The following is a 53,115-nucleotide window of genomic DNA, read 5'->3' on the forward strand; positions in this document are numbered from 1 at the left end:
CTTTAACATCTCTTAAAATCGGAACTTTGAAACATTGTTGCAAAAAACTGTTTATTGTTGTGTGTTTTCTAACACTCTAGCATCATATCTAAAAAAAAAAATGTAATAGATTGATTTGGAATACTAACGCTAAAAGATTCCATGGTGGAAACTAAAATTGGTCTATGAATCACACAATAATTAGTGGTGGATATAATTGGCAAGAACAGACGTTGACGATTCCAGCAACAGCAAAATCAGAGCAATGTCCTAGAGAGACCAGGCCATCTGAATCTGAGGTTTAACTGAAGACATCAGAGTAATGTCCTAGAGATCAGGCCATCTGAATCTGAGGTTTAGAAGATCAGAAGTAGTAAAACATCAAAGCTTACAAAACGGTACTGTACATGCGTCTCCAACTCGATCAATAAATAGCATTCAATAATATTTTTAAAAATCGTTTTTTTTTTTTTTTTTTTTTACTGATAACAACACCTAAGAGATATCTATACACATATACTACCAAGATGGTGACTAAAAGTGCAGAGTAACGATAAGCATGCTGTATATTTTAAAGACATTTGCATTGTACTGCAGCTAAAGTACTACAGACAAAGCATGTGAATGTTTCAGTAGATTCCATGTGTTTCAGTACAGTACAATGTATTCATTCTGTAGAGTAAAAGTACAACTTGTGTAGTATGCAGTCAGTAGAAGTTTAAGCAAGCATATATGTATTGTAAAGTCAGTGACAAAATGCTAAATGGTGCTACATGTAAAAGTACTTTCAACACCGCTTCTTTTCTACAAGTGCAATTTTCTTTAGTTCCAGCAATAGAAGCAAGTGAATAGAGATTAGTGTTACCATTACCAACCGTCTGTTAGTAACAGACTTTCAATTTCAGACCTCACATCTGTTTTAGTACACCTGGGAGCTGACAGTGACGTTGGCAACTTGGTATGTTATACAGTCGCTCTTGAGACAAATGCTTAAACCATGTTCTGAAAACAGCCTCTATCATGTCTTAAACGGAAAACTCAAGCAATGAAATAATCATGGTTACAAAATAGCAGTAAGTGCAATTAGGTCAAAATGTAGTTTACAAAAACAGTATAAAGCTTTACAGAAACAGTATAAAGCCTTAATTGTAGTTTATAGAGGGAGCCAGCTTCAGTTACTTATTACGCTTCTACTTGTGAAACAGAATTGGTTTAGCCAAGCCAGCCAGGATCTTTGGTACGTGTACTGAGATAATCTCTCCGATCATCTCCGGAAAGCTGACCTTCGTGGGGAGAGACTGGGCTTGTACGAAAAGGTCGAAAGTGAACTGCTGGAGTTTCCTTATGATCTGTAACGGAAGAGAGACATGAATGTGACAATATTGTAACTGTAAAAGTTTCTTCTACTTCCAAGGGTGAGAACTGAGAAGTACATGAAATGAGCCTCAACAGGGCAAACCCACCGGTTGAAGGGAGTCCATGAGCCGAGTGAGTTGATAAAATCTCTGGGAGCAATTAGACTTCCTTCCGTAGTGGATGAGGCGATCAAGTTCGTTGATGTAGGTGAGACGTAATTCGTCAAAGTACTTTTGACTCTTCAGACCCTCGACTGGAACTGTTGAGAACAGAAATCTTTGCTGACTACAAGTGCATTCAATTTCTTATTGGTTGAATTAATTGGTTGTTAATGCCCTGCAGGGGAAATTTGTGGCACCACCAAGAAATTTCAAACAGACTGAAAAACAACAGTACTGCAGCGGAACACTGCGCCCCCAGTCTGGACCAGCTCAGTGGCCTTGTAGTTAGAGTGTCCGACGTGTCCGTCCGCCCTGAAACTGGGAGGTCGGGGTTCGATCCCCGGCCGGGTCATACCAAAGACTGTAAAAATGGGACCCAATGCCTCCCTGCTTGGCACTCAGCATCAATGGGTTGGATTGGGGGGGTCAAATCTACTAATGAAATGATTCCCGAGCGCGGCACGGCTGCAGCTCAGCGCTCCTTGGCTGCGGCTCACCGCTCCAAGAGATGGGTCAAATGCGGAGAACAAATATCACTGCGGTAACATGTGTGACAAATCGTATGACTTTGACTTTGGAGCAGAAAGCCCTCATGCGAACAAGGTCGACGTTGCTATCAACAAGGCCCTCCGAATTACAACCGGATGCCTGAAGCCTACCCCTGTGTCGCTCTTGCCAGTCCTCGCAGGAACAGCCCAGGCCCGCCTCCGACGGGAGGCTGCCACCCTCACCCTGGCCAGGCTTGTGTACTGTATGTATTGTATGTACTGTTCATTTGTGTTGAGGACCCCCCTCTAAAATGAGATGAGGCATCTCAAGGGGATTATCCTTTCAATAAAGGTATATAAAAGCACAAAAACATGACTCAAGTCCCGCAACCCCTACAACAAGGCAGCACAAGAGATGCTCAATTCCACTTCTGAGGACCTCTCCAGAGATGCATGTTTGGCAGCAGCTTGGAAGCAGGAGTGAGAGACAGACAGGCCCTCCCGCATCTATATCTACATCTGGGACTCAGGAGATAGTCCAGGAGGCAACCTACCACGCCGGCAATGCCGGCCACACTAAACCATCTACGAACTGGGGTTGGTCGCTTTAAAAGTCTTATGTGGGGCCTGGCTGACAGCATGGCATGCGAGTGCGGTGACCCTGAGCAGACTGCCGATCATATAATCACCACATGCCCCTTACACAGAACACCCTCGGAAGCCATGCCCCAGAGATGCGGGCATGGCTATACGACACTGAGTTGGACATCATCTAACACAGGGGTCGGCAACCCAAGATGTTGAATGAGCCATTTTCGACCAAAAAAATTAATTCAAAATCTATCTGGAGCCGCAAAAATTTTTTAGCCATAAAATGCTTATATAATGAAGACAAAAGGGCTGCAAGTGGATATTAGCCTATCTATCAAAATAAAAAGTGCGCTATGGTTTAACTTTCATTACGGGCCCGTTCGGAAATAGCGCACTGAGCGCACTGTGCAATGCAAACTAATATAGGCGAGTGCGCTCCCGGTGCGCATTTCCGAACGCAGTCAACGCACCCTCCATTATTATGCCATGTTTTTTGCATTGTGTTCTTACCCGTTTAATGTGATTTCTGTGTGTGGACATCGCTGGAGAGCTTCTCAACACTGGGCACGTAAAATGTCACTTTAATCTTCACACACAACTGCGCAGGCTCTCATCGGTGAGGCGTGTGCGGTATTTGGATTTAGGGCGCGTTCGGAAATAGCGCACTGAGCCCACTGTGCAATGCAAACTAATAGGCGAGTGTGCTCCGGTGTGGTATTTCCGAACGCGCCCTTTATGTAGTTCATGTTTGAGAATATCTGCTCACAACGTTTGCATGAATGAGAGAAAGAGGGCTGTTGCAGTCACAGAACTGCTGAAGAAAGCAGAAGGGAGCAAAGTCAGCAAACTATAACTTTTAAGAAGTGGATCGCAATCATCGCAGCTTTAAACTCCACCACTGCTGGCTGCTGCTATAGTTTCGTTGCAACACGGGAGATAATACAACGTCTATATGACTCCTTCATATACTGTAGTCACCGTCTGTGAACGGCTTGCCACGTTTTATTTATTGTTTGATAAGTTTGTCACTGCAGATTTAGCCATGGTGCGTCATGGCAACTGCAGCCTGTTTTATGCAATCGCTACATTTACATTGTAAACGTGTACATAAACATTCAGATTCCAAATATAAAGTACTCGCCACGTGTGCCACTGGTGTTAGAATGTTGCTGGTACAGCGATTAGCATTTCTGCATCCCGCGTTGTTTAATAAAAAGCATTTTTATCCGAGCTGTTATTTTGCCATTGGCTTTCAACTACGCGCCCCCAACCGGTGTGCAACTGTGGATTTCCCAACCCCGTTTGAGACAAGTAGCCGGGGCGCTCGGATAAAAATGCTTTTTATTAAACAACGCGGGATGCAGCAATGCTAATCACTGTACCAGCAAATTTCTAACCCCCGTGGCACATGTGGCGAGGACCTTATATTTGAAATCGGAATGTTTATATACACGTTTGGACTGCGATTGCGTAAAACAGGCTGCTGTTGCGTCATGGGATACTGCAGATTAAGCATACAGGCAATCCATCTTCTGCATTGGCTGTGAAGGCATAAGCGTCTGTCCACGAATTGTTAAATCCTCTGTTTTCGTCGGCTATCTTTCTTTTTCTCCCTGTAGATGTAGAAGCCATAGCGTAGCAGGCACCAGCCTCACACACCCACCGGTTTGTTTATAATAGTGTCAGGCGCGCAGCATGCGAGTGTGTCGCATGCTATGACGCGAATTTTAGTTGACATTATTGAAACTTAATATTTATTCTACACATTTTTACAAAATTGGGAAACTTAAGAATGTTTCTGTCACGTTTTGCCTCCTACAGAAACCATAAATGAAAAATAAAAATGTGAAAAAATAAACATTTATACATTTTCATCGATTTTTTTGTAATGCTACAGAGAGCCACCAGGGGAGTGCTCAAGAGCCGCATGCGGCTCTAGAGCCGCCGGTTGCCGACCCCTGATCTAACATTACACAAAAGAAGAACAAGAACAAGTACACTACAAAGTGCATACAAAAACTATAATGCTACCTAAAATAGGATAGAACTAAATAGAAAAGTGTGCTCTGCCAGGTCGGGTTGGCTTCCCAGGGCCCGCAAAAAGTCCATCCCTTTTTCAAATAGGTGGAGCTTGGTTTCCTTCATCCAGGTGTGCTAAATATTTGTTAGCAGTACTCAGCATTACAGAGTCATTTGCCCAATAGGGCAGGAGCCTATCTCCTGTTTCTATAGCGTGAGGCGGCTTGATGTACAAGCCTGCATGATGTACAAGTACACCCCTGGACATGACGCTAGTATGTCGCAGGGACTTACCCACAATACAACCATTGATGCTGAGTGCCAAGCAGGGAGGCATTGAGTCCGATGTTTGATAGTTTTTGGTATGACACGGCCAAGGAAGCAGACTCTGACCTCCCAATCTCAGTGCGAACAGTCTAACCACAAGGCTGCTGAATGTACAGTACCGGTAGCCTACTTACTTTAAAGAAAATAGAAAAAATACTATATATTTCATGACAGCTGCATCAAAGGCAAAATTACAATACATCCACATTCAACACAATGTTACTAACCCCGGTCTCGATACTATTAATTTTCACAGTTGGAATAATCGATAATTGATTGAGTTCGTATCGAGCATTGTTAATTCTCTTTGACAAAATGACAGTTATACTTACTAATGCTGAAGAGGAGCAAGGCCTTCATGCAGAGGAACTCTTCGTGGGTGATCTGTAGGAGGACCAACTCCTGGGAGAAATGTCTCATCCGTATGCAGTGCTCATACATGCTGGAGATGTGCATGCGATGTCTGCGGAGGAAAGACGTGAGAAGGTCGAGGTGAGACCCAATGTAATGAGAATGGGCAAATTAGAGAGGGCGAGGGAGCAATATGCTGCTTATACAGTACATTGGACACTTAGTTGGATTGTTGGATGTTAGAAAGTAGACCGGGGCCAAGGGTCAGATCCAAGTTGTGACGATGGCGACTGACTTTCTTTTCCTCTAAGAACTTTAAACTAGCCAGGGCCTCGGATTCATGTGAATCAGCCATGGTCTGATTCACATTACAGCATTTCAGTCACTGATCCATTACACATTATATGATTTTGACAATCAGCCATATCGTCTACGCTTCCAGGATATGGACTGCCCTGAAAAGTATTAATCATTTTTCCTGAATTCATTTTCATTTGGCTTTCATGTACTGTATAATACAGAAAAGTTGATACTACAGCATACCAGAGAAAGCATGGTTGTGCGCTCTGCTAAAAGGTCTTCCAGAAAATGATCCTGTTTTAAACAGCCTCAAAGGCTTCACCAAAGATACCACTTGAGTAATACTATACAAGATCTGATCGACATATCATTTTCCACTCACCTGCAACATTAGGGCATTCAATTCTCAAAAACTAATCTTCCCCACAATAAAACCAGTGACAATAGAACATCTGACCAGGACATTCATTATGGTTCTGAGAAACCTGCTGCAAGCATTTAGTTTGTGAAATGGATTTGCATGTGTGCGCGCGTGCGTGTATGTGTGTCTGGCCGTTTTTAGCTGTGTGTGTCTGTGTGTGTGTGTGTGTGTGTGTGTGTGTGTGTGTGTGTGTGTGTGTGTGTGTGTGTGTGTGTGTGTGTGTGCGTGCGTGCGTAGCATGCTTTAAGTAGCTTGTAACATGTCAAACTAGGGGGTTTTCATGATTCTGAATCCATTCCAAGCATTAGTTTTGGGCTAAAAACGGCCATAGCCGTTATCACAAATGTGATGAGGTCAGTGGCTATGGCCGTTTTTAGCTGTGTGTGTCTGTGTGTCTGTGTGCGTGCGTGCATTCGTGCGTGAAATAATGGTAGATATGAAGTGGCACAGTTGTTTTTCTGCATTATGTACATGCATGACGGGTGGCCAAACGCTTGCTTGCTGTAGGTAGGTAGTCATAACATAATGGAGATGATGGTCTGTTGGCTAGAACAGATTTAGAGCAGTGGTTCTCAAACATTTTAATTAAAAGGACCCCCGGTTTGTCATGCATTTGGCCACAGCCAACCAACAGAATGTACAAATGGAGTAATTACCAGGAGGAGCTATAATGTATTTCCCGGAAAATGCCTCAGTTTAACCCATTTTGGGCGCGAATCCCTTTTGGTGTTATGTTATACTTTAGCTATTGAGAAATAGCAGATCTACAAGCTCACCGAGTGCCGCGCTATAAATAGCTGACCTTGTAGGTCTGCTATTTTTGAAAAATCGTGAAAATGTCCGTGACATGAAAAAGGTTGAGAACCACTGACATAGAAACATAGATATTTCAGAAAACTGTCAAAATGGGTTAAGGACCACTGATTTAGAACGGATAAATGAATTTGGGTCACAGCTCCACATACTCATTGAAAACGAGATCGGGTGCGAAGTAAAGCATTCTGCCGTTGACATTCTTATAGGACCTCCATCCCAAGGCAAACACCATCACCCCCATCCATGCATGTTGAATGACTGTCATCTGGTCATCCACGTGGAGGTCTCTAAAACCTGACCACAGCATTGAGAGACACAGAATGAAGGTTACATAGCATGAGCAATCACTGCACTTATACTGTATAAGTTAAATGGACCGGGGGTTCCATTTTACTTATCAAAAATAGTTTTTGGTGGTGGTTTGTAAAAAAATACTATTTTTTTTTAATAACTTTATAAGATTTTCGTAGACAAACAACCCCACATATACCCCACCCTCCCCGGTTCCATCACAGAACAAGACAACAACAACAACAACAACAAAAAACAATAAAATAAAATAAACAGTTAGTAAAGGATATAAATAATAAATGAAATAAATACAATAAATTAAAATTTGCCTTTTACTAGATTAAGGGGCTACACAGTGAACCAAATTACATGTAGGAAAAACACTTAGGACACATCATCAAAAGACAGTGAATCGGAAAACAGTGAAAGGGTGAATTCAGGGGAGAGGTAATTGGTGCATCGTCGTTGGGAACTCCAAATATAGCAGTTATCGGGTTGGGTGCAATTGGCATAATTATGACAGATGGTTGAGAAAGCATCAAAAATACTATTCCAAAATGGGTTCAAGGAAGTGCATCCCCAGAACATATGTCCAACAGAGGCTGGCTCCAGATGACATCTTATACAAGTAGAGTCAATGTCAGGATAAATTTTAGATAGTTTTTCTCTCGAGAAATGCAAACGATGTACTATTTTGAATTGAATTAGGCAATGTCTAAGACATAAAGAGGTAGTATGAATACGCCTCAAAGAGAGTTCCCACGTCTCTTCCTCCAGCTCTAAAAAAAAAATATATATACTCTTTTAAGGCCCAAAAACTAGTATTGGGAATCAGAAATTGATAAACCACAGAGTAGTGGCGCCGGAAAACTTTGAGATCTGAAGAAGAAGAGTTTGGCCAAGGAACCTTTCCGACTTTCTGAGGGTTTGTGCAAAATTTGGTATATAGTCTTTTTTATTGGCCTAAAATATTGTCTATATACACTATATACACTTGCTGACCGGCTGTCAGCATTGAGATTTTTTTATACAGTGTGACCATACCATTAACATCCTATACAAGGCAAAACATGTAAAACTAGGGGGTTTTCATGATTCTGAATCCATTCCAAGCATTAGTTTTGCACAAAAAAGTGGCTATGGCCGTTTTTAGCTCAAGGAGTGTTTTTTGTGCAAAACTAAAGCTTGAAATGGATTCAGAATCATGACAACCCCCTAGTTTGACGTCACATGCTACATAAAGCATAATGACATTTTTAATTGGATGTTAATGGTATGGTCAGATATAAACCCCTATAAATAAATTGCTCAATGCTGACAGTCAGCAAGTGGATTCATTAATGTATATAGACAATATTTTACAGCAATAAAAAAATACTATACCAAATGTCCCACTCCACAACCCCGGCTGCTGGACAAAATCTGAATCCATTCAGAGCTTTTGGACAAAGGGGAACCTGCTGTGGCCTCCTGACTTGAGGGTTGGGTGAGGTGAGTAATATAGTTTTTTCACCCTTTTTGAGCAATGCATTGCCTTTTGGTTCGATTACTTTTGGATTACTTTTTGGGGACTATCCTCATTGGAAACATTTAAATGAACTTTGCATTGCGGCACTTAGAAATCTGAGTTTAAACAATAACATATTGAAATGTAGTGATTGTTCAATTGAATCGATTATGTTGTTTGATCAAGTTTAAGTCATTGCAAATTAATTTAAAATGTATTGTATTGGTCTGCAGTACAGTTTGGTTACAGTATGGTTCTGATTGTTACAGTATATGTTCATCCGAAGGACAGATTCCCATCTTTTTACTTCTCTAAAGGTAAGTGAGCAATTGTACAGTAGAAAATATATAATATCTTTGTGAAGTTGACTTGGTAAACTAACTTATTATTGTCATTACATGTGAGAGTTGGCTATTTATTTACTTATATTATTGTTCAGCGAGCTGATTCATCGCGTGAGGGAGTCGCTTGCGGCCTTGCGCTATGCTTTAGCTATTGAAAAATAGCAGATCTACAAGCTCATAGCGCGCCACCGAGTGGCGCGCTACGAGCTTCTAGGTCTGCTATTTTTGAAAAATCGAAGAACGACTGACATAACGACTGACATTCAGAAAACTGTCAGGATGTAGTGTAGAAGACATTTTTTTAATCTGATCTCAGGTCAAAATGGGTTAAATGGGGCGGGCGTGGGTGATTGACCCAGGCGCGCGTTGCGTGACGTTCAGACAAAAATAAGATACCTCTTATACACACATGGCTGCACTGCCTTTCTTGAACAGTTTTTAGTGAATGAGTGAATGTCTTACCTGGTAGGCCTTTGGCCCACTTCACCACCTTGACCAGCTGTCTCTCTCCAAGTTCATTGAGGCTGGTGAGCAGAACTGCAGCCGAGTCTGGTTGGCCATAGTCATGTCCTGCATTCACCACCTCAGGCTCGATGGACTCCAAGATGTTGAGGAACACCAGCTGGGACTGGAAGTGTAACCTAGATCGAGGAGAGATGCCCTGGACGGCCTCTGGAGAGTCATGGCTCGGTGCATCTTCCTCCGCGTTTTTCAGTTGTCCTATCTTCTTTAATTTACGTGCTTTAAAAACGGGTAAAAAAAAGAACAAAGAAAAAGTAATTCAATTGGAAACTATATATAACCGAGTGGACTTAAAATAATGGGTAGTAAGGGTCTCTTTGCAAAACTGTTATCATGTAGCCTATGAAATGACCACTTTACCACGTCATTGTCCATTGTCAACATTGGCCACATAATTCACATAAACATCCCCAAATTGCTTTATTTTATAGATATTGTTTGTTTACATTTTACGATCTACAAGCTCGCAAAGCCTTGCAACATAATGTAATAACCACTTATACTATTGAGAAAATTCCTACATCGTAATAATCAGTTTCATGGTCGGTATCATGTCAGTATGATCAGTATTAGTATTATTTATGGTCAGTATCATGTCAGCATTTATTTGTTTATTTGAAAATAAACAACAATTATCATAGATATCAATTATCAATTATCATGTCAATTTCAGTGTCAATTTAACTATAGGGTCCATCATGGCCTAACACAAAAATAAGTACATAAATCAAGAATTACTTAATTCAAATAATTAAAATAGCTGATATTCTGTGACGTAGAATTCATGTAGATGAATTTCTAAATCTGTTCAAGTAATCTCATGTTCCAATAATACAAATCCTAGGCAATGAATACCCAGAAAAATATCTATTCACATTCTATTAAGAGAAAGAACTCTTGAACAGATGAGTCTTGTCTAGGACCGGTAGAATGGTTCACACCCATCATGGAAGTAGCTGCAGGTTCATTTCTTTCTTTCTTTCTTTCTTTACACTACTAAATGAGTTTGTTTTAATTACCAGTACCACCTTTGGCAAATTTACCACAGATGATTCACTTAACGTGACCTTACAAACTTAATTTGTTCTGGTCACTTCATTCTGACCATGAGTCTGACATGTGGCAGTCTACCAATTATACCCTGTTATAGGACCACTTCATCACTTTTCAACCTATCTTCATATAATAGGTCCTCACTAATAATCATGATAAAATGGCACACTCTTTTTCTACTCAGTCTGTGTCTCATAAGAGGGCTGTTGGCAGTTAAAAAACCTGTCCACCAGTGACATCGTTAGGCAGATTTATGAGAACGATGGCTTCCATTTTCGCATTGCAACTTGTCAAGACTAGAAAGCCTGCAGTTTCTATTAGCTTGGATTCCCCATCGATGATGTCAATGGTGGACGGGTTTCTGAACTATCTCTCTTCTCATGAGACACAGACTGAGTAGAAAGAAATTGTGCCATTTTATCATGATTATTAGTGAGGACCTATTATATGAAGATAGGTTGAAAAGTGGTGAAGTGGTCCTTGTAACAAATTACAATAATCATGTTTTCAACCACATCACATTTTTTTTCTTTCATGAGCAGTAGAGTTATGGGAATGTGAGTGACAGAGAAATGCAATACTGACAATGTACTGAACGAATGAAAAAAATACAAAATGCAACGTGTCACTTACTTTGATTCTCAGCTAAATCTTTATGTATTTAAGTATTACATTAAACATAATTAATGTATAATGCTCTTATAAGACTTATGTATACATTACAGTTTATCCTGGACCAAAATACTAGTACAGTAGCTGTGTGTGCGTGCGCGATCACATTTCTCATTCCCTCTCGATTCCAAAAGAACAAGGAGGAAAACAAGTTGAAGATTTAATAGCAATAGCAGTATCATTTCCAAGAATATAATTTACATTTATGATCCTACAGCAAACATGGATTTTGTCAATTAAAATCTCTTCTTTAGGACGATAAGAAATATTATCTGCGGTATCTGATCTTTGTATAGGACTTTGCCAATAGTTCAGGTTGAGCTAACCTCGACATACACCGCTTTGAGTTGATGCCAGTGTAAATAGAGGAAGCCATCCCCAAACCATCGTTTCAAGTTCTCTGGTGCACAAATGTAGCTCAGTGAAGAAAGTATTTATTAAACATACGGTTAAAATGTTCAAATACTTTGGGAAATTTCCACAATGGTGCGTGAGATATTTCTGATTACTTCAGACATTTTAGGATCTAATTTGACTAACACCAGAAATGGTTTAGATCCATATCTCCTTTGCTGGGCAAGTTAGTATTATTTTAAATGGTTAACTCTCACTACTAGCATGATGCGTGTTTAGCTAGACAAAGCATCAGTTAACTGTGTGGACTAGCCAGTCTCCAGGAAGCAACCTCTGTCTCCAGTGTTGCAAGTTGTGATTAAAGGTCGAACTGTATATTGTGAAACCATTTATTTATAACCAACATAATTATAAAGCAACCATATGCAACTGCTGTCAGAATGGCTGGTTCACAACTGAAGAACTAGAACGTGCGCAGAGATGGAGATGCTCTATAGAGGTCCCTCAACAACACGCAATTTCAAATTGAGTGGGGCGGCAATGGCTCAGGGGTAGAGTTGGGGGTTTCGAACCAGAAGGTCCCTATAGTTCCTATTCCGATCCCGGGCTCCCCCTGAGTTAGTGTCGAAGTGTCCTTGAGCAAGACTCCGAACTCCCTAATTGCTCCTGATGTGCAGGTTGGTGCCCTGTCATCATCGGTGTGTGAATGTGTGTGTGAATGGGTGAATGTAATGCACAATCTTTGTAAAGCGCCATGGATGGAGGCGCTATATAAACGCACCATTTACCATGTACTGAGTATAATTGGATGTTGCGCTCTTGATCAGGCCATCAGGTTCAGCCTGACATTTCCAACTAAATTAGATGTTTTGCCACAAACAAAAAAAGTGGTCTATTACCAGAAACCATAGGCAGAGTATGGAGAAGATTAATATTTAACCAGCTATGTTTAAGGATGACATGAACAACAACATAACAGCAATTACATGCACTGACTACTAAAGTTTAACTGTCTGTCTGTCTGTCTTGTCTTTGTTTTTTGTGACTTTCGCCTCTATTTTATTATTTTTGTAGAGGGATAGATACAAGGTGGGCTAACAGGAAAGGGGGAGAGAGAGATGGGGGGGGGGGGTGACACGCAGTAAAGACCGTCAGGATCGGGAGTCGAACCCGCGGCACACTGCCAGACTGCATTACCAGCCAAGGCAGTGTCTGCACTAGAACTAGTGCAGACTCTCTCCCAATCTTCCGCCGTAGTCTGAAAACCCACCTCTTTGATTTTAACAACAACATTTACAATTCTCTCATCATGGTGGCTTTTCAAAGGAAGATTTCCATCTTGTCTCTGTGAAATTTACAACACTATTACAGTTCTGGATGTCATTTCAAGTGTAACAGGGAATGTGGTGATCCAACTGAGAACCTGCAAGCAATTCTTCACCTTTCTCTTCAATCTTAAATGTGTGGAAATTATAACAAAGATATTTCAAAGAGTCTTTCTGGCATTTTCAAGGTCTTCAAATTAGTAATAGTCAATTTGTATAATTTCAATATTGCATTATTAAAGTTTTCCGTTTTAGTGGAAATCTAAAGGGACAAATAAATGTAAGTGTTTTACATGTCCGTGATGACAACTTGAGTGAAAGATGACCCTTTTTTTTGTCACAACCAGAACCAGGTGTGCCTTTTTACTGACAATCAGAGCATTACATTGTATTTTCCCCCCATGGGCTTGTCAGTTGCTGGTGGCAAAATTACCAGCATTTCTGCAGCTTTAATTCACATCTCATGTCATCTTTGTGCTCCTCTGTACAATTTTCACCGCCAACAGAAAGAGAAAATGGAAGAGAGTGAAAATTGAACTCAAGACAGAAATTAGTTCACCACATCACGTCAATCCCGCAGCCTAATATGACGAGCAGGGACAGAGTAAGGAGAAGTGAATGGAACAGGTCTAAATTGCATGGCAGCCCCGTCAGGGGCTTGATTATCAGTAACATCCCCTATTGTGATGATGCACCAATTGAAGCCACCAGGCTCAAAAGTGTTATACGGGGGAAATCAAGCACTTGGAAGGATGGCTTATAGTCTCATTTTTGAGAGTTTACTTCTGCTGGGTGGTGTATGTGTTTTGGTCATACAGTACTGTAGCCTACAGTATGTACTGTGCTGTGTTTTGTCAAAGTACACATACGTTATATATGTTATGCATACAGTAAAATTGCATCCCAAGAGGAGACAATCCCAAGGAGGGAATACGCAATGTACTGTAATGCAGGTTTGTCCTGCAAGTGAAAACCAAAGCAAACGGTGCATAGTCAGTCCTGCATGGTTTTCTGAAAGTTGCATTCCCTTTTTCAGTTCCGTTTTGTTTTACTGGCGCAGAAGATTTAAAAAGGAAACACACATGACCGTCAGGTCACGTGTGTTGCCCAAATCTATACAGTCACGCTAAACAAAAGAACTATGGGAAATGTAACCGAAGCGGCAAAGCGGGAAATGGTAACGGCCACCCACCGCATTAGGTAGGTTTAATATAGGTGAAAATGTAAATGGAAGTAAGGACGGTACATGGGAAGGAACCAAAATGTATATACTAGTGACTACAGTGACTAAAACCTCAATATATTCAACCATCATACCTCCAAGAGTCATTCCAGCCTCAAAACACTTCTTCAGCCGGCATGAGGGACAATTCTTCCTTCGTAGTTTGTCAATAGTACAGTCATTTCTGCTTGCACACAGATATTTCTGTTTGCCTAGAAAGATGAAAAACAAACGTTATCTGTAACAACTAAATATTCAATTTCATAATGGGAATTATTTTGGATTGTAACAAAAAGACAACATTAGACATTCCCAGGTAATCGGAGTATACAATTTGGTATCCAATTCATAGGAAATCATTATTTTTGCACTTTTGCACTCACCGCTATGGTCACATTTTGAATGAGTTGACTTTGTAGCAAGTCATTTGATGCTTTCTATTTAATTACTTATGAGAACGAGTTAAACAAAACAAACTGCTGTTCAGTTCCTGTGGTGGTGTTTGGATTTGTTTTTCGTGCATGCAGCATGAGTTACAGCTGCAGCGTGCTCCCCATAATAACTCAAAATATATATATATATATATATTTTGCACCCATTTACAACAAGTAAGGCCAAATACTGACAGCCACTGTACCAGTAATACGCCTGAGGCCGAGATGCGACCAGGTCGCGTGCACGCACCCGCCTGGGTGACAGCAGACTGCTGGGCGAGCGATGGCGCTTTGGAATGGGGGGTGGTCAGATCAACATATCCGCCTGGGTGACAGCAGACTGCTGGGCGAGTGCTGGCGCTTTGGCATGGGGGGGTCAGATCAACATATGGAATGAATTCTGTACTGGCCATATATGGAGTGTGTCTTGAGTGTACAGGGTTTGATGAGGTGAGATCAACATATGGAATGTCAAAACAGGTCAGCTCCATATACAGTATGGAGATCTATGGGTGGCAGTGGGGGCAGTGTCTTGAGTGTACATAGTTTGATAAGTGCACAGGTAGGGCCTTAATTTTCTGGCCCGTTGAGAACTCTAGTTTTCGCCGGCTGCCGGGCACGGCTGCATTAATGACTTTGGGGCAGGCCCGGCTAGCTTAAATGGACAGGTATCAGTCAAAAAGGGAGACATCGAAGAGGAAGAATGGAGGGGAAGGATCAACATATGGAATGTCAGAACAGGTCAGTTCCATATATGGAGATCTATGGGTTTGAGGTCAGATGTAGAGTTGCTGGCCAATATTGATGACATCAGGGATCTCCATATACGGATAAATATTGATAACATCACGTGATGTCCCGAGGCATGACCACATATGGGGGCGTGACGAACCAACTGAGGGAAATGCACGATTTCATAGTAAATGCGACCACATTTACTATAAAATCGTGCATTTCCCTCAGTTGGTTCGTGCTTTCCAGTTAAAATCTTAATACCGGTAGTTAAAATAAAAAATTACACAGAGAAAGCATCCGTGTAATTTTAGATTAGAACATTGGTTCTCTAAGTGGGGTCTGGGGACCCCCAGGGGTCCTTGAAGGGGGTACCAGGGGGTCCCCCAGCCCCAGTCCCCAAACTAGTTAATATTAGGGTCACAATCAGTTTAACCATATTTCATACTTTAGCTATTCAAAAACAGCAGATCTACAAGCTCATAGCGCTGCACGAAGTGACGTGCTATGAGCTTGCAAAATCACGATTTGTGCAAATCTTTTAATATATATACATATGGGGGGGTTCTTGACCGCTGATGTACCAACATACGTTTTTCAGAAAACTGTTTTAGAAAAACGTGTATTCTAAATTTGTAGAATTGGCCTAAGGTGGGTGGTTAAGTGGTTAAGGGTTGATCGATGCACTCAAATTCCAAATGGAGCAATAACATTACCTTCTGCTGCTCTCTTGAAGAAAACTTTGCAGCTGCCACAGGTGAGTGCACCATAATGACATCCAGATGCCTCGTCTGCACAGATCAGGCAAGTTCTTTGTGGCGGAAAGAAGAACTCCATGGGAAACATGTGCTCTCTGCTGTCAAATCTAAAGGCAAACAACATACAAAAACATACATTTACTGTATATTCAAAAAGTACAGTATTACAAGGAAGAAAATAAGTCCATGTGCACACCTACAGCGGACAGGTGCGTCGGATAACTGGAACTGGAGAAGTAGAGAAAAAAGTGATCCCGCACAGCTTTCTTCACTTTGATTTATTGAGCAACGTTTCGGTCGTTCAGACCCTCATCAGGCATCATGCCTGATGAAGAATCCCTTTTTTCTATTTTTCTCTACTTCTCCAAACATTATGACAAACAATAGTTTGATGCTGTCGAACTTGTAACTCCATATTTTAGGCGCTTTTTACCCCCAAATGTAGTCGTTATGCGGCTATGCCAATGAATTCCTCCCCACACACATTTCTGTGTGCTGTCCCAGCTGTTGTATCATATTGGCTCACCTGCCACCTGAGCCCCATTCATATTTTATATCTGTGTAGGCCTATATGTTATTCCACAAATTAATGCCCAATGTTATACTTTGTTGTATAGTGTCACAAAAACGTGGCAGATCTGCAAGCCCATGTGGCGTCCGCTGGCCTAGTGGTCCAGGCGAATGCCACATTTAGGGCTATATATCTTGCGCCACCCTTTAACCCTTATCCCTAAACTAATTTGCCATTTTTTACTATTTAAAAAAACATTTAAAAAAAACTATTTAAAAAAACCCTTTAATAGCCCGATCTACAAGCTCACAATATCTAGATCGGCTAGTTGAACTATTTTAAAATGTTTTTCAAAATAGTAAAAAAAACTGCAAATACGTTTAGGGATAAGGAATAAGGGTGGCGCAAGATGGAGCCCACGCATCGCGTGTTCAAGTCCCGTTCATGACGACCTTTGCTGCATATGTCTCTGTCTCTCTCTCCATCTTTCCTGTCAATCTTAACTTGTATCTATCAATAAAGGCAGAAAAGCCAAAAACGAAAAATCTTAAAAAAATGAAATAGGATCTACAAGCCTGTATAGTTTTGCATCACAGTGCATTGTGAGCTTGTAGATCTGATATTGTAATTGAACAACAATAATAATCCTTTGGAATACAGGTTCTCCCCCCCCCCCCCCCCCGTTTCCTGAAAAGTAACGTTTTGGACAGTACGGAAGACGACAGCCGGGACATTTGTGACGTTTCGTATCTTGTTGTGCTGGGGAGACCGCAGCGTGGGCTGGGTGCTGTCTGAGCTTGACAAACTAAACCTCAATAACCCATTTTGACCTGAGATCAGATTCTAAAAATGTCTGTTTGAAAATTACAGTTTTCTGAAAAAGCTATGTTTCTGTCAGTCGTTCTTCGATCTTTCGAAAATAGCAGACCTACAAGCTCGTAGTGGCGCGCTATGAGCTTGTAGATCTGCTATTTTTCAATAGCTAAAGCATAACATAATGCTAACACCAAAAGGGGTTCCCGCCTAGAATGTTTCCACCTTACAGTGACAATGTTAAAAAAGAAAATGTACAACGTACTGGACATGTTACAAAGAGATGACAAACATTTGCTGTCTTAACTGCTTGTATATAACATTGAATATAAATTAGTTATTCCATCTAGATGCTTTATATTTTAGAAAAAGAAATCAAGTGACTGAGATTTCATACACTAAGTTCTTGACATTTGATATTTTACATTTGCTCAGAATTATAATGATGTGAAGTGACGCAAGTGACATTTAAATAAGATCCATGATATGTACACATTCTTTAAATAAAAGGCATAGGTTATGTGGGTTAACATTGAAATTCATGCCACCACTTAATCTGGACCATGGTGTACTAAATGAATAAATCCATGACAAAACTGGTATGGACGTTAAACATATCAATTTAAAGTAGCTAAAAACAAACATTTGAATTGCGTATTTTCCTTAACCCATTTTGGGCGGGAACCCCTTTTGGTGTTTTAAACATTATGTTATAATTTAGCTATTGAAAAATAGCAGATCTACAAGCTCATAGCGTGCTACGAGCTTGTAGGTCTGCTATTTTTGAAAAATCGTAAAAATGTGCCGCAAATCTTTGAATATATATTCTTTCAAAGTGAATGTTTTTAACTCAGGTCTAAATGGGTTAATTACGGAAAACGATCCCTTCTCCACCCAAACACACCCTATCTACAGTATGTTCTACTGTAACTGATTAAGTAATCTGTAGTTTTGTGTGCTAAAGACTGTGATGACTGCAGTGTGTGTGAGAAGTTGAGAACGCTGTGGACACCAACACATGGATCCACGCAGGACAAAACAGAATGCAACCTTGGGCACAGAGGGACTGGAAGTGCATGAAGACATAAGCATACCTCAAGGGCATACAAAGACAACTTAGCCGGAATACTACTATCTCCTGTAGCTTCAATTTAATGTTTTAGTTTTTTTGGTAAAATGTAGAATACACAGCAACTGTCTGGTTATTGTTTGAAACATCGTTGACATGAAGATTGCCAAAAACCCTGAATATATCTGAGAACAGAACTGCCTGTGCCACTGTAGTGGCTACTGTAGTGCCACTGTAGCCACGGGGAACCTCATAATGAATATAGTTCGGGCAATGTAATTATAATAAATAGGCCTATAAAATATAGAGGTTACAGTCGGCTTAGCTCTGGTCCATAGCCAATGCTTCTATGATTCTGCCCTGCATTGGCTATGCTACTTTCACTTTTAACTCTCACATGGAACTCAGACCAGCCTCTCCTCTTTAGCGTAAATAAAAATAATGTTTTTGCTACTCACCAAAACAAAGGCGGGTTGTGTCATTAGAAAGCCTACTTTCCTTAGTGGACGCACTCTGAGCCCCCTACCACACGTATAAACGGTACTTTTTGGCCAAAAAGGGATTTTGTTTCCACCGGAGAAAAAATACTAATCTTGTGTTACATGAACTGAACTGTGGTTCTCAACCTTTTAGGGCAGTGAAACCCCCCAAATAATAATCATATTTGAACTGGGGACCCCCGACCCTGACAAGCACATGTAGGATTTTAGGTATATAATTTAGTTTAACTCGGTTCCACAGATAAATATCGTGAAAATAACAGATCGTTGCTAGGCGAGGTGAGCTTGTAGATCGGCTATTGTGTGTGTGTGTGTGTGTGGTGTCCATCTGGTCGTTAGGTCTCTCAATTCATACATACATACATACATACTGTACATACACACACACACACACACACACACACACACACACACACACACACACACACACACACACACACACATAATGGGGGGAAATGGACCAAATTGGTGGAGATTAATTAAAAATCAGACCAGTCTGAAGTGAGTGGTGCTGTACTGTACTCGTGCTTTAGTACTGTATTGCAGGCCTACTGTACTCTGTGTGTGTGTGTGTGTGTGTGTGTGTGTGTGTGTGTGTGTGTGAGTGACGTTGCGCAACAGTGCCATCCAGTGGTGAGGTGTTTCAGCTGTCTGTGCTCAGACACAGGGACACGCATACAGTACATAGGGATGGACATGCATACATAGGGAGGGACGGACACACATAGCTACGCAATGGAGTGGCTGCACCACTCAAAAACAAAACAATGGAGACTGAGCCAGATTTAAACCTATAGGAGGTTGTGAGCAGGGGGACAGGGGCCGATCTATGGGTGAGATAGTCAGATTGAACCTGGGCCAACTCAGATTGACAGCCTTCCCCTGATCGATGACAACAGATTCCTCCAGGCACTGTTGCATTCCGTTCCGGCCAGTCGGCTACAGTACATGATCGTGGCCACAATTGAGTCTTTAGGCAATTCTTGTGATTACATCGGACGTGTTGAAGACGCACCCTAGGAGAGGCGAGCGCGCGCACGCTTTGCTATGAATACACACTGGTCTCTTTTTTTCCGCGTGCCACTCACAGAGAGCAGCCAAATAAACTGTGAGATAAATGGTTATATTGTTGACTTCATTCACCAGTTATTAATATCCAAGTTTTAAAAGAAACTCCCAGTCCCACCCAGATCTTTCCAGGCCCAGTCATCAGCGTGCACGTTCTGTATATCCACCATGGTTGTGATCATGTGGTCAGTAGACATGCTGGTTGATCCACCAGGCCACCCTGGAAGCTAGCTATGTGAAATTGTTACCATAATAGAAATGCAGTTGCAGCAATGCTTATGTAATGTTGATACTTTAGCCTCCAGTATTAATATTGTGGCTGAACATATTGGGACCCTTTGGGACAATCTGCCATGCGCTGCCTGCCTCTGCCCTGTGTACTACTGTGTCCAGTGTGTCCAGCTCCACAGACCCTCCCCTCTCCTTCTTTGGACTCTGATTCCTAGTGTTTCCTACGACTGTCAGACGTTCCTAATAAGCTACAGAGACTATTTTAGACTGCCTGTGCTGGATCATTGTATTGTTTTTAGCCTGGCTTATTGACCAGACTCATATCACATGCACTGTCGCCGGAGGCAATTTTTCTTGCCACCGGCAGATTCGCGCCTGTCCCACTGCGAGGCTACTGAGTTTTGCCCTGTGAGGTGGTTACCTGTGTTTATTGTTTTAAGTATAAAGTCATAGATTTCCTGCCTTTAATTTGAAGTTGAGTTTCTGCATTTGGGTCGAAAAGCTGACACCTTGCACATAAAAACCCAGCAACTCAACTGCCTGTTAAATAAGTTGAAATTGACAAAAGGTACTTGGTCTCCACAACATTTTATTTAACTGTTAATAGTACAGAAATTTAGTTATTTTAATCAGAACTTAACATTTAATTATAAATAATAGATTAACCCATTCAGGGCTGACCGAATAAATAAAAAATCATGACAATATTCGGAAAGATTTGAGGCACATTTTAACGATTTTTCTACAATAGCAGACCTACAGTACAAGCTCATAGCACGCCACTCGGTGGCGCGCTATGAGCTTGTAGATCTGCTATTTTTCAATAGCTAAATTATAACATAATGTTTGAAACACCAAAAGGGGTTAAAAAGGGGTTAAACAAAAGGTACCGTGGTAGGATTTGTAGCTACTGTACATGGATCAAGGTTGGTGCAATGATGCATGGTGCACATTTTTGTGAGGACAGCTGCAAATTCCACCAAGCGTGAGGTTGCCAGGGAATTAGTTGCTATAGATAGCTGTAGACTACATAAACCTAGATTCAGGACTGAACTGCAACAGCACCTGCTCAAATCGGCATTGCTGGCACGTGCCACACACGCCACTGTGTTTCAACGTACTGTGTTTTGAAGTTATTTGCATTGTCACCTAGCCCTAGGCACAGTGAAACAGTGTGAGAATGTCAACAGTGCGGGGTATAGAAATCTCTACAAAACCACCTTTACATTCAAAATGACTTTAGTATCTTCATTAAATACTAAAACCTGTCAAATACTGATGGGAGGTTACTCAACTATGACTACAGGTGGGGGATGCATTACTTCAGATCCTGCATGTACCGATTGTGGACAAAAAGTATTGGCACCCCTTGCATTTTTGTGAAATAAATAACATTCAATTTCTTCCAGAATCAGTTAACCCACGTGCCACGTATAACCCCAAAACCTAGATTAATTAAAATATTAAAATATATTTTAGTATCAATATCAGCAAAGTCTGCTTTTTGTGTCACTGCATGAACCACACTAAATCTAAATATGAAAACAGCAGTCGGAAGAAGGCACCCTTATAATCTTAGTCAACTGGAGCAGTTTGCTAAAGAAGATGGGGCAAACTGCCAGTATAAAGGTGTAGTCTTGAAGTCATTGAAGTCTATATAGGAAGCACTTGACTGCAGTTATTTTCTCTAAAGGCTGTGCCACCAAATATTAAAACTAAGGTGTCAATAATTTGTGTTTAATTTCGAATCGCGGTCCCAGTGAATGATTTGCCATAATTTCACTTTCTCTGACCAATCAAATTACAGTGAAATAAATGCAAGTTAACCTGCTCTTTGCTGAAATGAATAAACCTCATTTGTATTTGACTATAATACAATATAATGCAGTACTTAACATCGGCAAGAGTGCACATGTTACCAACAAGATCCTATATGAGGGAATACCGAGGGTGAGCCAAAACAATTGCAGCCAGGAGAACGAGACTATAGCAGGACACGGCCAAAGACAACAAGAACTGCCAGCCAGCGAATGCTGTGGGAACCAACACATGGGCATCGATCAAGAGGACGTCCCACACGTGGACATCCCATACGTGGATGTACTCAAGAAAGCACAAAGCACCAACGAACTGGCCAGATGTATGGAGAAGGCTCGTCTGAGCACGACCTAGAGAGATAATACGTATATATCACGATTTTTCTGATGAATGGTCAGATGTATACGAAATAATGTATGCAGATGGCCCGATGACGCAATGTCATCGCTGTTTCGGTCTATTTTTAATATGCCAGCACATGTCATAACGACATTTACAAGTTCAATCAAGTCCACATATAATTTGACATATTCAAGCTTGTAGACCTGACCAGACCAGGTTAACAGGAAATCAACCCAACTCTAGACACGCCTTCAGTTAAGAGAGAGAAGGAGGGGGCACACCTGCCAGATGTACCAAGACATCAGACATGTACTTCCCACAGATTACAAACACCCAAAAAGATGTGTGAGCTGTTGTGAGAGGAAAAGGACATCCAATGAATACAACCACCATAAATAGACTGTCAATCATGTGTATCACTGCACTGTGCTGATCACAGTACATAGACCTACTGTACAACCTACTGTACAAGTACAATTAGCTGCCATTTTCTTTTCCACAGCTAAACAAAAAAAGTTTACTTTATTTTAAGTTTTGTACCTACTATACTTCATTGCATAGTTGCAATGTTACGCAGGTGTGTCTACATTTCTTTATTCTAGTAGGGCTACAATGCATCTTTAATTGTACAAATCATTTCTAATCTTTCATTCGTTTTTTGCGATGTTAACGTTTCCCATTCTAATAAAGCCTGTCGATTGAAATGTTTATAAAGAGAATGTCCCGTTATAGACACTGCCCATTCTGACAAGGAATACAAGTTCAAGCACTGATTCAAGTAAGATCATAATACATTTAAGCTTGTTTCAAAATCAACTGGCTGGCTTGTCTCCACCAAGAAAGCACCATCGGCCATAGGAATGTTAAAGGAATGTTTGTCGCGTGTATATGAACTGAGGGAGGAATTAAAGTGCTTTCTGTCCGCTGAGCAATCCAAATATGCCGAACTGTTTGCAAATGAGTACTGGTGTACTGGTGCAAGACTAGCATAGTGCATACATGGCGGATATTTCTATCCATCTGAATGAACTGAACAGGAAAATGCAAGGGCGAAATGAGAATATTCTTACAAGCATGGCAAAACTGAACACATTTCGGGAGAAACTCGCCATCTGGTGGCAGGCTGCAGGCAAGGGAAAGCTAGACATGCAGCAACGCTGGATACAACGACCATTGTATTGTGGCAAATATTTTTGTTCTTGTTTTTACAAGTATTACTTTGCAAAGACCTCCGAACATCGCGCTAATTGACCAAACCACGGAGAGCTCCGTAGATTAGGAGTTATTCAGCTTTTAGTTTGCCTGTATAATGGGAGGTGTACGGGACCGCTGTTGTGCAACCCGGGCTAGGTTCGCTAAAGAAGGAAAGGCAGAGCCAAAATAATAATCAAGAAATAGTTCTCAGCGACGCGGATTGATATCCATAATAAAGCTAATCTGACGGAGCAGAGAGAGAGAGAGAGAGAGAGAGAGAGAGAGGAGTTGCACCACTCGGTTCACACAGGTGTGATTTTAAAAGTATATTGGGTTCAAAGAAGTTTTACTCTGTCAAAAGTATAATGTGTATCCCCCCCGTATATCTAGGTGTGCCCCGAGATTTTTAGGCTATGAAAAGTGTTCCCTGGGACAAAAAAGGTTGGGAAACACTGCTCTAGACAGAGAGCAAAGACCAAAATTTGGCGACAATAACATCAAAACCAAACAATGCATGTCACCACAAGAACCTCATCCCCAACCATGCATGGTGGTGGAGGTGAGGTGATTTGTGATGGGTTTTCAGCCACAGAAACTGGAAGGCTGACTGTCATTGAGCCAGCATAATTTTATTTTGATACGATCACATTCTTGAAGAAACAAGAAAAAATTAAGTTTTCTTTATATATTTATTATCGTTATTTTCAAAGCCATTTGTAGTTAACTACAAAGTTTGACCATTATGGTTGGAGAGACAGCCAAATACCAATGAGGTTTGGACTAAATCTGTAGGAAAAAAAAGGTTAGCAAAAGACAGTTTGCCTGCCTGGCAGGGATAAAAATAAACAATAAAGGCTCACCGGCCCTATGAAATGAATCACTTATTTTAAGGAACCCCATTGCTAACATAATGATTTAGGGCCATTGTACTACAAAGTATTGTAGTTCAAAATTAGCCAAAAGTGGATCGTGTGACACTGGAAGTGTGCGACTGAATGGCTGAGAAAATAATTTGAATGCTCAAGTTGAGGCTGGAAGACCACAAACCCATTGAGATGTGGTGGGACCTCAAGACAGCTGGGCAGTGTGCACAGACTTTGGAAGCCAATCAATTAGACAGATCCGTGTTGATCACATGACTGACCATTGAGATAATGTGCCATGATGTTCTTCAAAATCTAGTACTGTAGGTGTACTGTAAAAATAAAAAAATGTTACGCTTCCTGATGGCGTAAAAGTATAATGACAATCAGAATGTTTATAGTATTATTGTCTCCCAATCTGTAGGCTCAATATGTCCGTTTGTCACCTCCCCCTTCACATTCAGTAGATCCTGTGCTCTTTTGTGGCCATATGTAATTGTGTGGGGTCTAGTAGGACTATAGTAAATAATAAATACATAAAATTGCTATAGAAATGTGTATTTTCTTTTAACATATTTAGCCCCATGTTCGAATGCCCCCGCCCCCTGTAAAAAATAGCTAAAATCGCTAAAACGAAAGAAAGCCGCAAATGAAAAGGGAAAAAAAAGAAATACTCATCTTTTACTTTCTCTAATAACAATAACCTTCAGGCTGATTAACCCCCCCTGGGATTTATCTATAAACTATGACCACTCATCCATACATTATCCCTTACTTACTTACATCTCAGAGGCAAATATTGGATGTTTTTTACTCCACTTTCTTCTTTGGTTCTTTAAGAATATTGTTATGCCAATTATGTTGTACTTTTACTCAAGTATTGTTTTGAAACAGGCCTTTTCCTTAGAGTATTTTTGCATTGTGTTCTTTACCCTTTTACTATTTTTTATCAGAGTACTTTTCTTCCACCACTGCATGATTGATAAGTCTGTGCAATGCATCAACTAATTATTATCAAACTCATTCATATCATTGTGGCCACAAGATAAAATATTACTGGGACCACTGCTGAAATTTGAAGATAAATGGATTCATGAATTCGCTTACACACACCCATTGACTATCCCTCTCACAATTTCACACATACAAGCTTGAGGCGTCATGGTTTTGTTAAGATAGGTGTTAAATAACTCCCTATTCCCATAGCAATCATTGCACTGAGTTTGCTCAATAACAGGGCAGTGGTTTCCATCTCTATACCTCTTTAGTAAACAGAAAATACATTTGCTGGTTGGGATTTAAAAAAAAAATCCAATCACGAGAGAGAGAGAGAGAGAGAGAGAGAGAGAGAGAGAGAGAGAGAAAACTCATATACAGGATAAACAAGAGAAACAAGAAGTATTTAATGAGAAGACAAAATTGGAACTGGAACAATTACGGTGTGCATGATCATGTCTAATCATGTACATACCTGCCACTGCATTGGCCACAATGTGGACCTACTAATGTTACCAGATACCTTGATCTTTTTGAGCAGTGCCTCTGCTTCAATACGCGGAGATATGTGTGTCCCTGTGTATATGTGTGTCTGTCTCTGTGTCCAAGCACAGACAGCTTCAATAAAGTGGCCAGTACAGAGCAGCATATGTGTGCACTATACAGTACAAGCACTGGGCGCTTTCCTGGGGGGGGGGGGGGTCTGGATGTCCTGCGGACCCCCCCCAGGGACCCCCACACGGTAACTCCGTCATTTCTCGAATATTTTTTTGCCCACTTTCTTAGTCAGTCTTTCTTTATAGCGCCTTTATGCAAGGCGCTTTAGGCGCAGGGACGGATTAACCCCCCGAGGGCCCCTGGGCCGGTAATCTTTGCAGGGCCCCCATAGCGCGCGTGCACACAATTTTCGTGTTTTACCGTGTTTTTATCATCTTTTTGACCTAAATTTAACAAAATCAATGGCCAATGAAGGGCCCCAGGAGCCCTTTTCAGGGTGTCAAACCTAGTACCTTACGGTCCAATTTCCCTGAAGGGCCCCTGAGAGCCAAGGGCCCCTGGGCCACGGCCCCACTGGCTAATTTGTCCCTGTTTAGGCGGAGGAAACCATGCAAGGCACCAACCTGCACATCGAAGCAATTAGGGGTTCAGTGTCTTGCTCAAGGACACTTCGACACTGGGGGAGGATTTCCATGCGGCCACTCTACCGGTAAAATTAGAGTACACAAGATGATTCTATATTTCTTTGTGAGATTGAATTAATGCATTTTATAGCCTACAATAGGCTATAGCCTTTGTGAGCAGTGCTGACAAGTATAGCCTATCAATCATGTTTTGATTATTTAGGAGACAGTCAGGCAACTGCTTCCTGCTTTCGATGAGTCGCGATGAGCAGATATCGTGCCAGTCGCATCGTGATCATCATCAGTGAAGTGTGTGAACGTGTGTGAATTTAATTACAGCGCTTTGGGGGAGAAAAGTCTCTAAACTGTCTAACCGTTACATAGCCTGCCCTCTATATCCTACTACTAGTCGAGCACATGCAGCAGCAGCAGCAGTCAAATAAACAAAGTTATAGAGTAGAGTGTAGAGTGTAGACTGTTGTTATAGCCTAAGATTTAGACTCTCGTTGATGTATTTATCGATTCTGACAAGAGAGTCTAAATCTTAGGCTAGCCGCTAGACTGTTGTAAGCTTTACCTGGCATCGTTGTATGAGACGTCCAGCCAGTCGCCAACTTCATTTTTCATATAGTTGGAGTTGGAAAAAGGCGGCCTGCCAATTAACCCACCGGGGAGCCACTGATCAGGTCTGGGTCGATCGTGGCGCAGGACGCTCCTGTCGTATGGCTTACACAGGAGCGCAGTGTTCGGCCCCGTGCTGTATGCATTCATGCACTGCTTCAAGGGTCCCCCGAACTGAGTGAGTCTACTGCCAGTGTCACTATAGCTGTAGTCAGTGCCCCACGATGTCCCGCCACTGCCAGGCTCACTCGTGATGGTTTCAGATTTAATCTTGACGCTGTACTGTTCCTGTAAGTATTCGGCATACTTGTCCTCCATGCCTTCACTTTGAGGTTTGTAGACGTGAGACATTCTCTCTGGGAAAGTTGGCCGAAAGTGTGGCGTGTTCTCCGGCAGCGGTGGGCCGTATAAAGGGCAATTGGACGCAGAGCGCACGGTCTCCAAATGATCCATGTCTCGGCAAGTTGTCTCATCACTCTCATCATCCAGTTCAAATGCGTCTAATTCTTCGTCTAATTCTATCGACGCCGGAGTGGAGTGTCTGTCGTGCAGCGTAACGTTGGTAGAATCCTCCAAACTTTTGAACATCCCCACCAGTTGCTTGCCGTGCAGCGCTCGGTCACCGCGGTCGTACTTGCACTCGGGAACACCTGTTTCGGCGCCAGGGCAGTTCAATGGAGCGACGCCAAAATAGTCGTCTCGCATGTGGTCATTTGCGGCACAGTGAGCAGTGTGGTTGGGCTCCATGTCACCGGTGTCATTCGAGTCCATCATTGCCAGTCCGAGCGACACCGACACCGCTCTGCAGAGCTCTCTCGTAGTTTCTGAAATGGTGGCGCAGGCTGAATTGGAGCGACTATTCGCCAGACGGCTGGCAGCGTTTAACTCGTCGTCGTCCCCGCGCTGCTGCTGCTGAGGCGCATCTTCTGGCTGTCGGTGACAGAGCTGTTTCTCCATGTTACAGCTGAGTCCCTCCTGCTTAGGTCCGTAACCGCTCGCGTTCGCATTGTTGTCAGAACTATTCAGCAGCTCGGTTCTGTTTCCTGTTGAGGTTTTTGTATTAAAATGGACACTATTTGTCTCAGTTTCGAGTGTTGTGGAAAAACTTATGCCGTTTGCATCCCTCACTTTCTCTAGGCATATTTCGGCACAAGATAGCTGGCGATTAGTTGGGCGCATTTCCCAGGATTATTACAGGCTTTATAGGCCTATCCGCTATTCTGCAAATAATACGAGAAAAGTGCTCTCAGCAACCGTAGCCTGCTCCTTAGCTCAACTCTGACGGTATGAAATAACGATCTTGTCTGGTCTGCGGAAAGAGGAGTCAACACACAAACTCCTCCTAATCCAACTGATTCCCCATTGACCAGATAGGCTACAACGTCCAAATCAATGCAAAAAAATAAAAAATAAACTAGTCATAACGAATACCCTTAGCAACTGCATTTGTGAACAGCGCAGCTTTGTCATAATAAATATAGATTTTTGAAAATATTTAGTTTAGTTTAGGCTATAAAATATATTTTACAGATCTAGCCAAACTTTTTGTCAGTGTGATTTCTTTAGTGCAGGCAGGCACATATTCGGGCAGGCAAAATGTACACATTTTCATTCTGCTTTTTCTTTTTGAGTGATGCAACAGTCTTTGTATTGAGTTGTGCTTTCATGTGAAATGTACCGATTCTGCGAACTGTTAATAAATACTTCAACAATCAATTGCATTTGCATGTTGTATGTTGCAGATTGGTAACATTTGGCTACTTCCCCTGTGCTGTGAGCCTGTGACAAATGTGTGTGCACATATAGGGGACCTCGGGGAATCAATTGGCATTACATAATGACTAAATTAGGGCAGGCGGCAGGCCTAGTGTCTACTACCATTTCACTGCAAGCAGTCTGCATGGGACAACTGGGCTAGGATAACTCATGAATGACAGCGAGCTGGAGCTGTTATTGTAGCCTAGGGCAGTCTACTTTGAGGATTAAAGCAGTGGTTCTCAACCAGTGGTCCAGGGACCGCCAGTGGTCCTTGAAGGGGTTCCTTCCAGGTGGTCCCCATCAGTTAATGATGGAGAGTTGGTAACCAAATTGACCCTTATAGATCTTTACCATTAAAGTATTGTTAATCATCTGCATTAGGCCTACTTAATTTACAAGAAGTCACAATTAGTGATTAGAGAATGTATAGAAGAATTGTTATTTATTTTGAATCGATGATGTTTAGTTGGCCGTTATCTCTCCTATGGTACCAGTACAGTGCAGTGCCACATCAATTGACAACACACATTTCTAAAACATATTTTGGGTCTGAGAGGCTATAGGTAAAATTAAAGTCATGGTCCAACCGTGGCTTAAATGCAGAATAAATAGCCTTAGGGACCTTGATTGACATGAGCAGGCTTCAAGCAGCTCTTTAAAATCCTCCGATAGCCACGCCCCTTCCCCAGTCCACAGCCATTGCAAACGGAACGGAACAGACACGACCTCTTTGTTTGGTAATAAAAAGAGTGAAATAAACAACTTATAATGTAACTTTACACCTCGTGGAAGTTGAGTGGAGTAGCCTGGGTTGTCGGGAAGTGAAACTGCTCAGTCACTAGTGTGTGAAAGAACACACTTCATCATAACAAACTGCTTGGTTGTTTTGTTTTTATTCTGCAGGTGAGTAGCTACCTGCTAAGCATTAACGTGCGCGCGTGTGTGCATGTGTGTGTGTGTGCTTGCGTGCGTGCGTGCGTGCGTGCGTGTGGGTGTGTGGGAGGGAGGGTGAAATTAACAAACAAAGGTGCTTGAAGTCTGAAGTGCTATGTTCATGGGCCTATAGGCCTATAGAATAAGCATACAGACACAATGTTTTTGTTTGGGCCCCGGGGTGCCACAGCACCAAATCCTTATATGAAACTTCATTCAAGTGTTTACCAATGATGGTATTAATTGAAAGTGATATTGAACGTGTAGTGTTACAACCTGATCTAGATTTCTATCTCTTAATTTATTTCAAGGCATAACCTATAGTCCAGGCATGCATGTCCAAAGCTTCCTTCCTAATATGATGTTTAACATTTTGTGTTGTATGTTGTGATGTTATGTACTGTATGTTACTAGGCTGTATGTAACCAGAAGGATGCAGTAGGCTATGTGTCTGCTGTTGCTAGTAAGGTGCGACAGGGGGTATCCGGAGAACTCGCCAGTTTTCCAACTCACCGCAGAGAAGATTCTTCATCAATGTCTTTATTGTTATGCTAACATGCTGTCTTCATCAGTGTAATATGTCAAACCCAAAGATGTTATAGTTCATTTCCAAAGTGATCGAATTATTTTTGTGAATACCTACCAATTCAGGATAATTGTTTACTAATGAATTACTAATTGTTTTAGTACTTTCCTACTAGCATTCCTACTTCATCTAGTGTAAACTCTAAACAACTATCCTCTCTCTCCCTCAATTCAATGCAATTTAAATGAAGGTGAAGTAAAACTAAAATGCCGCGGCGAGTCGGAAAACTGGCGAGTTCTCCGGTATCCCGACAGGGTACAGTGTACAGTATGTGGCTCTTGGTCAGCTCACTTTCTTTCTTTCTACCTACCTACTTATACTCAAAACGTATGGTGTCTCTCTCAACCTGCTCCACAGGTACACATGATGACCCTACGTCACCCCAGACCCCCAAGCTCAGCTTCTTCTCAGCCCTGAGTCCATTCCCCTGTGACATGCTATGAATGTTGGACCCTAGAGCCTGCCCTAAATCCCTGACCCAAATCCCTGACCCCTGCAATACACCAGAATGCTATGTGCAGTACGTACAGTACTAAACATCCAAGGCCGAGTGAGAATATGGCAGCCAGGAGAATGAGTACTGGCCGGCCAGCTGGACAGATGTATGGAGGATGGAGATGACTAGAGACACTTCAAGGTAGGAACTTTGATTTTTTTTTTGCTTCTTTGCTGCTCTCATACCTGTAACTTTCATTAGCCCTTTTTTTGGTAAATGGTTCCAGGGGCCACAAGGGGGTGCCCCCGCATTTGGCCCATGGGCCGCCAGTTGAATGCCCCTGATCTACAGTTTGTATGTTGTGTATGTATCAGCCGAAGGTATGTTAGTTGTAACAGGAAACTGTATGTTGGCTCTTGATCACTTCAATAATCCTATGAGTGAATTTCACTTTTGGTTGTTTTGGGCTTCGACATAACAGCCAATAATTCCAAATGTGCATTTTCAATTGAAGACTTGAACACGTTCTTCTGTTTACAAACTTAGAAGACGTCAACTTGAGTTAAAAGCTTCTCTGTGATGCAATAATGCAGTTGTTCAACTCTGGTTGGCTCCCATAGTGTCAGTTTTCTCCCCACCAGTTCTGGGTGCCTGACGCGCTGCTCTGCCAGCCTTATTCTTCTGTCTGACCTTGTTCGACCTGCGGTAGGTCCTCGTAGAAGAGCATGGGTTTTCAACCGGTGATATTGCAGGCGGTCCCTGGCCATGCATTCAGAAAATCACATTTCTAAAGAAAAAATAATGTTCTATTCCTTTTTTTTGTGATTTAGTGCTTGTTTAGAGCACTCAAGACATACATCGTTTGCCAGCCAAGTCTGTGGACTATGAGGATATTTAAAAAATCTTTAGAAAGAGCCAAGTCTATGTTTGTTTAGAGCACTTATGATGTATATCGTTTGCCAGCCAAATCTATGGACTTTATGTTTGACTAAATTGATGACGTAAGGCGCCATCATCCATGTGGCCGATACAAATACAGTGGGTTCCCCTCGCTTCACACAAGTGTGAAGAGAGGACTTGGGGTGTCCCGTTTGGTCCAGGGGAAAAATACTGAAATAGTTGAAAGTTGATATAAGGCACAACAAAAATGTTGTGCCTTATAGTGGAAGGTCCCCAGGTTGCCAGGTTGCACCAAAGCATCTTTCCTATATTGAAATTACCTATGAGGGTGGGTGGACCGTGGATGGTCACAACCGTAACATCCGGACTTGTGGTGGTGCACATGCTGCTTCCATCTGCACCAAACCTGGCACAAACACACCAGAGGTTAGAATCTGACTCCTATAATGCCTTCCACATGTCTCTCCTCTCTCTCTGCCCTATTGGTTTCCTGTCTCCCTGCAGTAGGCTAAACTCTCCTATATAGCTAAATAAAGCAAACACAATAAATAAATAACTGAAACAGCCCCCCAAAAAGAACAAATCTGAAATAAATGATACAATAAATAGTGAATCTGTAAGAAAAGCCTATTGAATGGTGGCAGAAGCAGCAGTACCTGTATGTCTCGAGTCAGATCTAGCATGACAGATACTCTTAGCGAGGAGGTTTTGGATTTTGTCAGAGACTTATTCTCCCATTAAAGTAAAACGTCATACCATGTTCACCCATTATCTCTGCTGTTTCTGTCACAATTCAATGTCTCACAATCTATCTAAAAAGGGGGGAAAAAAGAAAAGTAAAAATGTAAAAAACATGTATCCTCAAACGTGAACACGGCCATGAACGATTATCCAAGGATGTCTGCAGATATAGCAAGGCCATCTGACTTGTGAATGTTAATGTTTATCTTTTACCATCTGTATCATGTCCATTTCAGTCAGAATAATCTGAAAGCAAACTTCACTCTCCAGTCCTCACTTCACGTCAATAATAACAATGATGAGACCAGTCTTTCTTTCTTTCTCGTCTTTCTTTCTTTCTTTCTTTCTTTCTTTCTTTCTTTCTTTCTTTCTTTCTTTCTTTCTTTCTTTCTTTCTTTCTTTCTTTCTGGTTTCTATGCCTCTGTCGTATAACAAAGATACAGGAAAAGCTGCAAGTGCACCTCGGGTCAGCATCAGTTTAAATCAGGTTCAGCTGTGAGAATGTACTGTAATATATGGTATGTGCTATTACTCAGAGAGTCACCCCTGAGGCCAGTTTTTCATAGGGCCAAGTATTGGAGATTCCCATTCTTCAGGGTGGCCCTCAGTCAGTGTCCAGTTTTATTTTCTAGCTGCATGAGGTTCTTTACCAATAGAGCACTTGCTGTGGGTAGCGGCATGTTGGCAAACTGACAGCATTTATTTCTTTACAAAATCGTTTAATTGAGGTTTTTTAACAGAAACTTCCCAGGACCCATATTCAGCTGTCATTTACCATTACTTCAGGTCACAACCTGAAATCACAGAGAATATTCATTCACACAATTTGGTACTTCTGAACACAGCACATGGACTGCCTGAAGGCAAACCTGTAGCATTTCTCCACACTCTTAACACTTGGTCATAAATGCTATTGCATCTTTCTGGCACACTCTCATAATCAACTGTTAATGGATCCCCAAAAACATCTAACATGACATTTTGAGCCTCAAGATAAACAAATGTCCTAGTAAATTATTTAATTTTTGAGACATATTTGGCATGATACTAAACTGACAAGTGTGTGTGTGTGTGTGTGTGTGTGTGTGTGTGTGTGTGTGTGTGTGTGTGTGTGTGTGTGTGTGTGTGTGTGTGTGTGTGTGTGTGTGTGTGTGTGTGTGTGTGTGTGTGTGTGTGTGTGTGTGTGTGTGTGTGTGTGTGTGTGTGTGTGTGTGTGTGTGTGTGTGTGTGCCCGTCCGGCCGTCCGACCGGTTCAGTCCGATATTTCAAATTCCACCCTGATTGGCTTTCAAAGTTTGCAGGATTGGCCCGTTTTGAACAAAAAGCCTCAAATCAGGATATATCCCACCCTTTTCACTAGTGATGCACCTTCATTTCCTCAAGATTAGACATCGGCCTAGATCAATCATCCCTCAGGCGCCTGCAGCTGGTCCAGAACTCAGCAGCACGCCTTCTCACTGGCAGCCACAAAGAGACGTGAACATATCAGCCCTGTCTTGGCCTCACTTCATTGGCTCCCTGTCAAGTTCAGAGTAATTTTTAAGGTCCTTTTTATTCGCCTCACCGAGCCTTACATTCCAGCCAGGGCTCTGAGGTCTGCTGATCAGTCATTACTAATGGTACCTGAAACAACAAAACGAACCAGGGGGCGACCGACCGCATCAGCCGCCCCCCCGCACTCTAGAACAATCTACCTTTCCCTATACGATCTGCCCAGTCCATTGAAGTGTTCAGATCCCTATTGAAAACTCACCTTTTTTCCTTGGCTTTTAATTGCACTTGATTGTCTTAAAACATGAGTTTTATGTTGTCCTTACTTGTTTGTGCGCTTTGATCAGCTTCTGTTGTTTTAAATGTGCTATATAAATAAAGTTTTATTTGATTTGATTTGATTGAATATTCATCCGCAGAAAATATTCGGCAGAAAATGGCTAAAAAAGCATTTTCTGCCTATTCGGTTTCGGCCTGAATATGCAGGACATATATCATCGAATAGTGTATGCAATTAATGCATTCAAAAGAGCTGAATAAATGTTTTATGGACCCATAATAGTGATTATTATTTAAGTTAAGTTTTGCCACAACCATTTATTTTGCCGTAAATCATGTAGCTTTAAGGTACGGCCATGACAGCAATGGTAGGAAAAAAGATATATAATATTAATCATATTCGGTTTTCGGCCATCAGTTTCCTATATTCGGTATTAGGTTCTGGCCAAGAATTTCCCTTTCGGTGCATCCCTACTGTACTTTTCACATTGGCCTGTTATAGCGCCACCAACAGGTGGATTTTTACAAAATACATTTTTGGAACAAAATGTCTCAAATCATCCAAGGCGTAAGAAGAAATGGCACCCTTTTCACATCGGCCTATTATAGCGCCACCAGGAGGCCACAACCTGACCTGCCCTGGTGGAGACCTGTGGCCCCCGAGGGGCACTTTATCTAGTCTCCTTGAGAGACAACCTCATGCATGCCTCCCCTGGCTGTGTGCTGTCCTGGGTCTTTGTCCAGGACAGTCTTACAGTATAGTCTCCCAAAGCCTCATCCAGCTTGTCTGTTTTGTCATAAAGTTCTAACATCAGCATTCCTTTTGTTGCCATTTTGAACTATTCAGCTTGCTTGTAATACTAAAGGTCAATGGCCTATAGTCAGTTGCCTTGAGAGTAAGTATGCCAGGAGTAGTCTCTCCATACTTAAAGCAACAGTGTGTGGCACCGTCTGGGGCACCGCCGGGGCACTGGATTCAGGCCACAGGCTAGCCGCAATTAGCAACTCCAGATTTGTTCGAAGTCACCGAACGGCCCTGCGTACTACCTGTTCCACACTTGCTCATAGTGCAGGAGCAGCGACCCGTTAATGAAAACGAGTGCTTCCAACCTCCCTGAAGAGAGAATTTATTGACGGAAAATAGGATGAGTTGGATGAGTGGGGAGCAATGGAGGGTATTGCAGCTCTCAACAACTAATCCCATTATAAAAAAATCTAGAGTTGCAAATTGCAGCTAGCCACAGGCCTTGCATTTGACACATGTGCCCTTGGGCGCCAAAACCACACTGTATTTGGAATGACACAGCCATAGGCTGGAGTCTGTTTGGGAGAAAATACATTTCCCTCAAGTAAACCTTTCTTTTTCTTTTTTTTTTCTTTTTATTTATGTTCTGTTTATTCATTTTTATTTTATTTTTTACAAATATAGAAGTAAATTGAGAAATACAAACAGACCCTCAAGTAAACATTAAGGATACTATTTTATAATTTGTTTATTTTCCTCCCGGTCATTATTTGATACTGCTGACTCCTACAGTATACTGACTAGTACAGTAGACAACCACATGTCTACTCCAATACACATGGCATCACGGACACTTATTTTTCAACTGAGAGTTGAAAGAGTTCCAAGGGGAGGACGTAACGCATGCAGAGGAACATGCTATTCTGCTGTTGCTATCCTGACCAACCTGTCGGAGGCGCTAGTGCAGCAACATACCCAGCTGTCCCACACTGTGACTGGCAGGCGATGTCGCTAGGGTGCCTGCCAGTCCATCGCCTGCCAGTCACAGTGTTGGACATTAATTCATATTTAATTAATATTGCATGGTTTGGATTTTGTTTGCTGTGGTTACATATTTACTCCGTTTGCTTTTGCTTTTCTAATTTGCTGTGAAGGATTAGGTCTAGAGCCCCCTGTAGTTGGACCTGAAGCCTTTGCCCCCCAATTTGTCCCTTGGGCGTAGTCCCATTTTAGGATCTTGACTATAATAGGAAGTTAGATTAAAATACAAAGGGTAACCTTTGTATTTTAATCTAACTTCCTTTTTATACCTGTTGAATAAACGTGACACTACGTGATCAGCCTCTGGTTCTGTTTATTCTGAACGCGTACCTAATTTTGTTCAGTTACATTGTCCAGTATACAGTATAGTTAATGTGTTTGTAGAATCCTCCTATTTGTGAGGATGGCGTAGCCATTTCCTCATATAGCTGTGCCACAGGATGATTACTGAAATTACACTTTCTCTTGTTGAGAAACCAAAAAGAGAACCTTTTCAACCATAAAGGTTTTTGATCCAAGTCTATAGTCTATCATTATCCACTTTTTCTCTGACATGCAGATTGGAGAGAATGTGTTGAGTGTGAGGGAAAAGCAAGGCTTCTAGGAAGAGACATTGTCAAGGCTGAGACTTTAAACCCCTTTCTTGTATTAAAAGTTCAAGGTTGCAAACAAACCAGATTAATGGTTTTCCAGTTTTGGCTTCATGACCCTGCTGGGAGTTTTCAAGGGGCATTCTCAGTGAATCTGAGACAACCAGGCTATATGCTATGACATACAGTTATCTGTATGAGCTACAGTACATAGGAAGATAATGGCTCTTTAAAAGACAATATGGTTCCACGAAGAACCATATCACCTACTAAAGTTTATTACATTATTATATATATATATATATATATATATATATATGTAAAAGTTCTTTGAGAAGCCAGAAAGATATTTTTGGATGGTTCTTTGAGGCACCTTATAATCTCTATAACCCTATAGTGTCCCTATTCTGGGCATGCAAACATGATGAAAATAGTGGATCTACAAGCTCACCACGCTTGATGTGTTGTGAGCTTGTATAAATATCTGTCAATTTAAACTATTTCCAGTCAATGACGATACATGGTTTAATGTTCTTTATAGAACATCTGTAATGTTCTATGCCATGGCTTCAGTTCCAGTTGGCATCTTTTACTGTATAAAGCAGTAATATATGTTTGAATATTGCTTTTACTGGAAAACGAATGCCGTGGGTAATAGAAGGCGGCCTATTGAAATACCAGAAAATAAGCTTTGTAAAGAGACGTATACAAAACAGAATTTCTATCCCTTTCCCCATGCAGGTGTTAAATGTTCCAGTCGTTGTTCTTATCTTAGATGTTACTGTCTGTGTTTGGCACTCACGCATGGCCTTCAAAGGGTCTGCGTCTGCTGGAAAGAAATGAATTATGTTGTACAGAAACGCTTTCTCTGCACACAATAACAGCGCTGCAATGTATAGTTGAATTGAATGCACTTTGTGCTTTTATACACTGCTGCAAATCCTACCTAAATAGTTGCATGTTTGTGGCATGTTAAGATACAGATTAAGTATCCCATAAGTCAGTTGATTGAAATGTATAGTAGCACCCCTGTCCCAAATAACTGAAGATACTAAACATCAGACCATATAATTATTCTGTGTAGGTTAACCACTTAAACACTATACTTCGTTGTTAGCCGATCTACAAGCTCACAGTGTGTTGCAGTGCGTCACAATGTGACACGTCTTAAGGTGGTTAATAAGACTCACAAGGAGGCTTTTCAAAAAATTAAATACCACATTTTGCCTACAGAAGATCCAATACACATCCACAATTATCATCTTAATGTATAATATTATGTTTCCACAGGGGACCCATGGAAGACAGTTGACTGGCCTAAGTAGCCTATCCGCTGCTATATTATTATATCACAACATAATGTTATATCATTGACCTAAATGGCGTTATATCAACAAGGATAGTATGATTAAAAAAAGTTAGGCCTATGTCTTTTTCAGAAAGGACTTTGCACATGTGGAAAACTTTAGTTAAACATGCAGAGTGACATTACTTTACATGAGTTAGTGTTGATGTCGTCAACAAAAACTAAGACGAACTAAATGTACGTTGACTACCTTTTTTCACTGACGACAACTAAACGGAAACTTAATGAAAACTAAGCTATGATGACTAAAACTAAGACTAAATGTATTGACAATTTCAACAAAATAGAAACTAGACACCTAAAATGTTAGGAAGAGACAAGAGATCCAGTATAAGTAATTTTACACTTTGTTGCATGCTGAAAATAGTAGCTCATTGTGAGCTTGTAGATCGGCTATTTTCAGCAAGTGTAAAAACAGCCATTACGACGGCATCAAGGCCCGCCAAAATACATTTTAGTTGACTAAATCAACTGTAGATTTAGTCGACTAAAATCTTATGATATTTAGTCGACTAAAACTAGACTAACACTCAAACATTCCAGGTGACTAAAATGTGACTCAAACTAAATGAAACCGTTTCACTAAAAAACGAAAACTTTAAAACTAAAATAACTGCAGCTGCTCGCTGATCACACGTGAACGGCAAAGATACCAAGGATTGGACAGTGTCACTGCGTCACAGATGTCACTGTTATGCTACGCAACACGGAAGTGACTCAGACTTGAAGCAGTTTATAAACCACAGTCAGTGATGCGTCGCTGATGAATTCCTTAAATTTGTATTTTCATTCGACCAGACCGAGGCAACTTCTCACCGCTTGTTAGAAAATCCTGGTGACAGTCAGGAAAACTGTGGTTGGGAATATGATTATGGCCCGAGTGGAATAGTATGAGAGAGTGGCGACACTATAGCGTTGACTCCCATTGTAACAATGGAATGCGGAAGTGCTCATTCTATCCCAATGGGATAGTTCCAATGGTTGGAACTATAGCCCATATAGGCACCATGACTGCTTTGTGGCGAGATCAAAGCGTGTCGCCACTCTCTTACTATTCCACTCGAATTATGGCTGAGTCGGAGTGACGTCAGAGGTCCGTCCGCCCTCCCATTAGCCAATTTCAATATAGGATTGGGAAATTGCAAATATAATGTACTGTATTTAGTGGCAAAGTAGCAAAATAAGTAGCAAAATAAACTATTTCCATTTTTGTTCCTTGAGTTTGAAATCAAAGTATTTATTGTGTTTTATTTTTTCCTTTAAAGTTTTTATCCCACGATTTTGCAAACCAGTTTTTTCACCCAGTGCCAATTATCTAATACTGGGGTGGGCAACTTTGACGATGGAGAGGGCCACTATATTTCCACACTCACTCCCTAGGGCCATGTATTACTGTCGTAGCAAAAATAGCCGATCTACAAGCTCAATTGAGCTTGTAGATCGGCTATTTTTGCTATATTCGAATTGGAATCATGAAAATTTACATTTTTATGTCATTTCAAATGCCTTTAATTATACGTGTGTTGAGCATTGAGCTACTAATTTAGACTGAAGTAATTAAAGGAGGTCATGTTCACATGTTGTGGAATTGTAAACAGCTGGAACCAATATTATATCAGTATTCTGATATTAACCTGAGGGCCACATTAAGTGAAGGTGGGGGCCGCATGTGGCCCCCGGGCTGCCAGTTGCCCACCCCTGATCTAATGTAATCCTGGGCGCTACACTGCCAACCTTCTAGCTGTGAGGTGACAGCACTACCGACTGTGCCACCTCTGTTTTAGCGTTTTAATAGTATCTTCTTTGGAAAATGTCTATTTGAGTTATGTGAGTACCGGTTGAGTAAAACAAAGTGTGCATGTGTTGTGTGTTATCTGAATTCCTAAGACAAATCAAATCAGTAGCCCTGTGGAGTGGAATCTGTAACCAGTTGACTGACACATGGTTCCAAACATTCCTTCTTTGTAGTAGGTTAGCTATACTAAAGCTCACTCGGACAGACTTCACTCCCCTTCTCTCTTCATTATAGGAATTGAAACTGTAACCCTGCCAAATTGAGGTGATTATTTTAAGTCAATATATTATGTGCAATAGACAGTGTGAATCCGGTATATCTAGTGGCTTACTCTACCATAGACACCTCTTTATTAATAGTAGGGATGTTAACAATTAATTGAACATCGATTCATAACTGTTAAGACATTTCTTAATTAAACTTAACAGTTAACAATTAATTAAATTCTGCGGTTCTATCATTGCGTTTTGGCCAAAGAACGCACATGTGGGCCGGTTAAAAAATTCCCCCGCAGAATACAGCTCTTTCATGTGAGGCTGTTATATAAATGTTACATCAATGAAACTATGTTCTCCTCTAAAGGAGAGGTGTACGGTCCGACTCCTCACTAATGCTCAATATGCTCTCTGAAAAGGGTTTAGTTTCAGTACAATTCAATTACTTTGTAGGCATCACAGTGAAAACAAATAGGTGGTGAACTTAAAGAAGGTCCATGGCAGCTCTGTTCAGTTCAAGTAGAACATCTTTTATTCAGGTTCCACTTGCAGTTTCTAGCTTGGATTCCCCATCGATAACAATAGTAAAGAAATCTACTTTTTCCGCCACTGCATGGAACTGCATGTGATCACCTGTATAGCAGTCAAAACAGCCACCGGAAATGGCCACAATTTTCTTTTCTCCCTCTTATCTACTCTCTTACTGTCTTTTGTAAGTATTTTTCTTTTACCTACCCTTCCCACTGTTTTTGCTTAGTCTTTCCTAAACAGACGTCCTTCTAAACTAGAAATTAGAATGCTCTTTTTATGTCACCTGCGTGGCTGCGTCATAGACACACTACCTATCTAAAAACACTACCTATCTAAAATCAACAACATCTGCAGTCACACGCCTCATTATCTTTTAGTGGAAGCCATGGCCGTCTATAGAGCGTCGCAGTCCTGCCCCCTTTCATGACAACGACAGGCCCACGAAATAATTCCCCATTCATTTTTTCCCCCATAGACATTTCAAAATGTATTTTTGCCTTTAAACAAAGCCAACTCGGATCGTGTCAAATCATGACAACAAACAAAAATATTTGGGCCAGAAAGAGGCAAAAAGGGCAGGTTACAACACTTGTTTTGTCGTTTTTCTTCTTTGTAATACTAATTATTTGTGTTGTGTGTGTGTGTGTGTGTGTGTTGTCATGATTTGTCACAATCTGAGTTGGCTTTGTTTGAGGCTTACAGATCTTTAAAATAAATACTTTTTGAAATGTCCTGCAACGCTCTATTCAGTTGAGTTTCTTCTGACCTTGAGATTTCATCCTCTGCCACAGTCACTCATATCATGGGAGAGAGGAGCTCACACTTATGATACAAGGCAGAAACCGGGCGCTGTTTACGTGGCGCAAAGCACATTGCTGGGGTTATGGCGTTTTGTGACATGTTGATCACATGTTCATATTTCGGTACCCATCCATTGGCCAGGTTATTGCATGATTGATATAGGCTCTCCCTTCACCCCCTCCCCTAACCCCCCTTAATGGATAAACTTTATTAATTAAGTTTTTTGGTTAACAGAATTCTCATGACATGCCATCCATTAGGCCTCCTACTGCAGAATAACAGTGGGGGAAATGCTTTTTTATATACGGTATTTTTATTTCGCTTTCCAATCTACTAAGCCTCAAATATTTTGCATCGACAGTGACAGGCTCTCTCAAAATGTCCCACTAACAGCCAGGGAACATCATTCTAAGTTCTCATACATTCTATTTGGCAGAAGAATGCTCACTTTGCCTCCCCTTGCAAATACAAAGTTTACTCAAGAACTATAAGCACAGTGCTCAGGAGAATAGCAGAGATTAAAATAGGGTGCATTTTGCATCCCAAAACGCAGTTTATAGTTAAGGGACGCAATAAAACAACGACCTCTGCATCCACGGGATGCACTACTGTACTGTTTTCTATTCTAGTTTATTTTGCTAGCTTTAGTTATAATAATCATTTCTGCTATTTTCTACATTAATATAACCACATTATAACCATATAAAATGAAATGGGAGTTAAATGCTGCAATTTGTAAAAATGGCAAAATATAACTCCTATAACATCATTGAAGTGGGAGTCATAACATGTCTCATCTAAAAGACCATCCCTGCATCCCGGGACTCATTACATTGAAAACCTATTTACATCACTGGAATAGCAGAGTGCATTGTACTTAGTAATCCAGACACTTGATCTTCATATTAATTTAAGTTTCTTCATATAATTGGTCCTCACTATTGCTCATTATAAGATGGTACCATTTCTGTCTACCTGGTTGTTGTCTCAGAGGATGGTTGTAGACAGTTAGAAAGCTACCTACTAGTGACATCATCAGCAGGTTTAGTAATTAAAACAAGATTACAAAGTTTTTCCAAGCAAGAACAATGCCTTGGCTTCCAATGGGTGAAGTGGTCCTTTAATCATATTTAAATCACAACTTAAAACATTTTTACACATTCACAAGCCTTTGCATCACCGACATGATCTTGCTCCTTTCCTTTTAGATTATTCTGTCCTATATTGGCCTGTTGTTTTATTATTAACGTCTTCTGCACTGAATTGTATTGTATTGTATTGCATTTGTACAATTTACAATTTAGGCATTTAGCAGACGCTCTTAATCCAGAGCGATTTACATTTAAGCAAGAACAAAAGCATGGGAATACATCACATAAAAGCATTTATCATGAAACATGCGTAAGCTAAGAAAGTAACAGTGGAATATCTATATAATGAAACTATACATACACTATACATATAAACTATACATATTTACTACTATGCTATACATATGTACTATGGCGTGCTATGACTATATACAATACAATTATAGTGCTGTCTACATAACATGCTATAAGTCTGTGTCAAATGCTATCTAAGCCAACAGAAATGCTATCTAAGGGGTTAGGGTAAGTGCTATGGGCCATGATGGAGTCTGAAGCACTTTGGTACAATGAGAGTTGTTTTTAAATGTGCTATATAAATTTATTTTATTTGATATTTGCTGTACTGTAGAGTCATATAATAGTGAAGGCTGGGATAAGTGATTGGTTGCACTAGCCTACAGAAGGAGCGAGTTCATTCTCCGGCACTTACAATTTACAATTTAGGCATTCAGCACTCAGCAGACACTCTTAATCCAGAGCTATTTAAAGTAAGCAAGAACAGCAGACAGCCACATGTTATATTTCCTGGAAGTGTCATTGAGCAAGACACTTTAACGCCCATCTGCTCAATCATTCTAAATCGCGCTGTAAACATTTATTTATTTTTTATTTAAACCGTATACAGGCAATGTCACTGAGACATGCAGCCTCGTTCTCAAGAGAGACCTGGTTCAGACAGTAGTAACAACAAAGTACATTCAATACAGAGAAGAGATAAATAACTTTAGGTTGAAACAGTAGAGTAGGAGATGGCCTTCATACACCTAAAAAAGGTGTATGAAAGTACAGTAGATGACAGGGAAGCACCATAGATGATGGGTAACCGATATAGGAAGGTGTGTGTGTGTGTGTGTGTGTGTGTGTGTGTGTGTGTGTGTGTGTGTGTGTGTGTGTGTGTGTGTGTGTGTGTGTGTGTGTGTGTGTGTGTGTGTGTGTGTGTGTGTGTGTGTGTGTGTGTGTGTGTGTGTGTGTGTGTGTGTGTGTGTGTGTGTGTGTACTACCCCTTCTGGGGCACAGGACGTCAACAAGCGATCTCCAGGTCATCTCTGTCTTGAGCTGTTCTCTCCAGCTGGTTCCAGGTCATCTCTGTCTTGAGCTGTTCTCTCCAGCTGGTTCCAGGTCATCTCTGTCTTGAGCTGTTCTCTCCAGCTGGTTCCAGGTCATCTTCATAGTCTTGGTGTCTGCCTCCAGGTCTCTGCGCCAGGTGTTTCTTGGGCGGGATTCGGATGCCTTGGTGTTGGCTGTGTTGGTTTTGAGGATCGTGTTCTTGCCCTTTGTGGATGTTGAGTCCCAGTTGTGCCGAAATGGCTGCCACGTTGTTGGGTCTTCTCCTGCATCTGCTGTTGTGGCGTGCGACAGTATAGTGTCAGATCATCTGTGTAGTCCCAAGTCGTCGTGTTGCAACCAACGTGACCCGTGGTTTCTAGGTCTGACTTCAGTGCCTCCACAGGAATGTTGTCTGGTCCTGAGCCCTTTCCGTTTCTCAACTGGTGAGAAATGGTGCATTGCAGGCTATGGGTATAGGTCTGTGGGTATATCTGATGGGTTCTGTGGTGCTGGCCGGTTTAGAAGTTCTTGAAAATACTCCATATTTTCCTTTGTTGCTCATCTCCTGTTGTTATCGGCCTTCCCTCGTTGTTCTTCACAGGTTGCTTCGGTTTGCTGTACTTTCCTGCCAGCTTCTTGGTGATGTCCAGTTCTCTCATATTTCCCTCTCTTATTTTTTGCCTCTCTTGCCAGGTCATCCAGGCATATACTGTACTTTCGCTTATCTGCTCCGATGTTCCTTTACTAGCTTGTTTCCTTCTGCATACTGTACCTTTCTTGTGCCTTGGCCTTCTCTGCTCGTGTCCGGCTGTTGTTCACTGCTGCCTTCTTCTCGCTCCTCTCCTGAATCTTTCGCGGGCTGTCCCCCTGAGATCCATTCCTTGTGCTGGTGCTTTTGGGGCCAGGCACTTCCTTGCAGGTAGAGGTTAGGGACTGGTCGTTATTTATTCACCAGGGGGGGGGGGGGGGGGGGGGGGGGGTGCAGATGTGATTTCATTTTTTTTTTTTTTCTCATCCCCCTCCAGCCTCCAAATATATTTTCGGGAGAGACTGGAAGAATATATATGACCCCCCCCCCAACTACCATATAACCATATTATTTCACACCAACAGTAGGAGCAGAAAGTAAAGTTAACGCTGAATGTTTTATAGGCCTATAGCTGATTAAGCTGAATAGCGCCGGTCACCGGGGTTCATTTGGTTCCAACCGTTCCATTATGGTCAACACTGATTACCATTGCATTCTTCCAACTAAAGATTTAAATATTAATCTGGCAGCTCCAAAAATAGCAGATGCAGACCTGTCTATCAAATCATGTACTTATAGTTAAAGTCATTGCCTACATGCATACCATTGTTAATAGGCCTACTACAGCTTCATACTCCACAGAGAAACGCACAATTTGCGCAACACAGCGGTCCAACAACTGCCTGCGATCAGCTCATTTAGCCAGCCAGGCACCATGAGCATTATGCTTTATGCATCATCAAATTTGGCCAAACCGAATAGTTTTAACTGTTTATCTTTAGTCTATTACAACCAGTACGCAGACAAGAGTAGGCTACATCATTGGCACCGCGGCCAAGTACTAGTCTCTGACGCACACACCAACATTGCAAGGGCCAAGGGGCACAATGCGCAAAGATGCACATCACGGCCAGCCAGCCCTGCTTTCCACATCTTCCTCCTCTCTGACACCGACAACACTCGCTCTTTTCAGTGCAAACACCGTGGTTCATAACTTCAAACATTTTTCGCTTGCATTATTCTACTGGAAATGTCATGAGACATGAACGCAGAATCAATCTATCTCGCGCCACCTTGTTTTGAACTGAAGTGGCTACGTCAGTCACTGAGTCAGACCTTTGCTGGTAGAACAGATCTACAAGCTAAAAACGCGCCACCAAGCAACGCGTTGTTAGCTTGTAGATCTGTTCTATTTGCATGCGCAGTTGCGCACACATGGAAGATACCAAGTACACTGGCCACACAAGCCAAAATAAAAAAACATATCCCCCCCTCAGGCTCAAAAAATAGTTTAATGACCCCACCCTTTTTTGCACCATACCAACCTTTCATAAATAACGATCAGTCCCTTACTGCCTCTTTTTATCTCCTTCCACGTGCTCTCCTGAGCGCTCTCGTCCTCTTCCAGCAGCTCCTGTAGAACTTTGAACTTGTTCCGGAGTGTTGGTCTGACTCTGAACTCTTCCAACAACAAGGAAGCTGTGTTGTACCCGGTGGTGTTCAGTTGTGTGTGTGTTGGCATGCAGTTCTTTCTCAGCTTCATTTTCAAGCTGCTCCTCTCTTTACTCTTACATCCTGCATGGATCTCCTGAATTTCTTGCTAATACAGACATGGTCGATCTTGTTCTCTGTTATGTGGTCTGGCGATACCCAAGTGACCTTTGTTCTTATGGGGAAAAAACACTGCCGCCAATGACCAAGTTGTTCATAGAGCACAGGTCCGCCAGCCTCTCCCCATTTTCCTCCATGTCTTCCCATGATATCTTCGTACCCTGCGTTGTCCCTTCCGATCTTGGCATTGAGGTCTCGTGTGTGTGTGTGTGTGTGTGTGTGTGTGTGTGTGTGTGTGTGTGTGTGTGTGTGTGTGTGTACAACCTATATTACAGTCCCCATAGGCTCGCCTGTTCACAACGTGCTGTTCACAGTCGCGTGACTTAAGTGCTGTTCGCAGAACTACCATTTATGCCTCTGCTCTGCCTGTGCTCTTGACGTCACTCACTTAGCCGTCAGCTTCCGTTACTCAAAATCGGGTATTGCTCACTGTCAGGGCCGTGCAGAGAGCACTGAGGAGGCAGGGGCTCAAACCCCAGAGAAGGGCACATGTGTGGGAGCGAGCGCAGCACGCGCCGACTTTTGGGGGTGGTCTTTTCATTGGGTCCGTCCCTTGTGCCATTTCATGTCATTGGACAGTAAAATATGCAATACGTTCTCATTATTTTTAATTCCATTTATTTTTTACTTTTTATTTATTTTTTAAGCTAGATGTGAGTGGACATCTAGTATACATTTAAGTGATGTGTTATGGAGGTGGATGGGTGTGAGTTACCAACTCTAGATTTAGTCAACCCTGTTTGCAAAGTTTAATTCTATTTAATCTTGGAATCTCCATATACATTTTCTTGAATGTAGATATTTCAGTTTGACTCACTACCTTTTTCTGCTTTGTGTTCATGTAAATGCAAATTTAACAGTTGCTAATCCTCCCTCACAGCCACTTAACAACTGTCAATGACGGAAAGTTCAAGCTTTTAGTGTGAGTCCGCCCTACAATTGCACCCATTATTGCTTCACTGTCATGTAATTCAGTTCTTGATATGTCAGCGACGAGAGCTGGTGAGTACCTTCATGTGACACTACAGTGAAAGGGTGCACTGGAGGAGGAGAGGTTTTACTCTCCACCACCGCAGGTTCTGCAGAGAGGAATGGCATGAATAAAATGCCAAATGCCAAAAACACACAGAAAGCCAAGCCTTTACTACTTATATTATTTAACTCGCATGACTGAAGTAAAATGTGACAGAAGTAGCATGTGCTTAAATTCATATGTAGAAAATGTAAAGATGTAAAAATAATAATAATAATATGGAATGATGATGGATGATGATGGTCATGGAAGGGAAAGCTTCTGAAAGCTTCATGGGCAAAGATAATCAACTTAAAAATCAAAAAAATAAATAGGTCATAATGACCTGAGTGTTAAGAGATATCTTATTAAAAACAATATTTTGAGCAGCCACTTCAAACAATAATGTTATGCAATATATATCTGATTTGTTCAGTTGATCAGAAGTAATTATGTGAGATCAGAGAGGAGCTGCTGTTTTGAATCACTTGACTTTTATGGCTGGGTACAAGTAATCCTCCTTTAACCACGATTATAACTCAATTAAAATGAAGCATTTTGAAAGGGTGCCTGGCTCCCCAGAGCTGGAGTCAGAGTGACATAGAGAGAGCAGCGTCTACAACGAACTGGGTCATGCCATGCCAGGATCAGGGAGGGCAGGGTTGGGGTTATTATTAAATTGGGCATAATGAATTAGGATTTTACGCATCCTGGCACAGGCTTTGCTCACGTACATACAGTAACTGTAGGAAAATGTGCTTTCTAAAGTTGTTTTGTTAGATGGCTGACCCACTGACCGTTGCCTAGTTGTTGCCCTTTTGTCCAGGAGATCATACTTAAAGGTCCAATCTGCAATCCCAGTTATTTGAAAGTGTGTGTATACTGTATATTTGAAACGGCAGTTCCACTCTACTGATTGATACTTGTGGAGCTTTGTCTCAGCAGTGCAAGCCATGACCAGTATAAAGCTATGTCTGCAAAACATGCCTTCAAATGCCGTTTATAAACTCTGCTTTGCTGTAATACACAAGCTTTGAATTCCGTGCAGAATTGAACTGATAACCTTTTCTCAGTCCAGAGTATTGTTGTGCCTCTAATTTAATAATTTGAGATAGTCTCTCTATAGGCACTAGTCTAGGGTACATAAAGAAACTCTGAAGGGTGCTGAATTTAAACGTGCTACAGTATATGCTCAGCTAAAAATGTACTAAAGGTAGAAAGTGCTTGGAATCGTCGTCTTCAGTGATAAACAATTCATCAACCAACGACATCCATGGAGCAGATTGATCCTATAAGTGTATCATTTACTCACTTTGTTTCTGTTGTCAACATTCCTGCCGTTGCATGCCTTGATGCTTTCCGTGCAGTTTCCTTCAGCCACAGCGTGGGCAGAGGGCTCCATACTTCATACAACTGAATGAGTTGATCTCCCTGCAAGCTCTCAGCATACAGTAGGTGGCAGAGAAGATGAACTGTGGGACAGAATAGCTGTAAGGCTCAGCTAGATAGTTTTTACCAGTGATAATGATCCACATGTGGGCCAGGGCTCACTGGTGGGCCATGAGGATATTTGCAAGTGGGTCTCCAAAATAGACCAAATGGAAATGTATTTTCATTAAACAAAAAACATCAATCTTTTATCAAATTTAGAGGCCCTCATCTATGGAACTCCCTAGATGCTTCACTTAAATCCTCAGTATCCTTGCCAATATTCAAAAAACATCTAAAGAAATATCTTATTTCTTCCTCTCTGTAGATTGCATGTTTTACCTTGATGCGTTATATTTTCTTTTGTGTTTGTTGTTGTATTGTTTATTTCTGTTTTTTGTGCAGTCTGTGTTTTTATTTCTTTACTGCACAGTTGCCCCCCTTTGCCAACTTGTAGACTTATGTACTGTTCTTTATGAACTTTTAATCTTTTAAACCAATGACCTCTTCCTACAGGAAATTATTCAAAATAAGCCTTCTGGCTTCTTCCCTTCCTTGCATTGTATTTTTGTTCTTTGATATGTTATTGTCTATTTTTTGTACTACATGCTAAATAAATAAACCTAAACCTAAATTAAAGATTTCAATGATAACTAGAAAAAGTGCCCTTCTGGGCACAGGTCTCCACCAGGATAGGAATGTAGGACATTGCAGCTTGCCTTCATCTGGTGGTTGGATAAAAGGGCAACAAAAGTAAATCAGGATGGAGTCTGAGAAATCTGAAAGACCGGTTTCGTTGAATGGCTCTAGAGAGACTGTGTACCAATTTGCGTGATGTTTGGACAAAATCTGTAGGTGTACTGTGCAAAAACTTGTTTTGCACAAAGCGGCCACCTGGTGGCGCTATAACAGGCCGTTCTGGAAAGTTCGGGGCAGAGGTTCATCGTTGGCATCCAGGGAGTGTGTGTGCAAAATTTGGCATCGACCGGGTTAACGATGGCCGAGATTAGCTGCTCACGGACACACACACACACACACACACACACACACACACACACACACACACACGGACGGACGGACACACACACGGACGGACGGAGTGCAAAACATACTCTCCCCCCATGCCTTCGGCCTGCTGCAGGATCGAGTCCAATAGGCCTAATACTCAATTTGGAATTGCGTGTTGAGGGACCTCTATAGAGAAAACCGCATTAACTTCTGCCCAAACGCAAACAGTAGCACCGTCTGTCATACAAACTGTATTTTCCACTGCAGCTTCCTCGTGTCCTGACGGCTGCACCACACAACTGGGTTGGCGCCCAGGCCTGGAGAGGGTCTATGCTTAGATCTCTGCGCACTTTTCTAGTTCCGTAAGCAGCGCAGAAGTGCCATTACTGACAGTAACGCACACCCTCAAGTGTAATATTGCGATTATACAACAGTTACCCTTAAAACTAAGATAATCGCTAAAAAAATATACAGTATTTGTAGCCAGTACTAGCCACTAGGACCACAAAGGTCCCAAGAAACTAGCTAGCCTAGCAACCGAGTCTGCTGCACTCTGGGAGAACAGCACAGCTGAATTCTTTGTTTTGATTAGGTGTTCCATGATGCTAGTTTACGGCCAGAAGGCTGTTTCAACCAAACAGATTACTTCCTCGAAACGACCTGTTGTATAATTATTAAAGTTTTCATTGATACTGCTAAATAGGAATTTATAGTAGCCTATGCTACATTAGTTGCATTGATCCAAGCTGTAAAATAATCTATTGATTTGGCTGCAAACATTTTTGAGATTTTCAAGTGGGCCCTGCTCTAGAAAAGGTTAAACTTGAGAACCACTGTAATAATCATGAATTGGTTTAATCTGGCCTGTTCCAGTGTCACAAATGGTGAAAGATGACACTGCCGATATTAATAGACTCATTCCTTCATGTTTGGTTTGGGATGTTGTCACATACCAAAACAACCAGGATAGACAGTGAAGATGGATAGTAGACTCACTAGACTGTCCAGACAGACAGACGACTTGAACTTGAACTTTACAGAGCAGATCTGGTTGATTTTAAATTGATAATGGATGAGGACCGAGAGGAGGCATGTATTGGGGGACATTGTTGCTATTACAATTTGAGTTTGAGCCACCAGCAACAAAGTATGGTTTCGCATAGTCAGGTCTCTTCCAGTAACTGCTTCCAGAGTACACAGCTGGTTAAGGGAAGCAGTTGTACAGCAATGTGTCAGAACTGTAGCACTCATGGGAGCGATAATGAAGTTTTCACTTTTGGCTAGAAAGCTTTGTCAGTAGTTAATTTCCTTTGGATGATCTACAGAGGCTTTTCCCGTTGTGTTCCCGTAATTTTGCAATCAACGCATTTTGAGTATATTATCTATGACAATCATAAAAATCTGTCCTTCTGACAAAAACACACAATTTATTCATAGCTTTTTTTAAACACAGATGTTACCTATTACATGGTATTTGCATTTACTACTTTTTACAAAACATACGGTAATGAATGATTTAAAGATGATAACTAAAAAACATGGCATGGGTGCACCTGGGACGTATCCTCAGTGATGTATCCATGGGTGCACCTGGGACGTATCCTCAGTGATGTATCCATGGGTGCACCTGGGACGTATCCTCAGTGATGTATCCATGGGTGCACCTGGGACGTATCCTCAGTGATGTATCCATGGGTGCACCTGGGACGTATCCTCAGTGATGTATCCTGAGGTCATCACCTGGGACGTATCCTCAGTGATGTATCCATGGGTGCACCTGGGACGTATCCTCAGTGATGTATCCTGAGGTCATCACCTGGGACGTATCCTCAGTGATGTATCCTGAGGTCATGGATGCACCTGGGACGTATCCTCAGTGATGTATCCTGAGGTCATCACCTGGGACGTATCCTCAGTGATGTATCCCGACTCCCGAGGTCATCGGGGGTTTCGGGTCTCTCGAACAACATACCCCTCACTCAGGTGACCCAGCCGGGGTGATCAAGTCCCGACTTACGTCCCAGTAGCTACCCTCAATCAGTCCCATTAGGGAAAAACCAGGGGCACACAAACCGTTGCTCCGGAACTACTCTGCCAGGACTGGGAGGACCAGATTCTGGCGCGTGGAAGGACTATAGGCTCTGTGGGTTGACTCCTGTCCGGGCCCCTCCTACGTCTCACCAGGTCCACTCCTGCTCTCACCAGGACCTGTGTGTTGCACCAGACTCCCAGCACCTGGCACTTCATTCAGGAGTGGTGGATTATAATGGCCCTCCTAAAGGCCTCACCGAGGGTTGTTGGGCTTCCTCCTCACAGAGGACACAGGCTGGGGCGCTAACCCATACTGCTCACCCGGGTGCCACACGGCGGTCACCCGTCTCTCCGGTGGTCACCAGACTATACCTGGTTGTCACATAGTATATTCCTATATAGTCACTATAAATAGAATAACTATAACTAAAAAACATTGCATGGGTGCACCTGGGACATATCCTCAGTGATGTATCCCAAGGTCATTTCGGGTCTCTCGAACATCATTCCCCTCACTCAGGTGACCCAGCCGGGGTGATCAAGTCCCGACTTACGTCCCAGTTAGCAACCCTCAATCAGTCCCATAGGGATAGTTGATACTCCACTTTTTACTGTCATTTCATTTTAAAGGAGAATTCCATACTAAAAGGCTTTCTTACCTTTCTTTGTAGTTCTGTCCCCACCAAAGAGGTCCAGGTGTTATTTTGTGCAAAAGCTCCTTATTGGCTATTTCCCCTACCATAAGCCTTAAATGAATTGCATTGAATTGAATGGGAATTGAATGGGGCTATGGGGTGTTGTGCTAATTTGCTTATTTCCATCGCTCAAAATTATAATTTCTTTGTATATATCCTCTCTTCATAATGTAAATAATATCCCAAGCGGCACACTTTACTACTATTCAATGCAATGCAATTCATTGAGGGCTTATGGTAGGGAAAATAGCCAATAAGGAGTTTTTGCACAAAAAAACACCTGGACGTAACAACTACAAAGAAAGGTAAGAAAGATAAGAAAGCATTCTAGCATGGAATTCTCCTTTAAGTCTTATAGAAAAATAAATTGTACACGAAGAGTACCCCATGGCCCTAATGTCTAATTATGTCTAGGGCATTCTCAAGCCCAAATATGTTACTGTATTTACTAAAATCATCTATTTCTTGCTGTTATAAATAATGCTGTTGGATACATTGCGCCCACCTTCTTGTCCATTGAGGATTACCATTCAGTTTAATCTGGATCGGCACCACTACAACTTAACCCATTTTGCGCGGGAACCTATTTTGGTGTTAGCTTTACGTTGTGCTTTAGCTATTGGAAAAATAGCAGATCTACAGCTACAGCTGTAGATCTACAGCTCTGCTATAGGTCTGCTATTTTTGAAAAATCGAAGAGCGACTGACATAGAAGACAATTTTTTAATCTGATCTCAGGTCAGAATGGAAACTGTCAGGATGTAGAAGACATTTTTAGAATCTGATC

At 41.6% G+C, this 53,115-nt stretch overlaps 1 protein-coding gene across 1 annotated transcript; it reads right to left on the reverse strand.

The window, feature by feature from the left end:
• Nucleotides 1–274: 274 nt before the first annotated feature.
• On the reverse strand, nucleotides 275–28,415 carry ar (androgen receptor). Its single transcript, XM_083778564.1, has 8 exons — nucleotides 27,127–28,415; nucleotides 15,982–16,130; nucleotides 14,195–14,311; nucleotides 9,414–9,692; nucleotides 6,959–7,103; nucleotides 5,254–5,384; nucleotides 1,443–1,594; nucleotides 275–1,328 (listed from the first exon to the last, which is right to left on the reverse strand). The coding sequence occupies exons 1-8, from the start codon at nucleotides 28,347–28,349 to the stop codon at nucleotides 1,170–1,172; spliced, it is 2,355 nt and encodes a 784-aa protein (XP_083634690.1). The 5' UTR covers nucleotides 28,350–28,415; the 3' UTR covers nucleotides 275–1,169.
• Between the last annotated feature and the right edge of the window lie 24,700 nt (nucleotides 28,416–53,115).

Source organism: Protomyctophum parallelum (genome assembly GCF_964188405.1).
Source record: "Protomyctophum parallelum genome assembly, chromosome: 1".
NCBI lineage: Eukaryota > Metazoa > Chordata > Actinopteri > Myctophiformes > Myctophidae > Protomyctophum > Protomyctophum parallelum.

Coding starts and splice junctions, on each gene's coding strand:
- ar (XM_083778564.1), bottom strand. CDS start 28,349: ATGCGCCCAACTAATCGCCAGCTATCTTGTGCCGAAATATGCCTAGAG. Junction 14,312..15,981: donor CTTCAAGAGAGCAGCAGAAG/GTAATGTTATTG, acceptor TCATCTTTCTAG/GCAAACAGAAATATCTGTGT. Junction 9,693..14,194: donor GGCTGGAATGACTCTTGGAG/GTATGATGGTTG, acceptor CCGTTTTTAAAG/CACGTAAATTAAAGAAGATA.